At 43.0% G+C, this 72,089-nt stretch overlaps 1 protein-coding gene across 1 annotated transcript; it reads right to left on the bottom strand.

Moving 5' to 3' along the window:
• Nucleotides 1–44,696: 44,696 nt before the first annotated feature.
• LOC310854547 (carbonic anhydrase 7-like) lies at nucleotides 44,697–45,518 on the bottom strand (the record flags this gene model as incomplete). The annotated part of the gene is made up of 1 exon (XM_083759227.1): nucleotides 44,697–45,518. One exon carries the CDS (start codon nucleotides 45,516–45,518, stop codon nucleotides 44,697–44,699), a length of 822 nt encoding a protein of 273 aa, XP_083615353.1.
• Nucleotides 45,519–72,089: the final 26,571 nt, after the last annotated feature.

The following is a 72,089-nucleotide window of genomic DNA, read 5'->3' as shown; positions in this document are numbered from 1 at the left end:
GTAGTTTGCCAAGCCGTTTTAACATTTAATAGCTAGACTGGATATGTATTCCAGATATCTGTAATTCAGTTCTTCCTAGTCAAAACTAACGTTTCAGATATGACATTCTTCCTATCGACAACTGTCATTTAAAAATATATTTTTCACACTTTTGACATTGTCATCATATGCGGGCATACCTACTGTAACAATGGATAGCAAAAAATGGGATTTCTTTTTACATTTCTGTGTATTTTTATATCAAAAGTGCATACACATCTCAGTACATAACAGTAACTAGAACTGCACTCTGTCGAGTGCATACTTGCTTGTTGCACACTAGTAGGCCATACATGGCTTTCGACCGCTGTAAACTGTGGAATCTCAGTATCTCTGTGAAGGAACGTTTGAAATGTCTAATTATTAGGTGTAACTATTTGCTACCTACCTACTTTATGCATGTAAACACCTAGTATTATTAAGTATGGTTCAAGTTTCTATCTATATAAGAAATACGGTTTTATCAATTTAGAAATATTCTGGATCGCTTTTTAGTTTTTCAAAGAAAAATAAATCATTGAAATGTGATGAAAAAAAGGTATATAAACTGAATTTAAATATGTTATACAGTATAATTATTTTATTATTTATTGTAAATTGTCAATTGTTTTAAATGTATTTCATCTTGGACTATAGTGATATATACTAAATCATGATCAGAGTAATATGTGTCTCTAACTTCAATTTTTGTAATAATACTTTCACATTCATTTGTTAAAATATACATGATCTAAAATACTTCCGTAATCTGTAGTGGTTCTTTAGGTCAGTTCTTTAGGTCAGTGGTCCCGTCTGAAAGTATATATCTTCTCTTTCTAGAATAAAACTAGTTTTTGCACACTACTTTTTGATAATGTTGAATGAAATTAACGTAAAGCTTTAATGGTTAACTTTTTGACACTACCGTTACTTTTATACACTCCAGAAACATAATGTTGTATTACTTACGTCATCATTGAGAGCAGTTATACAACATATACTATATACTGTATATGTAGTTGTAAGTTTATTAGCGGTATACTGTGGTTACTTTGCGCCAAAAACCTTCCAGCCAACCCGCCACTTGATGCGTATGCAAATAAAACAGCAAATTTGTGCCTGGTTTGCTGGGACCAGATTACATAAATGACCATATTTCTTACGTCATCAATGAGAGCTAGTCATACATATACACACCATGTACTCTGGTCCCAGCAAATCAGGCACAATTTCCTATTTATTTTACTGATTATATATATAGTATATGTATACGGACCGGGCAAAATTATTACTTGTGCGCTCTGCTTGCGCAAGTAATTACTTCCTTTGAACGAAAACGTGCTGCGTGATGACGTGTATATAGTCCTACCGACCTCAAATTTGACACACGTGCTCCACACCCTCACAGGGAGTGCAGTGCCCGGTGTCGAGTCGGTCTGACCCACGGTTGTCCAGAACTAGCACAAAAGGCCTCTGCCCAGGCTCTGGACAGGGCCCCTGCCCAAGGTCCATATATGGAGCTGGCCTGTTCTGACATCACAACACTCCATATTTGGGCATAGAACTCAGAAACACAGACATATAGGAATGAAAGGACACAGAGAGACACGTGTTCACACCACCCCAATGATGCGCGACCTCGCCCTTTATTTATCCAAATGATTCACACGTGATCACCCACCTACGGGCCAGTGTTGTTTTCGTCGACTAAAACTAAGATGAAAAATGTTCGTCGACTACCCTTTTTCACTGACAAAAAAACTAAATGGAAACTACATGAAAACTAAGCTACGATGACTACAATTATAAGACTAAATATATTGACAATTCCGTCAACAAATAAACCTAGACTAAAATGTTAGGAAGGGACTAGTGGACAAGATATCCAGTATAAGTGATTATACACTTGGTTGCATGCTGAAAAGAGCAGATCTACAAGCACAAGCTGCGGCGCATTGTGTGCTTGTAGATCTGCTATTTTCATTATGACAGCATCAAGGCCCGCCGAAACACATTTTAGTCGACTAAATCAACCTTAGATTTAGTCGACTAAAATCTTATGACATTTAGCCGACTAAAACTAGGCTAACACTAAGGGATTCCTGGTGACTAAAATGTGACTAAAAAAAGACTATGACTAAAAATAAAAAAATGCTGCCAAAAGCAATACTGCTATATGAGTGCAATATAAAGCTGCATAAGACCGTACACATACATACATGTACAGTATGCAGCTACTTTAGCTTTTTTTACTATAGGATTCTATCTTGTCTTCCTGAGATTATGCAGCTCTCGCATACGTTCCCTACCTTAATGAGTGTCACTGACCCCTCTTTGATAATTAGGGAGCATAAAACACATCCCCCTATGAGGGATGCAACCTTTTCGACCCCCCATAGCTGCTCCACCATATGCCCAGTCGGCAGCAGTACAGACCCCGATCAATTGAGCCATTGGATAAGTCGGCAGCGCGATCAATGTGCTCCATGTCGGAATTAATGGAAATCAAGCATCGATCGGGTGTAACTGTAATGCACTCGAAATAATAAATGGGGGTCCCGTAGAGAGAGTTTCTTGGCGGGGAGGTATTGACTTTGCTAGTATGCTGGCCGGCCTCAAAATGGGAAAAAGAAAAAGAGTGCAGGGGTCAGAAGAAGGAAAATGAAAGTAAATAATTAAAGGCTTAAACATAATGATGGACTGAGTGGTCATAGTGTGCTCAGCCCAATTATGCCCTCTGCAGGACCGCTGACCCACGGCCACCGCAGTCTGAAAAACATCCTTAACTCATTCCAGACCAGCAGGGGGCGCCGATAGTTCAGCAACCGCCACCGTTCACCACCATTGTATTTGGCTGTAGAAGGAGACGGCTTCCTCCGTAACCCAAAACAACAATGGTGAAGGTGGTCGCGTCGATCGAATTAATCACTCGCTAAGAGTCTTTGGATGCATTCATATTTTAGATGCACGGTCACGGGGAAGAGCTATTGAGCCACTAAACACAGTGGCTGTATTTATCCAGCGCGATTTGAAATGGAAAACTCTTAAAAAGGCCTAGAAAGGCCTCATCCACTACCTTGCACTTTTTCCAATGCATTGAGGCTGAAGGGGAAGCAATGGAACACAGAGCTATCGCTCGAGGGGAGCTTTGTTTAGCGGAAAGCCAACTTTATAGTTTTATCATTAATTAGAGCGCTAATTAACACGTTAAAGGCGCCGTTGCCGGAGTGGGATCTCATTAAAAAGACGTTAAAGGAGTCCTTAGCCAGGGTTGAGTTAAAGGAGCATTCAGTGATTTGGGTGATTTGGAAGAAGAAAAAAAATTGTCCGCCCCGGTAACAATATATGCACATGCACACACTCTACAGTGGGGGGACACGCAACAGGCCAACAGCACACGCAACAAGGCCCGCCCCGCTCGATCCTGATTAGAGGAAGACCCCCTCTATCCTGATTGGATGAAGGCTTTCTCACCCACCACCAAAGCCGAAACTAGGGTTTTTTGACCCCTGCGGTTCACTGGGAGGAACTAATTATAATGGTCAGCACACTCTATTATAGTAGGGAGGATTTTCACAAAATATAAGTGAAATCACACTTTGCAGCCTGGTCTGCATACCCGACCGTAAAGACGACTCTAAAAACAACCTAGTCATGATTGGCCGCCTCCTAAGCCAATGGGAGTCTGCATGGCAGTTTTTGAGGGGCGCTATATTCAGCTATAGTGTTGATTTTCCTCTTACACAAACATTAAATTCCCACTGGCAATGAATGGAGCATTTACGTCATATTTGAACGAGCAAATCAACTAAGTTTAAATTCCCGTTCACAATGAATGGATGATGTACAACGATAAGAGTGCCCCTCACTTCACACTTTTTACCTATTTAATAGATGCTATCCAGGTGTCGTGTCCACATGTGCAAGAAGGCTGTGTTATTTTATTTACAAAATATGCTGTTTGCTGGTTCACAGATGCAAATTATGTTGTTTGCACAGATGCTCCCTCTTCCCTTCGTACTCTTATAATTGTTTATTTGACCTCTTTTACCCTGCAGGGTTCACACCATTTACTCCAGTCACTCTGATCGTGTGGGTTGTGTGAGTCACTCTATATCAGAGAATTGACCAAATGCCTGAATTATAAATTGGTAAATAGAGTGAGTTAATGATATATTTGTCCCAGGACGTCTCCTGGTCCAGTTGACGTGACAGCCTGTGAGGTCACATGTTATGGTCATGCTACATGCATTGCTTGTGGTTGTATTGAGTTTCATGATGGACACGCCATGGCTCCTCATATCCGTATTTCATTATATCCCCTCCTTGCCATTTAAAAAAAAGGAAAAAAATGCTGCAAAAAGCTTCAGTGTTTGCTCTCTTCTTTCTTGCTAACATGAATGTGTCATCATCAAAGCTCACTCAGCAATGTGTGAACAAGCAAATCCAAACAGAGCTATACAACATACACGCTCCGGGCTTCACAGAACAACATTATCTCTAATATCCTTTTTCCACAATTTGGCTATAACGGAGAAATAATTCATTCATCTGCGCCGATGTTTATCTCCACATTACATTTTACATGCTTTGACAAACCTATCTTGGCATTCACTTCATTTGAAGTCAAATGACTATTTTCGTTGATTAATAACTCGGCTAATGAAGCTGAACAATCGCGGTGCGGGGCTTATTGATTTGTTCCAATGTCAGCAACAAAATAAAAACAAAGCTGGGGGTGAAGCAGAAAAATATGCCATAATGCAGATGGAAGCAGCGCGGGGCAGGCATGGAGTTTGCGGCCTCGCCTAAATGCCGGTGTCACTTTAAATCACTGTCAAAAGCTTTAATGGAAAGCCGTGGGATGGAAATGCGTAATCTCTCTCTATTATATTTCTCGGGGCTTGGGGGACGCGGCCATGATTATCATTTTAACTCATAAGGTGACCTCATTCAATTAGTGATGACGTACCAGAGGACATGGAATCAATGGCCAAGCAGAACCAATTATAAAACGGCTAATTGCAGATGCATTTTTAAGTGGATTGACTAAGTAGCCGTCAATAACAACAGCTCCGGCCAAGGAAATTATGCGCAGTATAGCTGGGCTGGCTGGGGGGGTTAACAAGGGGGGCGATGGGCGGGGAGTTTAACACAACCAATGGAAAATTAGCTCTTAAAGGTAAATGCCTAACGCATGACAACCAGTAGAAGAATAACTCTCTCTCTCTCTCTCTCTCATTGATCGATTGAATGATTGGTTGTTTGGTTGATAAATTGATTTATGTGACAGCAGATGTGACTTATAGGTTTTTATTGGCATAATACATGAACATATAAATTATGCATTATGCATTATGCCAATATGCCAACCAAAAGTATTTGTAGGCCTACATATCTGTCAAAATTATATAGCACAATAAAGCTTGAGTCCACATAGTTCCATTGTGGTCCCACGGGCTCGAGTGTAAATGTGAAAACTGAGTGCTGTGTATGGTGTGCGCGTGTGTGCATGCGGGCATGTGTGTCCCCCACGTGTGTGTGTGTGTGTATGTGTGTGTGTGTGTGTGTGCGTGCGTGCGTGCCCTACTACTAGTAGCCAAGGAAAGCTCTGCCCTCGCTAGCCTAGTGAGCTACTACGCCGACTTGTAATACCATGCTTTGCCTGTAGAAATGGAATCAAGGCCCACCAAAACACATTTTAGTGTGTGTCTGTGTCCCACGTGTGTGTGTGTGTGTGTGTGTGTGTGTGTGTGTGTGTGTGTGTGCGTAAACTGACCATGAGTGGCCTAAGAATAGCTGGCATGACAAAAAGCAAAGCCAAACAACTTGCCAAAATACTGTTCTGTCTCGTCTGTTATAGGCAGTTTGTCTGTGTGGAGAAGGAGGTGCCATGTGTATCCCTAAGTGAACATGAACTGTCAACCCCGTTATATTTGTTTCCTTGTAAAATGTATTGTAATTTGTGGATTCAAATAAAGAAATCGAAATGTGTGTGTGTGTGTGTGTGTGTGTGTGTGTGTGTGTGTGTGTGTGTGTGTGTGTGTGTGTGTGTGTGTGTGTGTGTGTGTGTGTGTGTGTGTGTGTGTGCGTGCATGCATGGGTGGGTGCGTGCGTGCGCAATGTGTGTGTTGGGGGGTTGCAAAGAGAATTATTTCAGAAAATCAATCAATCAGTATTTCTGTCTCTCTCTCTCTCTCTCTCTGCCAAGTTTCCAGAACAAATGAGAGTAATTGGTACGCGTATAGTTTGGGAGTAGTCCCTGTTGTTTGACATGACAGAAATACTACGATATAAATGCTAATTGCCAGACCTCTTTTGTTGAAATTTTCATTTATATCGGTACTTAGGGAAATTACTTTGGATAATGCTTTAATCAATCAGTGAGACTCTTGAAGCGATTAAAACCTGACCGATTTCAGGCTGGGTGCATTTAAGCCACAAGATAAAAAAGCTAGCAGCAGTGAAAGAAAAAGAAGAAGGAAAAAAAGCAAAAACATAATAACATATTGCCTTTCATAAAACACTGACGCTGACCCTAATTATAGATCTGCCAACTTCAAAGCACTAATGTAGCCTTTCAGGCCTTATCAGGATACTCTTTTGTTGTCTTTAGGTTGTATAGGCCAGTAAATTAACTACTTTTAACCCGGCATCCATGTCATATTGTAGGTGAAAGTTGTACAAAAATGTACAAGCTTATTGGACGCAGTGTTATTATTTAGTTCCTGCTGTAAATCCCGTTTTGATTATTTCCCTAGTGAGAATTAATTTGATGCCTTCCATATACTTTCTGGAAATGCATAATGGGCGCTGATTTACGTCGTTGTCTGTATGCATGCATCTAATATGAATTAATATATTATTAAATATATATAGGCTCTGGGTGGCTGAAATCCCCCCGCAGGTAAGATATACCTAATTTGAGATATTTAATGTGATATCATATCGTTATCTTTCAGACAGACAGACAGACAGACAGACAGACAGACAGACACCAGGCAGGCAGACAGACAGACAGACAGACAGACAGGCAGGCAGGCAGGCAGGCAGGCAGGCAGGCAGGCAGGCAGGCAGACAGACAGACAGACAGACAGACAGACAGACAGACAGACAGACAGACAGACAGACAGACAGACAGACAGACAGACAGACAGACAGACAGACAGACAGACAGACAGACAGACAGACAAACACCAGGCAGGCAGGCAGGCAGACAGACAGACAGACAGACAGACAGACAGACACCAGGCAGGCAGGCAGGCAGACAGACAGACAGACAGACAGACAGACAGACAGACAGACAGACAGACAGACAGACAGACAGACAGACAGACACCAGGCAGGCAGGCAGGCAGGCAGGCAGGCAGGCAGGCAGACAGACAGACAGACAGACAGACAGACAGACAGACAGACAGACACCAGGCAGGCAGGCAGGCAGGCAGGCAGGCAGGCAGGCAGGCAGGCAGACAGACAGACAGACAGACAGACAGACAGACAGACAGACAGACAGACAGACAGACAGACAGACAGACAGACAGACAGACAGACAGACAGACAGACAGACAGACAGACAGACAGACAGACAGACACCAGGCAGGCAGACAGGCAGGCAGGCAGGCAGGCAGGCAGGCAGGCAGGCAGGCAGGCAGGCAGGCAGGCAGACAGACAGACAGACAGACAGACAGACAGACAGACAGACAGACAGACAGACAGACAGACAGACAGACAGACAGACAGACAGACAGACATGGAATGTCTAATGAAATGTATAACCGCCGACCGGTGTGTTAGATGTAGGTGTGCTCTGCAGCCAAGGTCAGACTTGTGCCTGCCATGTTTTTTTACCTGATGCAGTTTTAAACTTGAACTGGAGTGGCCTACAAGTGGGTGGGTGGGGCTTAGGGGACTATATAGGGAGCTCTCCTGGCTGCAAGTTTTTGAGTGCTGCAACCACTCCAAGGAACAGCAATGTCCGTGTCTATTAAGGTTGGGCGATATGCCAATTTCTTTCAATCGCCCATCATCTGACTAAGAATCGGCGATTGACGATGTATTCGTGTCATAAAAGTAAAGTGAGAACAGCTCACTGCAGGTCGCAAAAAAGCCAGATCTACATGCTCTCAAAGCGCCGCGTCCTGCCTGTTTTTGCAGCTCTGTTCGCTACGCGTTGAGAGCTTGTAGATCCGTCTGTTTTTGCAGCACAACTGCGCAGCCAGGGTAACAAAATAAGAAATAAGTTTAGATGAAGTGAAGTTGGAACAGACAAGCAGCTGCAAGCTAAGCTAACATCACAACCACTGGCTGGTGACAGTGTTATTTGTCGCAGGCAGCAACATGTATCCTGACTGCCCTAGTAACTTCTCTTGGAGAAGTCTTGCCTCCCCGCACCGGTGTCGGAGGCTCAGAGGGGCGCCCACATGCTGCTGCTGATAAACAGGCTCTCAAGGCGCCGAGTCCTGCCTGTTTCTGCAGCACCGTTCGCTACGCGTTGAGAGCTTGTAGATCTGTCTATTTTTGCAGCGCTGGTGTCGGGGTTCGTTCACGTTAAAAAAATATAACTTGGATTACAGGCGGAGATGAAGTTCAGTGGGTTGAATCACTAGCTACATGCTAAGCTAAGCGCTAAGCTAAGCGCTAAGCTAGCTTAGCGTGTAGCTACTGATTCAACACACTGAACTAACACTACCAGCCTACCCCCCCCCCCCCCCCCGACTTCACGGGTGGCGCATTGGGATTGTGATGAGACACGAGACAGCAGTGTGCATTCTGTTGTGACTGTAGGCCTATATTATTAAACTGCATGGGTCTGGACTCCGGAGCGTAAACAAAATGTAGGCTACAGTACAGTAACAGTAGCCTTCCTCGGCTCGGTCCCTCGGCTCACACTGTGAGTCAGTGTCACTGAGAGCAACTGAGCATCACGGCTGCGGGGACTCAGTGGGACCATACTGTACCATTATAACGGGAGGAGGGGATTTCCACCCGGCCTCTGTTACTACTTTCCTGGCCCAAATTGATTCACATGTTGCTCACACTTTACAGGTTAACGTTAACCCACCTATGTGACTGTGAGCACCAGTGTATGACTATTAGTACCAGTAGGGGCGCTGCTGTGCCAGAAACAGAGAGAGGGATAGTGCTGCACTGTTGCCTGCTAATGAGAGAGAGTGAGAGATGGGTGTGATTTTTTTATTTCAGTCGACTAAAATCTTGTGATATTTAGTCGACTAAAACTAGACTAACACTAAAACATTCCAGCTGACTAAATCAAAATGAAAACAATTTAAGAGACTATGACTAAAACTAAAATCTAAATTTGCTGGCAAAAACAACACCAGTGTTGAGCGGAGTTGTGAACATTATCTACAAATGAGACCCGTTGCGGACATACGCCCCCTCACAAACCCACCGATTCCCTCTTGGCAGCAGGGGAGACGATGTTTGTTGATAGCCGATACGCTACTAATCAAGCTAATGGATTCCCTGCTACTTGCAATGGATGGCTTGAACAAAGCACGGCATGCAGCTCATTACCACTATCGATTTGCTCTTAAATATGAAAATGATGATCAACCATAAAACTTTATCATTCCCTCTAATGCCTCGCACTGTCTGCTTTTCACTGTGCTCACTGTGTGCTGCACTGCTTTAATCAACATTACAGTGCATTATCTACTGTTTCCGACATAATGTGCGAGACTGAAAGGGAATTAACATTACTGGGATATGTCTGAATGTGTTTGATTAGTGTATAGCGTGAGGTGGTGTTTGCCGAGATCTATCTCTCTCTCTCTCTCTCTCTCTCTCTCTCTCTCTCTCTCTCTCTCTCTCTCTCTCTCTCTCTCTCTCTCTCTCTCTCTCTCTCTCTCTCTCTCTCTCTCTCTCTCTCTCTCTCTCTCTCTCTCTCTAACGTGGTAGTGGTATTAAAATAAATCACGGCCTGAGAAAAGCCTCGACACACAGGACCTTTCTTAAAATGACGTGTAGAATGGGACCATTTAACGTTCACAGACCATGTCGACTCAATGTATCACATGTCAAAGTAAATTATCACTGACTGAGTGCGTTTTTAACAGCGGTAGAACAACGACTCTAGGCGATACGAATCTCCTAGTGGGCGGGCGTTCCTAATGTGTCCTCATATCTAAGGTGGCATTGAGGGTAAACCAATCAACACATGAATTTGATTGGCTATCGCTGGACGAAATAATATATATTTTCATGTTTTCGGGCCGACGTTTCGGTGCGACGTTTCTCACTCTCGCGTTGTGGTATCGCCGGTATAGTTGCCGGGTCCCATAGAATAGAAAAATAACGCACTTCTAGAATATACGTCAGGCTGCCGCCCGCTGTTAAAAGCACTGTGAGAATAGAATGCAGAATGCAGGTTTGATTTGTAAATAAATAAATCATATAAACTAAACCGGTTTAGTTTATATGATTTATTTATTTACTGTTTCCTAGTTCGAGATAAAGCGGGCGGTCAAACTCCAACTTACTCGCTGGCTCATCTTCAGTGGTGGGAAAAAGTACTCAATTGTTTTACTACGCTAAAGAGGAGAGGCTGGTCTGAGTTCCATGTGAGAGTTAAAAGCGAAAGTAGCATAGCCAATGCAGGGCAGAATCATAGAACTCAACATTCAAAACACTCGTGGCTGAAGGCCTTGGAACATTGACATGCAATGTATTTTCTCTGCTGATTGGGTCTCAAGGCCAGTGGAAATGCCCCTCCCCCCCCTGAAAATATGTTGTTCCAGGGACCCCCAGAATCAAATATTTGAGTTAAAAATGTTCACCATTAAAGAATATATAAGATTTGCAGATCTACAAGTTCGTAGTGCCTCTGTGCCGCACTATATGAGCTTTATAGATCTGCTATTTTTCAACAGCAAAAACTTTAAATAATGGTTAACATGTGGTTAAAAGCAACAAAAAAGGGGTTAAAAGCTAAGGCGACACAGATGTGTCCTCAGGTCTAAATGTTTTAGTATGGGGGTGGCCGGTGGGAGAGTGTTTAGAGACGAAAAACTCTGGGAGGAGTGTACAGTACATAATTTGCTGTAGATGTGTGTGCATCCGAACATTAGATTAATAGTAAAACAACATTCAACAGTGCAACAAACAAACAGATATGGCTAAGCAACTCACATCACATGCAGGGTGCTCAAATAAACTCGTAATCCCTTATCCTTATCTGCTAGGAGAAGACCTTGTTCAGATCCATAAGGCATTTAAACTGCACCCCCTCACTGCACGGTTTTACTGGATTCTGTGCCAGTTTCCCAAATGCAAACTGAAAGTTTTTTAGTACTGCACGCACACACACACACAGACATGCACGCACACACAGACGTGCATACGCACGCACTGTAGTCCTGTTTAATCAATGGGCAAACACAAGGAGCTGAGGTAGAACATTCTTTGGGCTTTACAGATAGCAAACATACCTCAGGCAAAATACTTTTTTTGATAATAATATTATATTAACAGCAACAAACTTAATTTGTATAGCACACACTTTACCGAGCGCTTCACAAAAAACACAACAAGACACCGAAGCATTAAACATGGGATGAAGGAGGCGCCTCAGCGCCTGCATGCAATAATGTATTGTATAAGAATTGAAATGCCCGTTTTAACTCTGTGGCTGTTTGGCCGAATTTAGCCCAAGGAGTGTTTTTTGTGCAAAACGAATGCTTGGAATGGGTTCAGATTTCAGAATCATGAAAAACACCTAGTTTGACACATTACATGCTACATAAAGCATAATTCAAATTTGATTTTTTTTTTATAGGTTTTCAATGACACCCCAATGCTCAACCCCTGAATTTACCATGATCCACAATTCATATAATAATCAATTGCAAAGGTATATTCAGTGATTTCACTCAAAAAACCTTAGGTTTTGTTTTTGGCTGTGGGACCCAGCCTTTCGTCCAATCAGGATAGAGAGTCAAAAACGAAACCTAAGGTTTTTTGACCCCCAGGGGTTAACTGGGGACAGGGAGGAACTCCTTATATGGTCAGCACACTCTATAGTAGGGAGGATTATCACAACAAAACAAAAAAATAAGTGATATTTGAATTAAGTGAAATCACTGAATATACCTTTAATGTTATTTGGATGACCCTAAGGATCATAAAAAACATTTTAATTTTTTTGTCACCCCCTTATTTTTCTCCAACTCTCCATCATTTAGCCGGGGACCACCTGGAACCCCCTAAAAGGACCACTGGTGGTACCCGGACCACTGATTGAAAACAACTGCTCTTCTAGACCCTAATTGTCCCCACATCCCCGGCTCGTTTCCGTGGGGAAATCCGTGATAATTATGCCTCCCCGATTCCGTGACCCTGCATACTTTGTGCGGACACACCGACTACACAAAGAATAACAATAGTGTTTTGTTTGAGGAGAGGTTGAGTGAGGGGATCTGTCGCTATTCAGGTGTACCTACTAATGTGCATGTCCGACATATTTTTATGGTTAAACAAAGGTGCATTTATATAGCGCTTTTATCCAAATCGCTTTGCAAAGGCATTACATTCACCCATTTGCACCCAAGGCACCAACCTGCACATCAGGAGCAATTAGGGCTTCAGAGTTTTGCTCGAGGACAATTCGACACTAACTCTGTGGGGAGCCCGGGATCGAACTCTACCGCTGAGCAACTGCCACACTATGTTATTGTGATGTCCGTTGGCAGGTTTATTGAATGTATACACAAACGGAACCGAATAAAATAAAAATAAAAACGTAGTAAAAAGAATATCACACAACGTTTTCTGAAGGAATTCATTTGCATTCTAAGGTCTTCAGAGAATAACAGGAATGCACAGAAATAATTAATGCAATATGGAGTTAACTAGGACTCAATGGCCTCTTGCCATGGCACATAAGTCCTGTAGTTGTCTGCAAGAAGGTTACATGGACGTGCAAAGTATAATTATGGGCCTTTAGCCCAATAATCCAGTTTCCACAAGCAGGGCCACTCATCTCATTAAACCTATAAGCACTGAGCAGTCTTGCACGCAAGGCGCACATATAGGAGGCAAAGGGCTGGATTTTGAAGGTGCTAAAACCTATGTGGTAATACATAAATTGGCCTCGCTCTGCGCACAATCGTATTATGAAAGCCTTATCGGCCCGTGTTGAACGCACACACATATGGCATACAACGTTCCTGAATATTTTAGCATGGTGGGAGTGTCCATATGTTAATTATTTTCGCTTTGCGCAATTTGATATTAAGACCCTTGACCTAAAAACACTCAGTGCATAACGATAAGACGTGGGTCTGACCACCTCTTAAATGAAAAAAAGCACTGTTTGATTTTACACTTGAGCTCTCTGGGAGGCTGCTGGAGTGTTGCCATGTCTGGGGATCCTTGCCATGTCAAGGATCCCCAGATTAATGCATTTGCCCAACTAAGGATGGCTAATCCAAAAATTTAATTAAATCTTTCCAAGATTACTTTTGAAAATAGCAGATCTACCAGCTCACAATGCATCACATCCATTCATTAAAACTATGAACTCTGACTGCAGGGGGATATATAATGATCATTATAACAATGTGCAAGAACATATTTAAAAAGAAGAAAGAACTTTATATTTGTGGACAATCAAAATGTTTTTTTATTTTAATGTGGTGTCATTAAAATTAATATGGATATGGCAGACTCACTATCTAGAAAATAAAAACATGGCACTTCATTTAAAATAGGTTACAGACCCCTGTTATATGTGCTTATTTTGGGATTATTTTGATAGACCCATTTACTTGTTTCTATGAGACATGGCAACAGCGCTCTTTGTTGCGTCTTTTTTTGGTAAAATGTTGAGATTAGAAACGGCCATAATTCTTTCATTTCTCAACCTTTAAAAAAAATAAAAAACATCTCCATAATCCTTGGGAAGTTTGCTACGAGCGAAAACCATATACCATCGCGGGCCACGCATTCAACTCATTACTCATTTCAAATATAATATAATTATAATTTAAATTAAAATATAATTTTAATGGTGTTTTTCAATAGAAACAAATTATTTTGAGGCATAAAGGTGACAGCATGCAGTGCAATAGGAATAATTAACCCAAATGTGACAAAGTCATGTCATGTCTTCTATGGTGCCAGCCTTAAGAAATGTAATACCACGATCCCCAAAGTGCGCATTCCGTATGTGACATCAGCTGACTGGTAAACAGAATAGTACGGACATGTTGATTGGGTACGTCTCAAACACTCCTTAAACACTCCCATGACAAATTCAAGGCCGTTTTGCGCAATGCACGGGGTGTCGAAAGCGCTTCTTAACATGCCCAAAATTGCTATATGACATTCCACACGCCCCCAGCTCATAAAACTGTAATATTATATGACTTGCATAATCGAGCCCAAAGTGTCCTTGATACCAAAGGAGAATCATGGCTGCTTATCAGACTCGTTATATTTCAGTTAGTGTTGCTGTTTTACAGCAACTATCGGCACATTTTTTCCTATCGCACATAGCTGATTTAAATTGTAAAATAATACAACTAAGCATTTATTCAACTTTATTTATTTAACTTCAAAAATGTAGTTGTCATTGTGATACAGGGAAATTAACCTAAAGTACACTGCATTAGTTCATTCCATTGTTACAAGCCGGAACACGATTGATTGATTGATTGACCATTAAAATACACATGCATGTTGGCCCACCCATCTGACCACTTAACAAGCGTTAAGTGGTCACATAGATGGGCTGCAAACACTATCAACATTTTCAACTGGGCCCTGATCCAGAACCCCTGACCTGCGCTGGGTCCGCCTTCGATTTTAGTGTTGAAACGGCACCACCCCTGGAACACAGATTTGATTGAATACTTCATATCAAGTCAAAAATGTAAACAGCACATGAGGTACAGTACAGTAACACATTTACCGGTAGGTAGGCTAAGATGATAATGTCCAGTAAACACTGGTAATGTTTTGATCTGGCAATTATTGTGATCTTGGCTCTCATCTAACAGCATAACTGCAGGCAGGTGCATACAGTACGTTGGTCCGAGGCAATAACAGTCCGACACATACGTGGCCGCCGGTTACGACTCACCTGTAGCTTCAGACGTGCGTTATTGCTGGTTAAGATACATGCGTACATTCATTTACAGTGTCGAGACAATATAGAGGGTATGCGCAATATGCATAATAGTGAATGGCAGATCGAGTGGCAAATCAAGTGGCAAAGTGAGTGACAAAGTTAATTTAATTTAGTTTAAAGTCATTTAATGCAATCAAGTAGTACTTTTCTGTTTGGATGTATGGGCTGTCAAGGCCAGAAAGTATGTTTTTGCCACTCAGTAGGCGTCCCCGCGTAACTTCCGGGTATGATGATGATGTCACGCGCATACCATCTATTGTTAATAAATGTTGTTACAGTAGGTCTTGGTCCTAATTTAAACTTGATTTAATGGTCATCTAGTCTGGGATAATCTCTTTTTCAAACATTCACATTGTTCATGGTTTAACAATTGTCTCTCTAAACTAAATACATATTAAATATATTGAACCGTTTAAATAATTCATTGTCATTATGAAAGTCAAATTAAATGTGGAAATGTAAGAGTTCAAATAATTCACTGTCCTGGATATGAAACAACACGTTTATTTATTCCAGTTATCGAGATGTGTGTCAGTACTCCTTTGACCTTCAGCTCCGTTGCAGCAAGCCAGTCCAGTGTGTCATTGTCTAGGTCAATTAGGCCTTGATCATCATTTGGTGACCGTGGCCGGTATATGGGGCAGCTGGTCAGCACGTGTTCCACAGTCTGTAATGGATCCCCACATTCGCAGTACGGGCACTTTCTGTGAGACCCCACTTCTGCAAAACGTCCCACACCCGTCCTCAGGCGTTTGAGGGTTGGCCACTCCTTGCGGGGGAGGCCATGAACATCCGTGGGTTCCTCGATGTAGTGGTGAAGCCTGGAAGGATCTGCTGCCTTCCACTGGTCCCTCCATCTTGCCTTCACCTAGGAAGCCTTGGAGGTGCCGGCTGGTGTTGTGCGGAGCAGTTCCTGGGCCTGTGTGGCAAAGGGGTGCCGGGACTTGTACGCTGTGGTGTCTCCGTGATGACCTTGTGGAGGAGGTGAGATTCGCTCAACTGTGCCTTCCGACATCCGAGCGAGGGACAGCGTGGCTGCTTCTCGCCTGACCTCTGCTGGAGCGATTCAAGCTAGGACCGGCAGTTGGTTGGTTGGCGTGGCTCGTATAGGCAACCAGAGAAAGTTCGTAGTGCGCTGTTGAGGGCAGTGTCCAGGTTTTGGACATGGGGGCTACGGCTCCAGACTGGGGCACAGTATTCACCGGTGGGGAAAACTAGGGCCTCGGTGGAGATGCGCAGTGTCTTTGTGGTGGCTCCCCACGTGGTGCCAGCTAGACGCCGTATCAGCGAGATATCAGGGAGGTATCAGGGAGAAGAAGACAGCCTCCACGTACACCTCCCCCGCAAGTAGCTAAAGAGTAGTTGCAAGGTTGCATGCCCTTTAACCCATTTTGGGGCGGGAACCCCATTTGGTGTTTATAGCATTATGTTATACTATAGCTATGAGCTTGTATAGGTATGCTATTTTTGAAAAATCTTGAAAATGTGGCGCAAATCTTTGAATATTCTTTCAGAGCAAACCTTTTTAACTCAAATATTTGCTACTGGAGGCTCCTGGAACAACATATTTTCAGATGGGGGTCCGTGCAGGGCTTCCTTGACATGGAAAATGTTTGAGAACCACTGACATAGAAACATAAGTTATTCTGTCATGATTTAGAAGGCATTTGTAGAATCGAACTTAGGTCTAAATGGGTTAAGCGAAACAAATGTCTTCACAACGTCCACCTCAGTGCTAGCGCTTCTCCAGCTCAATGTCTCTCCAAAGTCCATTTGTTCAAATGTCTTTCTTGTCACCTTATACTCCGACCACGACCGACAGCAATTGGTTTCTGTCACTCAACTGATTGGTTAAGAGTCACTCCGGCGCTGTACCACCTGACACCAGGAATTAAACAGAATTTAGGTAGGCTATGTGACACAGAATGGAATGAGTGTGAATAGCTTAACCAATATGCATTAGCTCTTAACACAACACTGGTCTATTTACCCAGAAATAATTCTGCAAACGAGAATGCACCACACTGGCATGAATGAAACTGTAGACAGCTCACACAATGCCCAATAAATATTGTTCTTGTTTAATTCCCAGTCCAGAAAAAAGGAGTGGATGTTACCATGTTTCACTCAAAAATGAGAAAATGAAATACACTTTAACTATTTAACCCTGTAACACCCAGCGTTGCAATAATATATATTTACCTATGACCTTTGACCTTTAACCCTGATAAAAGTAAGTAAAATACAGTAACTGTAATATATGTTTTTTTGTGATCATTAGAATGTCTAGAACATGCTTTATTTATTACTGTGAAAGATATCCCCCAAATGTAAATTATTAATTTATTATTATTATTTTAATAATTATTATAAATGGGCATAACATTTCCCCCCAAAAAAACAGGGTTAACTTGTTGTAATCTAGTGGTGGGAACTTTTGTTCTTTTCAGTGAACGGACCGGTCGTTCGTTCGTTCACTAAAATGATTTGTTCATTTCGTTCATTTCGGTCCTGTATAGGATCTCCCGTACGGACCATATACTCTATGGCACGGACCCACCAGTCACTCGAACGAGTCGTTCAATCATTGGCCGAGCCAGGCCGATCGTCCTTCCATTTTATCTGGGAGGGATGGGGTCTAATTTCCTCTTGTGCGGCTGAGAGAGTAGCCATTTTTTCCCCTGCGGTCTATGGTAGTGGCATAGTAGAGGAGATCTTGAATAAACAAGAAGGTGGCCGCACACACCAATAGCTAGAGTACCAATATTTATTAGGACAGCAGGTAAGACAGGAATATCCAACGTTTCGGCGGTTAAGCCTTCATCAGGTAGCTTAGCATAGTAGCACTGTCAATTAGCATCGGACATTTGCGCTCGATATAGCTAAATACGGTATTAAAAAAATTATGAATTATGATCGAAAATCTCAGTTATAATGAAACTGATTGGAGGTGTTTTTTTAAAGGGTAACTGTTCCGTTTTGGCAGAGTATATTGAAACTATTTCACATTAACAATGTTGGTAAAACTAAGATATTTGAGGGGAAATATATAATTTATATCCACAAATAAAATATTATCATTGATTAACTCCATTCCTCTACCATCCATCCCTTTAGTTTCCATGGTTATTGAGCCCCTCCTATATTTAATATACTAACCAATTATGGTAATATGAATTGTATGCTATTAGTATAAAGAAGGAGCCTAATCTATTTTCATGTTTTTATAGCATTAAATACTATATATATTTTTTGGTATGTATTAGCCTGTTTATTTTTCATTGATATAATTTCACCATAACAGTATAATAATAATAATAATAATAATAATAATAATAATAATAATAGTATATATCACCATACATTTTAATATTAGTACATTTAAACAGAAGAGAGCTAATTTAATAACCAGTCACTTTTATTGTTTGATTGTCACTCTTTGATGAATTGAACAAGGTGGTCCACCTAGTTCAATTCATCAAAGAGTGACAATCAATAAAGCAAGCATTAACACAATTAAGACAAAACACGTGTGAGCACGTCATAAGGATCCCGAAATATTGGTGCCTAGGACGTCTGTGGACGTCCTAGCGACGTCCCAGCGACGCGGGGCGAGATAAGAATATTCAGAAATTTTCCTTTTTTTTCTGGCATTTCGCTTTTTGCTTGCCGTATGCTAACGCTCAGTGCAACTATTAGCTTGTCATTGACTCCGATGTTAGCGCGGCGGAAAGAATGACTCGTATCTCCTAATCCAGGGCGCTCTCCGTGGTGATGAATGGATCGATATGCTGGCGCTTCATTTCTGCTCCTCATTCGTCTCTCCCGCAAAATATGAATGCTTTTTGGAGCGTAAAAAAATATATTAAGATGATCGGAGATCTGAGGTCTCTTTGTAAAGTCAACTTTTTTAGGCAAGTGTTTCCGGTTCATGGCTTTCAAAGTACTTGGCTGCCATGACGTCACAGGGGAGCATGAATAAGTCCACCGTGGACCCTCTTGTAAACAAGTAATTCTGCAAACTGTTAATACATATTTCAATCAATCAAAGTTTAATGTTTCTAAGTTAATCATCATGACGTTGTTTGTTGCACTTGCAAGTAGTATTTGTATTTGCAACCAGAGGGCTACAAATACAATCATTCAGTCAGTCAGTCATGCATTATTATATAGACTCGTCGGTCTTTCCTTCCGCAAAATAAAAACGTATGGGTTTCCAATGCTAGACAATGTCAGACCCAAGTCAGTCATTCGTACACACTTCACAGTTAGTTAGTTTACAGCACTTCGTTCAGTCACCACCCCCTTCTCCCGGTCGGTTATACTGTTACAGCACTTTGAACGAAGAATATGCATTTTGTTCTTTCGGTCTCCTCGGTCAATGTACCAGTATGACCGATCCGACCCACTTTGAACGAAGAACGAAACTTTGAACGAAGAACGAATAATTTCGGTCTTTCGGTCTCCTAGCTCGGTCAATGTACCAGTATGACCGATCCGACCCACTTTGAACGAAGAACGAAACTTTGAACGAAGAACGAATAATTTCGGTCTTTCGGTCTCCTAGCTCGGTCAATGTACCAGTATGACCGATCCGACCCACTTTGAACGAAGAACGAAATATGCATTTCGGTCTTTCGGTCGTATCGTATGACCAGTCACCACCCACTTCTCCTCTACAACTGTTGTGCGCTCACTGGCGTAACATAAGGGGGTGCAGCCAGTGCAGTGCACTGGGGCCCAGCGCCCCCTAGGGGCCCATGAGGGGAAGGGAAAAAGAAAAGAAACAGCTGACGGGCCGCTGTTTTGTGAATGAAATAGCTGTGGGCTGTGGCCGGTCGGTAAGGGGTTAACGCTGAGGGAGTGGCTGGGCCGCCCGCTTAGCAGTCACTAGTCAGCAGTGGGAGGAGTAATGATAATTTGTCCAATCACCTTGATACCTGAACTGTCAGTCACGAGTCGCAAATGAATCTGATGTTGTCAGTTCCCCATTCAAAAAAAAAAAAGCGCGAATGGATGAAGAAGAACGACAAGACTCAGTCACAACAAGAACAAGAAGATGCCGGCTCCAAAAAAGCAGCATAAAAGTGGTCATGAAAAGCGGAAGCTAAAAGAGGAGCGCGATGAGCGTCTAGGCAAAATGACGAAACTAGACAAGTTTTTTTTAACAACACAGCAGTCCCAGCCCCGGGCAAACACTAGCAGCGGTGCTACAAATGAAGCGACAGCCCCACCAGAAGCTGCCCAACTTCCCGCGGCAGCGGCTCCCTCCTCTCCAGGCGGCCAGGAGGAGACTTCCCTCCCGGGCCCTGCTCGTTCTTCTTCCCCGCCACCCCAGCCTCAGCGTCAGCCGTCGGAGTTGCCAACGATTTCGAACACTTCTTCAACCCAACCGCCCCGTCCAGTAACAGGTACAGAAGTCAATCACGTCGCCTAGCTGTAAATATAATATATAAATTATAAAAGGTATTTATCATATTAACTTATTTTATCAACCCCGTGGGCCGGCCCTGTCCCGCTTCTTCAGGTGGCCAGGAGGAGACTTCCCCCCCGGGCCCCGCTCGTTCTTGTTCTTCTCCCCCGCCACCCCAGCCTCAGCGGTCGGATCCAACGAGTTCGACCCAACCGTGGCCCCGTATGGTAACAGGTACGAACGTCACGTCGCCTAGCTAGCTGTAAATAACAAACATAATTCTGATTATATAAAAGGTATTTTAGATATTAATTTATTTTATCACCCCCGTGCCCCGTCCCACTTCTCCAGGCGGTCAGAAGGAGACAGAGTCGGCGGTGACTGTCACTGTGGCTGTGCCCAGTGTACCCGCCACCAGTGAACCTGTTGCAGCAGCAGAGGTTGAGCCCCCCCGACTGGCCAGCACAGATCGAGGACTCTACGACATCACTCACCGGCCTCCCGATGCCAAGACAAAAAGCTATATAATAGCAACAGGTTCATGTAGGCCTACCGGGCCGTTTCCCAGAGACGAAAAAAAAAGGTGTTTCTCTGAAAAATACTACACCACCACTACCAAGGCAGGTATCAAAATACAGAGATCATGGCTCTGTTATTCGCCCACATTGGACTGTGCCTATTGTGAGCCGTGCTGGTTGTTTGCTGACCGGAGTGCACCTGCCTACAATCACGCATGGGTCAATGGAGTACGGGACTGGCAACATTTATCTGACAAGATTGACTCACATGCACAATCTCAGATTCATACCGGAGCGTGTATCATATATGAAAAGTGGAAGAGAAACGAGAGAATTGACGCAGACATGGAGAATGCCGTGAGAAATGCTGCCAATTACTGGAGACAGGTACTTGAGCGTATTATCAATGTTACAATCACTCTGGCCACTTGTAACTTGGCTTTTAGAGGACACAGGGAGAAAATTGGACAGCCTAACAGCGGGAACTTTCTCAGTATAATACAGCTTTTAGCATTATATGATCCAGTTCTAAAAGAACTTATTGAGCGACCACAAGGTTCTGTTAAATACTTGAGTCCTAAAATTCAAAACGAAATAATCTACATTATTGCAAAACGGGTGCACTGCGACATTCAAGAGGAAATAAACAGTGCTCCATTTTTCTCTGTTATTATGGACACAACCCAGGACATTTCTAAAATAGACCAGATGAGCCAGCTTTATAGGTATGTGATTATCGAGCAGGATGAAAACAACAACGCTAAAGATCTCCTGATAAAGGAGGCTTTTCTAGGTTTCGAGGAAACAGCTGAAACATCTGCCCATGAGCTGCAGAAGAAAATTGTGGGCGCCATACAGCGTAACGGGTTTGACCTGAGCAAATGCAGGGGCCAAGGATACGACGGCGCAGCTAACATGAGTGGAGTATATTCCGGGGTGCAGGCCAGGATCATGGAGATCGAGCCGCTTGCCAAATATGTACACTGTGCTGCACACAACTTGAATCTGACTCTAAATGACTCTGTTAAAAATGTACCAGAGATGCGTCAATTCTACGACACTGTGGAGACTATTTATGTTTTTTTTGGCCAAAGTATTAAGAGATGGTCGATCCTTACTGGTCTAATTTCATCTGAACGCTCAGAGCATGCTAATGTTACTCTAAAACGTCTCTGCCCCACTAGGTGGTCCTCAAGGCATGATGCCCTTAATGCCCTGAGGTACCGTTATGTAGATATCATGAAAGCTTTAGCTAAAATCAACCTCGTCAGCACAGATAAAGAGAAACGTGATGAAGCTGCAGCCTTGAAAAAGAAAATGGAAAATTTCAGCTTTATTTTCCTACTTGTACAGCAAACAAAAATACTGGAAAATGTGAATGCAGTGTCTCAAATGTTGCAAGCAAAAGATGTTGACCTCCATCAAGCAGTTGAACACCTCTCCAACATAATTCAGACCCTCTCTGCATACCGAGAGGACTTTGGCGAGGTCAAGCGCACCGCTCAAAATGTTGCAGCAAAATGGGGAGCACAGAGCGAGTTCGTGAATACACGCAATAGAAGAGTGAAACGCCACTTTGATGAACTATGTGAAGATGAAAGGCTTGCTGATGGTGAAAGCTGCTTCAGAATACATGTCTTCAACGCCAGCCTGGACATCATTATCAGCCAGCTTTCACAGAGGTTCATTTCTATGCGTGAAACTAACGAGGTGTTCCACGCTATCCACCCGGGCACACTGCACAAAGCGCAGGATGACGCACTTCACGAGGACGCACGGCGCCTCGCGGACCACTACAGCAGGGATTTATCCTCAAGTTTCCCTGATCAACTCCTTGCATTCAGAGCCTGCTTTAAGTCTGAAATAGCAAAAAAGCCAACTGTGAAGGATATGGCGAAGATGCTTATTGTGGAAAACAGCACCATGGCAGCATCATTTACTGATGTTTGCACTGCGTTAATGTTATATCTCACCATACCTGTCACTGTAGCGAGTGCAGAGCGCTCATTCTCCAAGCTCAAGTTGATAAAGAATTATTTAAGGAGCAGCATGGGACAAGAGAGACTCAGTGGACTGGCTACGCTTTCTATTGAGAACTGCAGAGCGAGGGCTTTGGACCTGAGAAGCATCATAGATGACTTTGCTGAGCACAAGGCCCGTAAGGTGACCTTCTAATGAGTGAGTACTCTGGCAACAGCCACATTATCCATGCTGTGGTTTTGTAAGTCATATAATGAGCTGTGTGTTTTTTATTTATTTATGTTTGATAGTTTGGACTTTGGAGACATCAGGCTGTGGTAGTTTTGTTTTTGTGCCCAAGTCAGGGCAGGTTGTTTATTGATGAATATACTGTATGGACACTGAGCTTGGAAGCTGGTGCTGTCTGCATGTGGTGCTGAAAAGCTGGTTTTATGATTGATTGAAATATTTTTTTGTTTGCAGAATTACAGTACATTTCAAGCACAAACTCAATACAAAGACTGTTAAGTGTGAGTGGACACTCAATGCTGTACCATATGTTCTCATGCCAATAAAGCCCCTTTGAATTTAATTGAATAATTTAATTGTGTGGCCGGTCACCTCACCTGTAATGTTAGTCTATACCTATTGTGTGTGTGTGTGTGTGTGTGTGTGTGTGTGTGTGTGTGTGCATGGGCGCGCGCACGCACACTTGTTTATGGCGGTGGTGGGGGGCCTACAAAATATTCTCGCACCGGGGCCCACCATGACCTCCCTACGCCACTGTGTGCGCTGTCGGAGCCCTGGATACGGAGAGCACGGCCCCGCCCTCCAGGCTCCGGCTCGCAGCCTCGCACTGAATGAGAAGAGCAGCCGGGCGATTCCCTGTAATTTGCATTTCAGAACGGATCGTTCACGGAAGTGACCGGATCGGTTTCGTTCACCAAAAAGAACTAGTTATTTTGATTCGTTCGTTCATGACCGACTCATCTCTATTGTAATCCCATGAACTCTATTAATTTGAGTAGGAATTAGTTATAATACAATAAACAAAAAAAACTAAATAAATAGGGGGTGGCTTATCCTACACCTCAAATGGTCTAGTTACAAGGGCGGTGAAATCATGCTTCTTCCAATATTGCTAACATTTTGTTGTTTTTATAAAAAAAAATCTTTCATGCTTAAATTTGATCAGCTACTAATAAACAAATAGTATAACAGCACAATGAGTGTGAGGAATTCCTAAAGTTGTTTCCAAAGCACTGCTTGCAAAAAGTATCCGGAGTGATTGTTTCCACATCCTGCTTAACAACAATCCCCGCTGGGAATAATTTGTTTATTTATTTTCCTCCCTTTCAACCCTTATTTTGAAGAGCCAAATATCCGTAACCGGATGCTACGATGACGCAATGGCGTGTGTGGTGTCTTGACCCGTTGTTCTCTCGCTGGGTGCAGAAAAAACCTGACCGTGAGTATCACAATGCCGGCTGTCGGCCGTTGAAAAACCTTGTTTTGACCAGAAACGACATTAATTGCGCCGATTTGGAGATAAAATACATTTTGGTATTCAGACAGCCAGCAATGGGTAGAACGCTCCCAAAAATATTTAGTCTCGGTGACAAAGCTTCTTGCAGCCCCTTGATGTGTCACAGAGACTATTTTTTGGGGGGAGCGTTCTACCCATTGCTGGCTGTCTGAATACCAAACATTTTTAAATGAAAAGGTCATTACAATTTTGACATATTATTGCTTATAGCAGCTTTAAGCATACTGGACTTTGGACATTTCATTCGACTGTGCCTTTCCTGTTATTTGACTTGTTCTGTATGTGTTCCTTTCTTGTCTATCCTCTCTTGTATACATGTCTATTCCAGTAAGTTGCAATGTTGAGAGCTTGCGCAAAACCTTTTTTTGTGCAAGTGGGTGAACAAAATTCACCCTTCATGTGTACCTGTAATCATGTGAGATGTGACATTAACGTTTCATAATGACTGTGATTCTCATTGTGATTCTGTAAATGTTAAGCTGAAGATTTTTGCCAAAGCGAAGAAGATGAAGTTGTCACGGAGGCGGACAACAAACGGAGCTGTACCGTATACTCGCCAGTTAACGAGTGCACGCACGCACGCGTGCACGCACGCATGCATTCACGCACGCACGCTCACACACCACGCACGCACGCACACACACCACGCAACCACGAGGTAGGCTCTGTGCACTCTGTGAGTAATTAGCTGCAACCCTTGTGAATGCGATGCTACGGTTCTACACAGACAGTGGCTGGCTGCAGCACTTATACTCAATGTGGGCCGGTATCCTGATGTAGTTCAGCCCTGATGTGGGCCGGTAGTTCTGCAGTCTGCTAAGACTAAACAATTTCCCCCCTGTGTGTGCACACACGCACATGCACGCACGCACGCACGCATGCACGCACGCACAACACCTATTGCAAGTGTGGCTTGGTAAGATCCATGTCCTTTTAAGCCTCATACGGCTACAACGTGCAGAGCGTGTCAGGCACCCTCCACTTTGCATCCCAGAATGAGAAACAGGCTTATATAGCTCACAGAGAGCCCAGGAAATGAAAGGGGGGAAGGTAGCATTAGAAAATCCATAGGCTATCTGCTGTGAAAAATCACACCTGTGTGAACTGAGTGGTGCTATTCCTTTATTGTTATAGTTACTGTACTGTACTGTGCTCTGAACTGTATTGTAGGGGGGGGGGGGGGGGTCGAGAAATGACAGTTACCATGTGGCAGATTTCCGTACTCGGACACATACGTATATAGGGACACACATAGCTGCGTCATGGAGCGGAGGCACCGCTAAACACACACACATGCACATGCACACACACACACGCACACGCAGACTCACACACGCACAGTGGCACCTCCACTGATACAGCTATAGTGGGAATGATCACACCAGGGAAGCAATACTTATTGATGGGCCGCACGTTTCACTTTGTCAAGCCCTTCATTAGAAATTAACGTCAGCTGAGGAGTATATTAGTTACCAGGCAACATTACTTCATATTTCAGCGGGAGGCCTATAGTTGGGTCCATATGGACTTACCATACACGTAAAGAGTCCTCTGGGATAAATTAATAATCTCTAGGATCCTGCAGCATTACAAGTGGACACGGTGTCAGCACCCCGCTGAGGCTGTTGGAACACCTTACTCAACGCTCAAAATACAAATAAAGATTATAGGTTTATCTCAAGACATTTTACTGTACAGTAGATTATACACAGGCCTATATAGTCACAATTCTATGGGGGGAAAGCAGTGGTGGGAAAAAGTACTCAAATGTTATACAGTAAGTAACAGTATAAATACGTAAGGGTTAATCACCCTGAAGGTGAATTATACCCCGACAATGACCACCTAGGCAGAGATTATCCCGCTTATTACATGGCTACTCAATACATAAATTACTAAATTGACCCAAAACACAACAAAATAAGATATTTCCTTGCTTGCGGTAATGCAAGTATGGCCGGCGTCTGCCCAGCTGCAGCACTTGTCAGAAAACAAGGAAGTCAGTTGATCAAAAATAATCAATTTTCAGGCATACGGCTCCGTCTATTTATCGCTCAAATGTTTTCAAAAACATTTTTGAGAGCAATGTTTAGCTGTAAATTACATTGTGTATTTATGTTTACATGTCATGTTGTAAACAGCAGTAAATCAAGCGGGGTGCAGCAGGTGCTCAGAGGGTTTGATTAGGCAGCAGCGGTCTATTATAGAGCGGAGTGAAATGGGAGACCATTTCAACATTTTAAATGTATAGAAATCTTTTGAAAATAGTCAAGTGGCCGCAATGTATGGGGCTGAAGTGGTTAATGTTTTGTAATAATAATCTAAATCTACAAAGTAACTATTCCAAAAGGGATAGCACAAAAAGTCCTTGCAGTCTTGTTTCCATTTAGGCCCTATGCAATCAATTCATAGACATGACGTGAAGATTAACAACAACATTATACAAAAGTGCTTACATACAGTAGTCTCTCGTTGGCATACCAGACTGTTGCCTTTCGCAATTTTCAAATGCTTCCGTCATACAGTCTGGAGCACGCGGAAGCTCTGATCACGAGTAAGCGATGAAGCCATTTTTGTGAACAGAAATGGCAGCTTTGGATGTCGGTAGGTGTAATTCCAGACTTTCGGAGATTGTGGAATAGTTGTCATAAAGCTGCTATACTCACACCATGCTGGATATCCAAATGCATGTTTACAGTCAGCTGAGTGCTTCAGTGTAAAAAGGAATAGGTGTTTTTATTTCCCCTATGAGGAGCAAACATATTATTGACCATACAGCATTGATTCCAGCTCTAGCAGTTAAGTGCACACATGACCTGCTTTGAAGGTCATTTAACCCATTTAGACTTGAGGACGATTCTACACATGCATTATAATTCCTGACAGTTTTCTGAAAAACCTATGTTTCTGTCAGTCGTTCTCAGGACCCCCAAGATTTGAGTTAAAAAAGTTTGCTCTGAAAGAATATATATTCAAAGATTTGCACCACATTTTCACGATTTCTCTAAAATAGCATGCAGATCTACAGTACAAGCTCATATAGAGCTCATTAGTTTAGTAGCCAGAATGTGAACCTGGACATGTTGAGTACACCAACGTTAGAAATGTTTAGTATGGGTCCCCAGCATGTAGAAACTGCATATGTTGAGCAATTTTCATAAGGCATAATGACCATAATATGGTCAGATATACCATATACCATTAGCAACCTATAAGGAAAAATACATCTAAATGTCATCATGCTTTATGTAGCATGTGACGTGTCAAACTAGGGGGTTTTCATGATGCTGAATCCATTCCAAGCATTAGTTTTGCACAAAACACACTCCTTAGCAAATGTGATGATGTCAGCACATTTGGTATGGCCGTTTATAGGCCAAGGGGTGTTTTTTGTATTGCAAAACTACTGCTTGGAATGGATTCAGCATCATGAAAACCCCCTAGTTGGACATGTCACATGTTACATAAAGCATGATGAAATTTGGAGAAAAAAAAAAAGCCTTCTATAGGTTGTTAATGGTATGTTCACATATTATGCCAATAATGAAAATTGCTCAACATATGCCAGTTAGCATCCGGCAGTTTTTACATGCTGGTGACCCATACTCAACATGTATATCATAAAACTTTGGTGTCAACATGTCCGGGTTCACAATGGGGCTCTATGGGCTTTTTTTGCTGGTAAATAACCATAGACTGTAAAATATATGGACAAAGCGTTCCCCGGGTCTAACATGGACGTAAAATGAAGCCTGTTATTCCTGCACTGTAAGTCGCCATCTTTCTAGATCCGTTTTGGCCCAGCTGGCCATTGGCTGGCTCCGTTTTGGCCCAGCTGGCCATTGGCTGGCCCAGACAACGAGGCGGGACTTCCCCCCTTCTTCTCCGTTGGTTTTTATTTTGACTCGAGTGGGAGGGGAATCCCGATCATAGACTGTAACGGTAGCCACGCCCCTCAGAACATACGTGACTTTATGGTCATTTTTTTAATCAATGGGACCATAATTTTCCAAAAAGAATATTATGACATTAGAAATGAGACTTTAAACTAGTGACTGGAAGCAGAAAGTATTCATGACCATGTTTATTAAGGTAATACAGTCTAGGTGAAGTTGGGCCTAAATACATGGACTTCTATGGGGCTATGGGTTTTTCTGGGTCCAATGACAGCGCCACAACAGGCCATTATATGAACTTCGATTTCCTTAGTGGCTTCACAAAATATCTGTCTGACTGCCCCCCTGTAAATAACAAACCCAGCTTCAGTCGTAAACAACACGTGTGTGTGTGTGTGTGTGTGTGTGTGTGTGTGTGTGTGTGTGTGTGTGTGTGTGTGTGTGTGTGTGTGTGTGTGTGTGTGTGTGTGTGTGTGTGTGTGTGTGTGTGTGTGTGTGCGTGCGTGCGTGCGTGCGTGTTTGTGATGTGCACATACACCCACCATTGTAGACTATGTACACAGGGGGCATGAGTGCATCTTGCCTTTATGTACACTTGCGTTCAACCATACAGAAATGCATTTGCATTCACATACAGTGCACGACAGTGTACACATTCCACTGACTAGTGACTACGCATACACATGCATGCACGCACGCACACACACGCACACGCACGCACGCACACACACACACACACACACACACACACACACAGAGAGAGAGGGACAAACACTCATTACCACATTCCAGATATTATATTTGCTGATGCATAATACATACTGTACATGTATGCATGTGTTATCATACACACACACACACACACACACACACACATATGTATATTGTATGTATGATAAAAGACACCGGAAAATTGAGAAGATTGCAAAAAAAAAGAAACATCTGTCTCCACCCATGGTCTCGAAGCGGGAAGGAATAGAAGGATCTCCGCCGGAGAAAGACAGATTGCATCACAGGGTGAAATTGAATAGCAGAGAATGAAAATTTGGGTTTAATGAATTCATCCTAATTAGGAGTGTGCATCATTTATCTGCGCCAAACATTCTGATCAGACGTCTGATTGCCTTCACCTTTTAACCCATTTAGACCTGAAAGGCTGCGTCTGTGTCACCTTAACTTTAACCATTATTTTAAAATGTAGCTGTTATATTAACCCATTCTGGACGGGGAACCCTTTTGTTGTAGACATAGCACTATATAGTATATACTTATGCATAGTTTTTTGTTGCTTAATAAATGGTAAATGGTGCATTTATATAGCGCCTTTATCCAAGGCGCTTTACATAGATTGTGCATTATTCACCCATTCATACACTGATTGCGGCGGAAGCCATGCAAGGTACCAACCAGCACATCGGGAGCAATTTGGGGTTCAGTGTCTTGCCCAAGGACACTTTGACATGTAGACAGGAGGAGCCGGGATTCGAACCGCCGACCCACGGATCATTGGACGACCTGCTCTACCTCCTGAGCCACAATCGCCCATACAAGGCTTTCTCTCCTGTTTTGATCATCCTCCATATTCAGGAATCCCACTTTATGTTGTTAATTTGTCTAAATAGGAAACATTTCACGCCACCTCCTCGTTGCTTGTGGCGTTTCGATGTTAGTTTAGATTCTGAGCCTGTTCTCACAGCAAATATTTTGAACCTGGCATCCGTATGTCAGACACAATCTTAAATGTATATTCAGTGATTTCACTCAAAAAACCTTAGGTTTCGTTTTTGGCTGTGGGACCCAGCCTTTCGTCCAATCAGGATAGAGAATCAAAAACGAAACCTAAGGTTTTTTGACCCCCAGGGGTTAACTGGGGACAGGGAGGAACTCCTTATATGGCCAGCACACTCTATAGTAGGGAGGATTATCACAACAAAACAAAAAAATAAGTGATATTTGAATTAAGTGAAATCACTGAATATACCTTTAAAAGAAAACATAGTTGAAATAATCTAATATATAATAAATGTATTGCATTATGTAGTAGGCGTGTAATAATATAACATTGAAAAATCGGTTTTAATTTCAAGCAACATTGACTTTGTATCGTATCAAATCTTTTTTTGCAATGCAAATAATTTATTCTATCAATAAGGATTATTCGTGTGGTGTTACGAAACGGTTCAAGTCTAGGGGTTTTACTGCCCGTAACATGTATGAAAGAACAACACGGCTCATAAAAGAGTATTTGGTTTAATACTCAATTCAGAATAAGTTACAAAGTGGCTTAGTGCATGACAAAATGATGGACAGAATGGCTCTGTGAGCCCAGAATTATGGAATGACTTACATGACTGATGAACAAACGACACAACCTAACACACAGACAAATGGAACTACAACTAAACCTGACATGAAACACATAAGCAGTCGGCTGGAGGGAAGGCCACACGCTGGAGTGCTCCCACACCACACGCAGCAGTGTTCCCACCCCGAAGTCCAGACAGAGAGTGAGCTTTATAGTCCAGGAAGCAAGGCCTGAGCTGCCACAGGACCAATCAGAGGGCTGATCAGGCTCCAAGCCAGGCCCTCCTCAGGACGGCAACACATTAGGGACAACAATGCTCAGCACCTGCAGGGGACAGAAGCAACAACCAGTACCAGGCAACATAATAGGCACTCCTCCTATAACCTAGTACCTGCTAAAAACCTACTAATAAATATATATATAGATATGATAGCCTCAGCTCTATATATATTTATTATCATTAATCAAAACAGCCAACAGCTGTCACATGTGGATAAGAATAAACAAGAAAAAGAGGGGTTTAATTACTGTTGCATTCAATATCTTTACACTTTGTCCATCGATAAATTTACAATTTACAATTTAGGCATTTAGCAGATTCTCAGAGCGATTTACAATAAGCAAGAAGAAAAAGCATGGCAATACATAACAAGTAGTTGTCATGAAACATGCGTAAGCTAAGAGCGTAACAGTGGAATATCTATATAATGAAACTATACATACTGGGGGCACGGTGGCACAGTTGGTAGTGCTGTCGCCTCACAGCTAGAAGGTCCTGGGTTCGATTCCCGCTCGGGGCACTGTGGGTGCTGGCGGCGTGTTTTCTCCTCCGCGTCATCAGTGCCCATACCCGAAGGCGGGGTTGGCGAAAGGGCCTTTCTGTGTGGAGTTTGCATGTTCTCCCTGTGTCCCCTAGGGTAGGTACCCTCACAAAAACATGCAGTAATCCTGGTCTCTAAACTGCCTCCCCCTGGCCAGCCGGGGCGCCTGATGGAGGGGAAAGGAACTCGTTGGAATAACGTGTTCCTTCCACGCGCTACGTCCAAACAGGGAAACTCCCCCCTGTCAGGTGTAAAGGAGCAACTTGGACACTAAAGCATGAAGGAAGCATGAGTTAAGTCCGTTGCTCTCCCCAGGTTGGCGGAGGGTGTGTAGAGCCCAGGATCACATTAGATGATTGACACAGGGGTGAAAAATGGGTTACAAAATTGTGGGATAAAAAATATAAGAAAAAAAAAAAAAAACTATACATACTATACTAATGTATATGGCAAGCCATTTAAACTTTTAATCAAACCATGTTTTAGATATCCAAAACCATATTTCTCCTAGTCAAAACTGCATTCTCACTAGTAATAATTGTAATTAAATATATCCATAGTAACATTCTTACTAGTAGAAATTGTATTTCAAGAGATACTTTTATATTCTGGTAGAATATTAAGCAGCAACAGCATCAAATAGTCACAAGAAAAACACACAATATCATATGTCAAAATGGGCTGATTATTGTTTTCCAGCCCAAATCAGCTCCCTTGGCTTTCATTGAATTGAATGATTGACAGCTGAGCTGACATGACAGGTCTGCTTGGTTTAGTTGTGCTCAGCCCTAAGGCCCACCTCAGGCTGTGAGGTCACTGGCTTCTGCACAAATCACAGTTCCTGCTCGTGGGCTATTTATGATGTGAAGGAGGAATGGCAAGTGGAAGTATCTAACTATAAATGCGCCACGTCTGTCTGTGTGCGTGCATAACTTGAGAACTCGAGAACCGTTGGCCCCACCGACTTCAAATTTGACACATGCACCACAGGGAGTGCAGTGCCCGGCCTTGAGGTGGCATACATCGTTGTCCAGAAACACCACAAAAGACTCTGCCAGTGGACACCTAATGAGCTCAAGTCCCCTCACCTGCGCAATTTCCTGCCTCTGACTCAGCCAATTGATTGCCATGGCAACCCCACACCTGCCAATTGATTACTTAACTAGACGACCACTTTCAGTTTTCACTCTTCAAACACAGGCAGACAGATACAGAGATCTCCATGTGGGACACAGACAGACAGTTAAAATGGGTTCCCAAGTTGCATCGTTCCCAAGTAGGCCGGTGACCGACGGGCACGTACAGTTCTAGTTTTAAATGAATAATGTTTATTATTTACTTTATATACTCTGTTTTCTCCCAAGTCCGTGGAGGAAGAAAGTTAGGAGACTGGAGGCATATCGTCCATTATGGATATAAGGAAAGGAAAGCTGACAAAAATAGTACGTTATGTGGATTTGAAAAGAAAAAGACAGGCTCCGTGAAGGAGCCTGGTCCACGGTCACACTTGGCAGTCAGTTGGGTGTTGCATGGGTGGAGGGGTCCCCTTACTCAGTTCTCACCCTTTTGACTTTGTCGGGTGACTGAATACTGAAAACAAGTCTAGCTATAGGCTTTGTCATAGAGAAAGGTTTTCTAGTCTTGAATGTGCAGAGCGTGTCAGCCCCACGGACCGAAGCTGGGAGAAGCTGGTTCCACAGCTGAGGTGCCTGGGACTTAAACGCCCTGCCTCCTATTGTAACTTTTGATATTTCTGGGACAGTAAGCATTTTTGCATAATGTGAACGCACTGGTGTTCTATTAGGATTGGAGCTATCGATGAGTTCTTTGAGATATTGTGGTGCCAGACCATTGAGAGCTTTTGGGCGGGGACCCCTTTTGGTGTTACATACATTGTCATAGTTTAGCTATTGAAAAATAGCAGATCTACAAGCTCATAGCGCGCCACCGAGTGGCGCGCTATGAACTTGTAGGTCTGCTATTTTTGACAAATCGTTAAAATGTGCCTCAAATCTTTCAGAAAATTGTCATGATTTAGAAGACTTTTTTTTTTTTCGACGTCAGGCCTAAATGGGTTAAGGTGAGGAGGAGGTTTTGAACTCTATTCTGTATTTAACCGGGAGCCAGTGTACAGAAACAGTGAAGGAGTGATATGACCTCTTCTTCTGGTTCCTGTCAGCACACGTGCTGCAGCATTTTGAACTAACTAACTGTAGGCTTTTTAGAGACTTACTCGGGCAGCCTGATAATAGCGAGTTACAGTAGTCCAGCCTTGAGGTAACAAATGCGTGGACAATGCATTTGTTAAATAATTCTGTAATATCTTATGATGCCATCCTCCCAACACAGAGCTCAGTCTTTCTTTATTTTTCCTGATTGGTAAAACGTAACAGGTCACTGCTCAGAGTAAAGGTCCTTACAGATTGATGCCAATTCGCGGAAAAACGGCGGAAGAACACTGCAAGAAATCCCAAAAATGCAGCATTGTGAACAGGGACCATAACACATAGAATGCCAATGGAATACAATTTAAAAAATAATGCAGTCAACCAAATCATCTGATGAGAACTTTTGCAGAGTATTTCATTTTATTGAAGCCATATTACATGACGAGCAAAACCTACCCATTGAAAAGGGCAGTGAGTTAGGGCAGTTGTTCCCAAAGTGGGGTCCGGGGACCCCTAGGGGTCCTTGAGAGTTCCAGGGGGTCCCCAGCTAAATGATAATTAGGAACCATGTGTACCCTTATGGGTCTGAAACTCAGACCCGTAAGAGTCTGAGTTACGGACCCCGTTAGTGTCCATTTGGTTCCATTTGTACAATGTTAAATTAACATTGATTTTAAAATATGCTCCCGGCAGAGATATAAATGCCAATAAATGAGGGTCCGTAGCCTAATGCATGTAAATCTGGGCGTCCTTGAAATTGGTTGAGAATCACTGCTAGAGCTGTAGAAATCTTCTCTTATGAGCTAGGGTTCCCTGGCATATGTTTTCAAACGGGATCCCCAAGCTAATACGTGTCAATTTGGTGGTCTTTGAAATGAAAAAGTTTGAGAACCTCTGAGTTAGGGATCTCGCCATCGACACGCTCATAGTTGTACTTCATCAACATAATATGACGAGGATTCCATTTTTTCCACACAACTGTACTCGTTGTCTTTGGAACTACTGGAAACCCCATGGCGAGCATGAATTATACATTCCTCTTGTCCTTCTTGTGTCTGAAAACACATGAAACAAATTCTACATCAAGTGTAAGTTGATTGCCGCCAAAACCAACTGAAGTATTTTGCTGTATAATTCTGGCTCTTTCAACGGCTCTGAGGCAAACAAATTATTTGTAGAAAAAAAAAACATTTATTTTAGGGATGCACCGAAAATTCAGCCACCGAAAATAGCTAAAAATGTATTTTCGGCCTATTCGGTTTCGGCTCAAATAGGCCGAAAATATATCACTGAATAGTCAAAACACCGGGTCGGTATAAACACAACACGCGATTGTCTTGAACGTAACCAGAGCGCTCCGCATCTACCTCTCTCTCTCCCAACTTCAGTCTCCCCCCCACACACACACACACACACAGCGTCAAGTTGCTCTGTGTTGTGGCTGTGATGCGCTCCGCGAAATCTGCGAGCTCATCAACAGGTCCCAAAACATGGTATTTGTGAGCACTGCCACTGTCTATTCTTTTGTCGTATGACAAAAAATGCTCCCCAATGTCTGAATCTGTGAGTTTGCAGGCAGGCTACGACGAACACTAGCAGTAGCTTGCTCGTTAGCTCCTCAAATTTGTTCCACCTGTGTGTAATCTCAGCAGCGCATTGAAGTGGGCACAGGCAGGGCAAAAGCAGAAGCAGAACGTCCGTGAACGTTTTGCTTAACAATGATCAGTTGTTCAGTGCTGTTTAACTTTGGCAATATGTGATACTAGAGCCTAGAGAACATGCTAATATGGCTGCTAAATAAGAACGTTTTCTTAGCATGCTATTGTGTGTGTGTGTGTGTGTGTGTGTGTGTGTGTGTGTGTGTGTGTGTGTGTGTGTGTGTGTGTGTGTGTGTGTGTGTGTGTGTGTGCGTGTGCGTGCCCACACACTGTGTAGGACAGTGGTTCTCATAGTGGGAGTTCCAGCTAAATTATAGATAAGTTAGGAAGTAAACCAAGTGGGGGTCTGTAACAGAGTGCAAAAATGGAACCAAATACACTCTCAAAATTTACATTGATTTTTACAATTGAAATAAAAATAAATTGGGGTCCCAGAGATAGAAATGGGAAGAAAGACAGTCAGCTATACACGGTCAACATTACAGATTACAGTAGCATTACAAGTACAAGGAATGGCAATGAAATCAAATTGTATTAAAAAGGGGGTAAAATATTAATTTTGAAGGAGTATTCATTTTTATTGTCTTTATTGTTAGTTACAACATGCCTACAATAACTCTTTTTTTTTTTAAAGGTAATTGCAAAAAAGGTGCCATAATCCGATTAATCGTTTAAATAATCGCCCGATGAATCGATTATGAAAATCCATAATCATGTCTTTTGCCATAATCAGGTAGCTTTACAACAAAGCTGTATTCGGCTATTCGGTATTCGGCCAACTGTTTCCTATATTCGGTATTCGGTTTCGGCCAAGAATTTCCCTTTCGGTGCATCCCTAATTTCTTTCTTTCTTTCTTTCTTTCTTTCTTTCTTTCTTTCTTTCTTTCTAGTATGCCTCTCGGGTGCCTCCCTAGGGAGGTCCTCGAGGCACGTCCCACTGGGAGGAGACCCCGGGGCAGACCAAGGCGCAGTTAGAGGAAACAGATCGACTCACTGGCCTTGGAACATCTCGGGATCCCCCAGGAGGAAGTCACTAATGTTGCTCTGGAGAGGGAAGTCTGGAGCTCTCTGGTGGAGCCCCCGCGACTACGGATAAGGGGTTGATGATGGATGGATGGATGGAAGGATGACCGTATGTAGAACGTGTCCATCTTGCCAGCAAGATGCTAACTAGGTGCAATTTCCCATTGACAGCCCATTCATTCAAACAGAAAAGTCCTATATCTGATTAACAACGTCAAACTCACCAACAATGCAGCTGTGCGAAAATGAATTATCCTCTTTCTGCAAAAGCACTTTACAGATGCAAAGTGTTTGTTTCATAAAATTCCACCGTATATGTTATGAGATTTTGCTTTCCTTGCAGATGATTATTTTTGTCAGAGTTTGAAAGCACTTGTTATCAGTAAAGCAATGTCTTGCTGCCTCCTGCATTATGGGCAAATTCAAAACAGGTGGTACGCAGGGCCGTTGAGTGATATCCAACAGTACTTAAGTAAATGATAACATAGTTACTTTCCACAACTGACGATCATCATCATCATCATCATTATCCTTCCAGTTTTCCACCGGTTCAGTTATTTTTGGTTCTCAGTCCATGAGCCAGAGCTCAAAATTGGAACGTTAATTATGAATTGAGTGTGCAAAACCATACCTATATTAGATTGTTTTCACCATGAAACTTCCCCAATTGAGTACTTACACGAAGACAATGATTTATTGTATTACAAATTTTAAAAAAATTAATATGCAAATGAGGCATAATATAATATAATATAGGTCTAGTTTTTTTCCCACCAATCTTAGAGCTCTGACTCATGGACTAAGAATCAAAAATAATTTAACCTGTTCCCATTGGGAACCAACCGGTGGAAAAGGGGGTCTGAGTGATCTGAGACAGCATGCCCTATTATACATAGAGTTCACGAGGAATGGCATCTTCACCTCGACCTCAAGTCCTCGTCTCTCGGTAAATAACCGCATGTTAAAATAATAATGGACCGATTTAGAATCCCTTCAAGTGAGGCGGAGCCGTGCTGCGTGTGTGCATGTCTCGAACAGGAGCCAGGGGGCTCGATTAGTATGCAAATCACATACACAATCAAACAGAGACTCAGCAGGCTCATACGGCTAATTAATGCAATGTTTTCATTTAGAGCTGCTATAAAATCACGGCAGGGTCTAAGTCTAATACAGCGTTGGTGGTTTTCAAACACACTGCATGGGTCGCTCGCTCTTTTATTTTTAGTTAGATCTGCTATTTTCACCAGGTTGGGTCCAAACATAATCTCTCTTTTGGGTCACAGGTTAAAACGTTTGGGAACCACTGTTAAATTCAGCATATTGGTTCTCACAGTGAGGTCCGGGTGTTTTAAGCATTATGTTATACTTTAGCTATTGAAAAATGGCAGATCTACAAGCTCATAGTGCAGCACCAAGTGCCGCGTTACGAGCTTGTAGACCTGCTATTTTTGAAAATTTGTGAAATTGTGGCGCAAATCTTGGGGTCCCTGGAACAACATATTTTCAGATGGGGGTCGGCGGCCAAATACAGATATTTCTGGGGGTCCTTGACATGAATAGAAACATGTTTGTTTTCAGAAAACTGAACGGATTTAGAAGATATAAATTTGTAGAATCGTCCTCAGGTCTAAATGGGTTTAATAAAGCGTCAAAATAATTTTAACCCGCTTTAACCTTTTTGCTATTCAAAACTAACAGGTTTTTTTACATGTTGTTATTTAACCAGTAAAAACACATTGAGACTGAGTCTCTTTTACAAGTGGGAACTGGCGGATAGAGGCAGATATGATTATGAAATTACCCTTCAAAGCTACATGTATATCAAATTATACAGCAGCCAATAATACATCCATGACAATGCCTCAATGAACCTAGAAATGTATACAACATAACTCAAAGATGGTACACGCACAAGACAATTGTGCACAGAGCAGAGGGGGAAAAATAAATAATAAATATATGGGCCTGTATACACATCTGAACATGTGCAGGTGTTGGACTGTACATCAAAGATGATCCTTTTGAAACTTCTCAAAGGAAATCCCAAGGCCAATTTGAGTCTGGATGACCAGGGGCCAAAGAAAGCGAGACACTTATTACCACCCTCGGATTTGAAGGCCAAAATACACATCATTAATTCTGGTCGCCCTTGACACAAAAGAACTTGACTGTAATTATATGGAGTGGCTTCCGTGTTGCAGCTCAAGGGGTGCACACAGTATCACACCAGATAATCTTGTGTCATGAATGTGATCAAGAATCAATAATTATGCTGGCACCCGCTGGCCTAGTGGCCGAATATTATAGGCTTTGGCCTATTTGTCGCATTAGTTTTTACTTGATTATTAAAGAAAAAATCTCTGGAAAAATACAGTAGTTGCAAGTTTCAGATCCAATACAGTAGATGGCATAGATGGAAACAACTGGTGTAAAGTAACTAAGTACATACTCAAGTATAATTTTGAGGTATTTTTGACTTTCCAATTTCCAGTAGGCCTACTTACTTCTCCTCTACATCTCAGAGGCAAATATTGTACTTTTACTCCACTACAATCATTTGAAATCTTTATAGAGTAGTTACTAGTTTGTAGATTTTGATTTCTATTACAAAACATACAGTAACCATTTGAAAATAGCAGATCTACAAGCTCACCATGTGTCACATCGTCAATGTATATAAACTATGTGTATACATTTGGAGTTTCTGCATAATGTGTACTTTTACTTTTGGTACACACAGTACATTTTGATAGGGATACTTTTACTCAAGTACATTTTGAATTCCGGACTTTTGACTTGTAACTGTAAAGTTGTATTGTATTGTATTGTATTGTATCATTGAGTATTCTTCCACTACTGTAAAATAACTGACTAATACAGTACCATAAACACACATGGTCAGAGGTCAGTCCGTTGCTCTCCCTAGGTTGGCAGAGGGAGTGTAGAGCCCAGGGTTACATTAGATAATTTACAATGGGTGAAGAAATGGGTTACAAATATACAGTACGTAAAAAAGAACATATTATATAATAGTAATATGCAGTGATGCAAATAGCCTGCTTCCTGCATCCTTAGACTCACTAAATTGAGAACGGATGCAAGCATATCACCGTTATGTCCCTGGGACCCATCTAAAAGAGCACCCCTAGGTCCCAGGACCCATTACATTCAAAACCTATTCATTATTATTATTATTTTACCTATTTACATCACTGACATGCAGTGTGCATTGATGTCCATAATCGGTAAACTAATTGCTACAAGACAGGACTCCGTTTACTCTGACCTTTGATGTTATAATGGGAATAATGGAATATGATAGCATATGGTGTGGACATGAGTGGGTCACTGACCTGTACCTGGACATGTGGACAGAATATGGACAGGCTGCGCACACAGTGACAGGTGGGTTAAGAATAGACATAGGCAGCTGCCCTTCCTCAATGGAAAACGGAGGTAACAGGAGGTACCCTAAAAGCACAATATACTAATAACTGTGAGCAGATAATACATACAGGTTTTAGGTTTAGCTAACCTTTTCCATGATCTGCTGTGCGCTCTGGAGTAAAATAAAATACACATCACAACCGTGTGCAGTGGGGGAGCGCTTATCATCGTACATCATCATGGCGTAACATGTCTATTTGCTCAGACACTGTGATTGTCATTTATAGAGCTATAGATTTTTGGAACAATTAAGTTAGCACTTGATATTCGTCTAACAAATAATAAATCAGCCTTTAAGAAAAAGGTAAAGAGTTATTTACTTGAATGACCAGTTGAAAGAACAACTTTAGGCTAAATATAATTTATAGTTATTATATACTAGTGTTTGTTTTAATCTGTTTTATACGTAATTGAGAATTGATGCATGTTATTTAATTGTGTTTTATATACTGATATTGATTAACTGAATTAATGTAATTCATGTTTTAGTTTTGTAATATGTTGTGTGTGGACCCCAGGAAGACTAGCTGACTGCCATGGCATCAGCTAATGGGGATCCTTTTCAAATAAACAAATAAATAGTCATTGTCAATGGGAATTCAATGTTTGTGTAGAATGGAAATCTACAGCTGAATATATAGGATCAAATATAAACAACTAAACATTACACCTGCCTTAGACTTGTATTGTATGTCCAGCATATAATTAAATGACGATTTACGTCATTAGTGATTTACCTATAGCGATAATTATTACCAAGCTAAAGTGTATATTAAGCAGAATTGTACTTTCGCCTTTCCTTATAACATTCTCAAGCATTATACAGTACGTACGTACTGTGAGCCAGTTATAGCCCGTTTTGACAACATGACAACTAAAGTGACACATACTGTATGTGTTTGTTTCCATAAACTGTGCACTCAAGGTTTCTCACAGCCTCGTTTTGTCCTTGCTCTGAGGGTACTGTATATACTATAAGCCTGAGTTCTGGGAACCCAACCCAGGGGCAATTCTGTGGTGTTTCTGTTAAAAGCCTGTTGTCACACAAGACAAATAATGTTGATGACGTGCCAGAGGCAGTTTTGTTTTTGTGACATATACCTTTCCGCTTCACAGTCGGTCCTTTTTTATGGAGACTCTAAACAAAACACCATCCTTAATAGCTATGGCAGTTTGTGGGTTCTCCCCGTATAGTCCAAATGGGCTGTTAAATATGCCACAGTATAAAAACTCACCTGCGCTCAGTTGACAATCAATTACTACGACAAAGTACATAGTATATTACCAACAAGTAAGATGCGCAAACGCGGGAAGCGAACGCAGCTCGTGTGTGTGTGTGGTTGTTTGTGTGTGTGTGTGTGTGTGTGCTACAGCTGCGCCCTGTGTTTGTGTGTGTGTGTGTGTGTGTGTGTGTGTGTGCTACAGCTGCACCCTCTGGTGGCGGGCGGGTGGTGGCGGGCGGGTGGTGTCACAGCGGGACACACACACAGACAGACAGACAGACAGACATGATCTGCAGGGTCTCATAGTTAGTGCTCATTGCTTTCGCAATTAAAATTCTTATCATAATGTGATCATGAAGGGGCGACGTCACTACAACTAAAATTGCAGGTGTGAGAGAGGTGAGAGAGAGAGAGAGGGGGGATTCCCTAGAGAGGAATCAGACATACAAGAGGGACAGACGTCAGCATAGCTGCCCATGCAGCCCTTAATGACATCTCACTGAGTGAGTAGCCGCTACTCTAAGGGCTCCATTTTCGTCACCGCTTAAGCCCCTTATACCTAAATTTATTTTTTTACTATTTTGAAAAAAAAATGTAATAGTTCAACTAGCCAATCTACATTGACACTTTGTGAGCTTGTAGAATGGCCATTTTAACTATTCAAAAATGTTTTGGGATAAGGGGTGTAGCGGTGACAAAAACACCATTAAGGGGCAGAGAAAGCTCCTATATTCGAGGCGACGAAATTGGAGCCCCAAGTATCTCAACCTCGCCTTCTTCCACAGGGGAGGGAAATAGGTGCCAGGAAACAAAAAACAAGCAGGAACAAAAATATCTCCTAGCAGTAGCACCACTAGTACCGCGACATTCCAGCCCTGTCCGGAATCAACTTTATTCAGAAACATCTTTATTGTCACACCATGTGTATAGAGGTGGTATTTGTTTTTTTTCCATAATTTTGTTGTATTGAGGGAGACGGGCATGAAGAAAGATATGTACATTAAATAAGCACGGCAAACTTGGCAAGAGAACTTGAGAGGGTGAGGGACGCTCTTATCACGCATCAGGATACATCGTCATACATCAACATTGTGTACTTTGCTAAGCCAGTCAAATCATCGCTATGGGGTGATCAGCCAGTCATCAGCCAATGTTTGTGTCCACACAGACCCACAAAGCTGGGCATGGGAGGGACTAGCGCCCCTCAAGAAAATAATAAAAATGCAACATATGGACATTAATAGTATACTGTAAAACCAGCAGATATATCTGAGCTTAAGCATAGGGTGCTAAAGTAGTAACACATTGGTAGGTAGCGGCAGGTATGCATTGATTGATTGATTGAAGTATTTATTAACAGTTTGCAGAATAACAGTATACATTTCAAGCACAACTCAATACAAAAACTGGTAACTGTGAGTGGACGACCCAATAAAGCATTACATTTGTTTACAAGAGGGCCCACCGTTTTCAATTCATCATAACATTTAGAGACGTACAAATATACACTACTACCGTATATAGCCAAAAACAGGAAATCATCATGAAGGAGGTAAAAAGGGGGGGAAAACAGTGAGGGGGAAAGGGGTGGAGGGGATTAAGATTTTACGGGGGCCAGTTTCGAATTGCAGCCATCCGTAGGTGCCCTTTGAGAGCGGTTTTGAAGGAGTCAAGGGATTCACATGTCTTAATGACCGTTGGTAGGGCTAGTAGGGCGTTAGACATGAGGTGAACAAATAAAAACATTAAAAAGTACAAACTTCACAGGTAAAAAGTAAATAAAAACTGCGTCCTCCCCACCTTCAAGTTTGTGTTACGCAATGTTTGTGTTCACACAAACACTCAAAATGCATTGTCAAAGGCATTTTAATGTTTGTATTATAGGACAAAGTTGGTGTGTACACACTCAGCTAAGATCGTCCCTCAAAAATGTTTCAGTTTCAAGTAAAGTGTTCCAGTTGGCAGGCCAGTCTACAGCTGGCATGGAAGCTGTTCACACATCTGGTGGTATTGCCCTCCTTGCCTGGCCGCGGTTGTTAGTGAACCATTATGTGGATGTGATGGTATCCATATTTCCATTATGCAGTAAAGTTCAATCATTCTGAAAGATATCACACTTGTGTGAAGTGAAGAGGGGGCACTCTTATCATCATACATTCCATTCCATGGTCAGCCAATCAAATCATCACAAATGTGGCACACGTTCTTCCGTGCTCGGCCAATCAAATCATCAACAAATGTGGTACACACAAACACACAAAGCTGGGCATATATATAGGAGGGGCTAACGCCCCTCAAAACATCAGACCCATTGGGAGTAAGCGGTGCCTAACTCTGTTTGATGAGTGTGTGCTGGTATCCAAATACTGCTCTGTGTAATGTTGGTATTCAGGCGTTACTACGCTGTGTAGCATGGTACTCAGGCAGTACTGCTCTATTTGACGTGTGGAGGAGTGTTGCACTGTGTCTCCTATGTGTTTAATTAGTGTAATTTGTTTCATCGTTGAGTTGCAATCAACTGCAGCTGTTTATATCGTGCTCAGTCAGATGGACAAACACACACACCGTCAGTCTTGGAAGAGGCATGGGCACCGCTTAAAAATATATGATCATCGAAACCTTTGCCAGTACCTTCGTAAATAAAAATCACAAGTGAGGGGCGCTTTGTGTTGCCACACATTTACGTCATATTTGGTGGACATTTGACCTCATCTCTGACCTCATCTCTCCTTTCATCCTTCAATGGCCAATATTGAGACGTGTGGGGACAAAAGCTGTATAGGAGGTGCGCCCCTCAAAAATCACACCTGTGTGAAGTGAGGGGTGCTCTTATCATCATACCTTATCGCAGTCCGGCCAATCACACTTTGTGTTGTTTGCGTTTACACAAACACTCAAAGTTGTCCATTCATTGTCAATGGCATTTAATGTTTGTGTTAGTACATACACTAAAGCTGGACATAGGAGGGGCTAGCCCCCCTCAAATAAATCACACTCGTGTGAAGCGAGGGCCGCCTGGAAATGTTAAAAAGTTCATAGACTAGCTAGCCCCTTCAAAACACTGTGTTGTATTTGTTGACTAATACTAGGATGAAAAATGTTCGTCGACTAATTTTTTTCACTGACGAAAACTAAATGGAAACTAAAAGAAAACTAAGCTATGCTGGCTAAAACTTAAGACTAAATATATTGGCACCTCCCTTTATAGTCAACAAATAAAAACTACACTAAAATGTTAGGAAGGGACTAGTGGACAAGAGTCATTTTACACTTGGTTGCAACGCGTCGCGCTGCGACACGTTGTAGAACTTGTAGATCTGCTATTTTCAGCAAGTGTAAAATCAGCCATTACGAGGCCACCAAGGCCCGCCAAAATACATTTTAGTCGACTAAATCAACGGTAGATTTAGTCGACTAAAATATTATGATATTTAATCAACAAAAACAAACACTACATTTTTCCAGGTGACTAAAATGTGACTTAAAGTAAATGGAAACTATTCAAAATGTGCTGTCCCAAATCAAGCTCCTTATGGTCCTTTCACCACCGCTATCCGCCGTTCCTGTCGAACGAGGCGTGCACCACCCTGTCCTTCAGGGGCTGCAGAGGCCTGAAGTTGTTCCTCATCATCTTCTTGTCCTCCTCCTCTCGGTTGAAGTGGAGCTGTCGGAACTTGTCCACCTGCTTCTCGGGCACCAGGATGGGCTCCTTCAGGATCATCCAGGTGACGCTCTCGCTGAGGGGCGGCGTGGTCAGCGAGCCCGCGTACGTCCAGTAGTGCAGGTTGCTGGGCATGAGGCACATGGGGTTGAAGCCCTTGAAGTCCACCGCCCTGTCCTTATACTTGACCATGTACAGGGCATCCGTTATGGCGCGGAGCCCGCCGTTGTCCTGCGGCGCCTTCCGGTCGTCGCCCGTCTCCACGAAGATGCAGAGGATGGCAAGGCCGTCGGAGGCCGCCCGTGCCTGGTCGTACGACTTGTACTTGACGGCATTCCAGTGGACCACATGGAGCTCCGAGGGGTACCGCTTCCCGCCGACGGCGTGCTCAGAGCCCTCGCCGCCCTTCTCGCCCCAGTGGAAGTGGAGCTGCTTCAGCCGGTAGGACTGCTCGAGAGGGCCGCTCTCGAGCATTGAGCGGTCGTCCTTGTCCTCGAAGTTGACCAGCACAGAATGTCCGTCGTTCTCGATCTGCCTCGAGGTGCATTTGTCGTAGGACAGCACGAGGGGCTTGAGGTAAGCGTCATAGACGGCCTTGCGAGGGTCAACGTCGATGGGGGACTGGCTCTCCCCGGCGTCCCACGTCGAGTCCCATGTGGAGGGGCCGTTCTCCTCTCCATACCCCCAGTTATGCGCCGTGATTTGCGCCATAACCCTTATGTATAGAAAGCTATTGATGACTGGCGTGGAGTCGGCTCCTTATAAACTCACATGGTGACGTCATAATGATGTTCCGTCCAAGATTCGACCATTGGTAGGAAAAGTACTCAAACTGCTTCGAACAAACAAAAATATGAATTTGAAACTATGATTCCCTGCTTTCATATGACATGGAAAAAAAACGAAAATTCTAAAAAATCCAATGGCAGTCCTACAGTCAAATTTGGCCACAATTGGTACCCGAGTCTGGTGTTGTTGAGTCTGGTAGGGACTATGGCGTTGAACGCTGGCATCTAGAAACAGTATGCTCACACAAAGTGAACTTCACCCTCTTCTCCAGGTGGGTGAGGGCTGTGTGTAATTTTATGTCTATGGCATCGGCTTTTTGAGTGGTGTTAGCCACTCCTATACGCAGCAATGTGTCTCCGTATGTATACGTAACTTGTACGTACTTAAGTATGTACAGTACTGTCCCCTTCGTCTGTACCAGGCCAGTACCTAGAGGTACCTATAGGTTTTTAAAAGAACCTGGGTACCTCTGGAAGCCACACCTCTGATGGGTGTGGTTTAGTCTTAAGGGGTGTGTTTTTTTCACCCACTGTGTAATATAATAAACGGACAGTAGGTGGCAGTAGGACAGTAGGACAGAGGCCAGAGCAACAATATTTGCCTCTGAGATGTAGTGGAGTAGAAGTAAAAGTATTGGAATTCATGAATACTAAAGTAAAGTACAAATGCCTCAAAATTGTACAGTACTTAAGTAAATGAGTGAGTGACTTTCTTAATATCATTTAAATATAAAAACTTAAATTAATAGGTTTACCATGCATGCCAAAATAGGATCTTTTCAATGGTTTTGTGATGTCATCAGGAGTAAGTCAGTAACAGTTTATATTTACCCCTGACTGTCACTAGGCTCTTTGAATATGCTTTCTCAAAGCCTGTATCTGTTTAAGAGTAATAAAACAAGTCTAAGGTTTAATCCAGGGGTTTTCAACTGATTATGAACCAGGGACCACCACCCTGACTGAAACTTAACCTGGGGACCACCACCCTGACTGAGAATCAACCTGGGGACCACCACCCTGACTGACAATTAACCTGGGGACCACCACCCTGACTGAGAATCAACCTGGGGACCACCACCCTGACTGAAAATCAACCTGGGGACCACCACCCTGACTGAAAATTAACCTGGGGACCACCACCCTGACTGAGAATCAACCTGGGGACCACCACCCTGACTGAAAATCAACCTGGGGACCACCACCCTGACTGAGAATCAACCTGGGGACCACCACCCTGACTGAGAATCAACCTGGGGACCACCACCCTGACTGAAACTTAACCTGGGGACCACCACCCTGACTGAGAATCAACCTGGGGACCACCACCCTGACTGAGAATCAACCTGGGGACCACCACCCTGACTGAAACTTAACCTGGGGACCACCACCCTGACTGAGAATCAACCTGGGGACCACCACCCTGACTGAAAATCAACCTGGGGACCACCACCCTGACTGAAAATTAACCTGGGGACCACCACCCTGACTGAGAATCAACCTGGGGACCACCACCCTGACTGAGAATCAACCTGGGGACCACCACCCTGACTGAGAATCAACCTGGGGACCACCACCCTGACTGACAATTAACCTGGGGACCACCACCCTGACTGAGAATCAACCTGGGGACCACCACCCTGACTGAAACTTAACCTGGGGACCACCACCCTGACTGAGAATTAACCTGGGGACCACCACCCTGACTGAGAATCAACCTGGGGACCACCACCCTGACTGAAACTTAACCTGGGGACCACCACCCTGACTGAGAATCAACCTGGGGACCACCACCCTGACTGAAAATCAACCTGGGGACCACCACCCTGACTGAAAATTAACCTGGGGACCACCACCCTGACTGAGAATCAACCTGGGGACCACCACCCTGACTGAGAATCAACCTGGGGACCACCACCCTGACTGAGAATCAACCTGGGGACCACCACCCTGACTGACAATTAACCTGGGGACCACCACCCTGACTGAGAATCAACCTGGGGACCACCACCCTGACTGAAACTTAACCTGGGGACCACCACCCTGACTGAGAATCAACCTGGGGACCACCACCCTGACTGAAAATCAACCTGGGGACCACCACCCTGACTGAGAATCAACCTGGGGACCACCACCCTGACTGAGAATCAACCTGGGGACCACCACCCTGACTGAAACTTAACCTGGGGACCACCACCCTGACTGAGAATCAACCTGGGGACCACCACCCTGACTGAAAATCAACCTGGGGACCACCACCCTGACTGAAAATTAACCTGGGGACCACCACCCTGACTGAGAATCAACCTGGGGACCACCACCCTGACTGAAAATCAACCTGGGGACCACCACCCTGACTGAGAATCAACCTGGGGACCACCACCCTGACTGAAAATCAACCTGGGGACCACCACCCTGACATTGCATGGATGCACCTGGGACGTATCCTCAGTGATGTATCCTGAGGTCATTATTTTAAGAAGAAGACAACATTGAAGTGACATAATGGACACATTCCTTTGTTTTGTTTTGTCTTGTTTGATTATTGTTCAATGACATTCATTTGGAAAACTGCTTTGGGGTTAAGCAGAGGAATATACTGAGGGTTGAACCCCCCCCCCCCCCCCCCCCCCACTCTCTCTCTCTCTGTAGGCTGACTACTGTATACAATTAACATAACCTGTTTGGCTAGACACTGGGGAGAGAGAGTCAAATACTACTAAAAGATTGCAACAGACTAGCATTTTTAATCAGCACAAACCAGGACATGCTAAATACAGGCATGTTTGGGTACAGAGCCTGCTTTTAACTAATTCAGATGGCATTTGGCATTTGGGGTCCTCAGAACAGATTGTTCAAAGACTGAGCTTAAATCTGAATTTGCTACACCAAATCATAAGAAAACAAAAAGAAAGCTATCTCACACACTGGAACAGATCTACTCAAAACCAGAGCAAAATGGAATGCTATTTAGCTCTAAACAGGGAATACACATTAGTAGAATACTTGAGCACAGTAACTGACCCAAAACTAAGGAAAACTTTAACTCAATATAGACTCAGTGAACACAGTCTTGCGAGGAGAGCACAGTTGGCACCCTGGCACCATTGTTTGGGACACAGCTAAAGGTGTTGAATGCGCCGTGGGGGGTGGGGTAATATGAACTGTCTTGCCAGTAAACTGAAGTTCCCTGGCAAGTATTAAATTAAATTCGTATTTAACATCATTAAATACGAATTAAAATACTCTATATTCTCTTGCATCCAAAGAGCCTAAAGTATTACCGATTTCCAATACTTTTACTTCTACTCCACATCTCAGAGGCAAATATTGTAATTTGGCAGGCAGACAGACCCTTACTATCAATCTATTTTTTTTAAACCTCCTTTTTCAGCATTGAGGGCTATATAATTATAATTTAGGCCAATATCTTGGTTTGTAAAGAAAAACACTTGTTTCCCAATAAGTCACTTTTATTTTCTATAAATAACAAATCAAAATGAGAATAATAAAAGGTTTAACAACTTTGGGTTTTATGCCCTAACATTTTTTAAATGTTTCTTTAAGATGAGATGACTTGTAACATTCTTGTTAAGCTCTAAGTAAGTAAAAGAAAAAAAGAGACAAATAGTAAATACAAAGTTCAACCAAACAATTACGTTTTTTGGCTGTTACAAATTCTTCTACTTTGTAGAATGTTCACATTGTTTGAACAGGTAAGACTATAAGAGCGAAAGTGTGACTACTAGTTAGTGCAATTTGATCTGCATGGCTCAGCCCTTCAGTGATTTGTGCCCTCACTTTATCATACTGTACATGCCAGGCAACACACGTGTGGTATGCGACCTGCATGGCATTTTGTAACGTGGTTCTGCAACTCTCTAAGCCCTTCCAGCCTTTCAAAGTGTGGTGTTAGTTGGATTCGGGGGTTGAGGCCAAGTAGTAGCCTGACCAGCTTATTAGCATGTCTAAAGAGACACTTGAAGCTGGAGATCCTATCATATCGTTCTCAACCTGTGGGACCCCAGATGACAGTGAAGTGACAATTTAAGGACTTTTAAGACTTTTATAATGCCTCAAAGGCTCTAAAAGAAAAAATACCATTACTGCATCAAAAGTAATCAGCAAACCATGCTATAAAAACTGGTCAAACTGGTGAAAATAGCCGATCTACAAGTTCACAACGAGCTTGTAGATTGGCTATTTTCACAATATTTATCTGTGGAACCATTCTGTTGCTTGTCTGGGTGGGGGATCCCCAGTTCAAATATGATTACTTTGGGGGTCCTCAGAACAGGGGGTCCTCTCAATCTCTCTCTCAGCTAAGGGGGTCCCTGCTTCATCTCTCTCAGCTAAGGGGGTCCCTGCTTCATCTCTCTCTCAGCTAAGGGGGTCCCTGCTTCATCTCTCTCTCAGCTAAGGGGGTCCCTGCTTCATCTCTCTCAGCTAAGGGGGTCCCTGCTTCATCTCTCTCAGCTAAGGGGGTCCCTGCTTCATCTCTCTCTCAGCTAAGGGGTCCCTGCTTCATCTCTCTCTCAGCTAAGGGGGTCCCTGCTTCATCTCTCTCTCAGCTAAGGGGGTCCCTGCTTCATCTCTCTCAGCTAAGGGGGTCCCTGCTTCATCTCTCTTTCAGCTAAGGGGGTCCCTGCTTCATCTCTCTCTCAGCTAAGGGGGTCCCTGCTTCATATATCTCTCAGCTAAGGGGGTCCCTGCTTCATCTCTCTCAGCTAAGGGGGTCCCTGCTTCATATCTCTCTCAGCTAAGGGGGGTCCCTGCTTCATCTCTATCTCAGCTAAGGGGGTCCCTGCTTCATCTCTCTCAGCTAAGGGGGTCCCTGCTTCATCTTTCTCAGCTAAGGGGGTCCCTGCTTCATCTCTATCTCAGCTAAGGGGGTCCCTGCTTCATCTTTCTCAGCTAAGGGGGTCCCTGCTATTAAGACTTAATAGCTCTGCTCATCATGGGCCGACGCCACCTGGTGGTTGAATAGCTACTCCACACTCCACAATAAACCTGTGGGTGTGGCTGAGAATCTGGGGGTGTGTCTGTGGGTGTGTCTAACATAGATACCTGTAGGTACCCATGGATGTCATTTTGAGATCGAGGAAGAAACGGATAGGATTGTACCGTATGTCTGAACTGACCCAACTGAGTGTTGCTGTACTGTACTTGCTGTACTGTACTAAAACGCTATTATCGTGCTCAGACATACACAGAGACAGGTCTGATTATTATTATTTTTCCTTCACTTTTATAATGGATATATAGGGGAAAGCATGAAGTAATTTGGAAGTTGCTTCCCTGTCTATAGAGGTAATCCAGGGCATTATATCCGCCAGGAGTTAGCTCAATTCCACCCCCTGAAATTAAGTCACCGTTCCTAGATGACCTCACTTTGCTGTAGTAGAAAACACTCTGACCTCTTCTAAGGAACTGAGTGTTTTGGCTTGTAGGTCTAAACAGGGCTGTAACAGGGCTACGAGCTTTGACGATAAGGTCTTGTACGTCTAAACAGGGCTGTAACAGGGCTACAAGCTTTGACGATAAGGTCTTGTACGTCTAAACAGGGCTGTAACAGGGCTACAAGCTTTGATGATAAGGTCTTGTAGGTCTAAACAGGGCTGTAACAGGGCTACGAGCTTTGACGATAAGGTCTTGTAGGTCTAAACAGGGCTGTAACAGGGCTACGAGCTTTGACGATAAGGTCTTGTACGTCTAAACAGGGCTGTAACAGGGCTACAAGCTTTGACGATAAGGTCTTGTAGGTCTAAACAGGGCAATAACAGGGCTACGAGCTTTGACGATAAGGTCTTGTAGGTCTAAACAGGGCTGTAACAGGCCTATGAGCTTTGACGATAAGGTCTTGTAGGTCTAAACAGGGCTGTTACGGCTACGAGCTTTGACGATAAGGAGTTGTGATCGACAATGCCGAAGCAGACTTTCTTTCAAATGCAAATATTCCACAAGAAAGAAAGGAAAGAAACAAGAACAGAAGATATGTGGAAAGGGAAGAACACAGAAAAAAGGAAAGGATGACACTAAAAAATATATATATATATTAAAAACAATCTGGACAGAAGTTGAGTTCAACGGAGAACAAAAATGCAAATGCTCATCAGAGTTAGCTTGACCTCGGGGGGGAAATGGGCGAAGAGTGATGGCCATTTATCCCTCTCGGCAGGTACTAACCTTTCTCTCCACCCCCAAAGATATTTTTTCCTCTCATGAAATAAGCATTAATCCATTCTGGGCGGTAACCCCTTTTGGTGTTTTAAGCATTGTGTTATACTTCAGCTATTGAAAAATAGCAGATCTACAAACTCACGAGATTGTAGGTCTGCTATTTTTGAAAAATCGTGAAAATGCGGCACACATCTTTGAATTTTCTGGGGGTCCCTGGAACTACATATTTTCAGATGGGGGTGGGTGGCCAAATACATATCCTTCTGGGGGTCTTTCACATGAAATAGTTTGAGAACCACTGACATGGGTTTTTCAGAAAACTGCATGATTTAGAAGGTCGAAATGGGTTAATGTCAAACACGTCAAGCTATTCCCTTTTGCCACCTGCAGCGTGGCTAGATTACATCCTGCACCTTCTCACAGCTGAAGGTGATGATCATAAATGGTATCCCTGAGGTGATATGGGACAATTCTGCAATTTGACGGCTTTTCTTGCCGATATTTTTATGAGGCGGGTTGTTCATCTGCAACACGGAATTTGTGTTGTCCATCTTAATGTTTGCTCAGAGAGAGAGAGAGACAGAGAGAGAGAGATAATGTGATGGACACGTGTTGCTGAGAGAGAGAGAGAGCTGAGAGAGAGAGAGAGAGAGAGAGAGAGAGCTAGAGAGAGAGATTAATTGAACTGGGGTGCAGAAAACCTTATATGTTTGGTAGTTTCAGTAATGTGTGGCTTTTGTTATGTTTCAGCTGGTGATCACCAAATGTCAGCAAACATTTACATCTGCATAGCCACCAACTCCACCAATTCCTCTGATGGTCAAAGATGCCTCAACACCACGTATACATATTACCAACTGAGCGACATCCGTCACGAGGTAGTGTGAATTCACTTTTTTTTTTAATCATGCCGCGGGCCACTTTGGACCTCTCCATGGGCCGCAAATTGCCTGCGGATCACCAGTTTGACACACAGCCCTCAGCTATAATAAGAAAGGAAGGTAATAAGACATGTTTATTGCCATTTTGAACTCTAACCGTTAGAGTTCAAAATGGCAAAAAAAATATTTCTTATTACCTTCCTAAAATGTTTAGATATGTAGATATGTAGATAGAAATGTAGATATGCTGAGAGAAAATATCTACAAAAGCAGAAGGCCCGCTAAAACACTCTGGATGAGATGAAAGACTTTTTGGTCCAGCTATAGGGCTCAATAATATAATAGAAATGAAGAAGTATAGCCAGCAGCACGTAATACATGTCCTTTGTTTTCACATGGTTCATTTACCTCTCATAGAGGCTGCGTTTCGACCTGATGTAGGTATTTCGCCTACGTATAGTGTGCGCCAGCTATAGCCTACTTGTTCATTTCGAGTATAGTTATGCAAGTGTGTGAGTGTGTGTGTGAGAGAGAGATTATTTTACTGTTTCACCACAGCTGGAACAGATGCTCTTCTCGCACGCGCGCACACACACACACACACACACACACACACACACACACACACACACACACACACACACACACACACACACACACACACACACACACACACACACACACACACACACACACACACACACACACACTGTATAGGGTGATCAATCACAGCTGAGGGCTGACAGGTGGTGAGAGGAGACGCACATGTACCTCTGCTCACTGTCTGCTGATCTGACACTTCACACCTGGGCCGCATGCCGTGTGTGTGTGTGTGTGTGTGTGTGTGTGTGTGTGTGTGTGTGTGTGTGTGTGTGTGCGACTGTGCGCGCGTGCGTGTGCCTGTGCGCGCGAGCGAGAGAGAGAGACAGAGAGACAGAGAGAGAGAGAGCGATGCAGAGACAGAGACAATGACACAGAGAAATCAATTAAGTTATTATCCGTCATGATGCCGTGTTGGCGGAGGTAATAATAGCCATATCTATAGGCTCACAACTTGTCAAATCTGCGGCCCGTTGTGTGACCTTATAAATTGCCTATATTTCCACCACGTAACACCGTCTCAGCTATAAATCAGAGAGAGAGAGAGAGAGAGAGAGAGAGAGAGAGAGAGAGAGAGAGAGAGAGAGAGAGCTCAGCTGGACCGTGTGGTGTGTCAGTTTCAGCAGAGTGGAACCGTGCGGCTCAAGGCCGATGACCCACTTCTATAAAGGCCACCGCTACGCTTCCCGGGACACGCGCTGGAAATATATAGGTCTCCTTCGAGGTTCAACTTCACTCTGAAACCCTGCGTGTTAATGTGACCCAGAGAGTGTACGAATGGAACAAAAATGCAGGAGCCTTTTTACCTTTTTGCAACCCTTGTTTCTTCGTCTCCTCTAGAGATGACTTGGAGGTTGTCAGGACAAGGCAAACAATGTCCTTTTTTTGAACTATCTACCCTGTCAGAAAGAGTTGCATGCAGCGCTTTACGTATTATGGTGAGATGCAGTGCCGGTTCTAGGCGTTTAGTGGCCCTATAAGCAACATAGTATTATGCGGGCCATAAAAATATGTAAATTTGCCATCTGGTGCACTTTGAGATCAAAATTAAGAGGCTAGATCTATAAAGAACTAGAACTGCACGGTGGCACAGTTGGTAGTGCTGTCGCCTCACAGCTAGAAGGTCCTGGGTTCGATTCCCGCTGGGGACGCTGTGGGCACTGGCGGCGTGTTCCCTCCTCCGTGTCATCAGTGCCCATACCCGAGGCGGGGGTTGGCGATAGGGCCTTTCTGTGTGGAGTTTGCATGTTCTCCCCGTGTCCCCTAGGGCAGATACCCTCACAAAAACATGCCGTAATCCTGTTCTCTAAAACTACCTCCCCCTGGCCAGCCGGGGCGCCTGATGGAGGGGAAAGGAACTGGTCGGAATAACGTGTCCCTTCCACGCGCTATGTCCGTCCGGGGAAATTCCCCTCTGTCAGGTGAAAAGAAGCAGCTTGGACTCCTCATGCATAGAAGGAGGCATGAGATCAGTCCGCTGCCCCCCCAGGTTGGCAGAGGAAGTGTAGCGCCCAGGATTAGATAATTGGCACTGGGTGAAAAGAAAACTGGGTTACAAAATCGTGGGATAAAAATGTAAAAGAAAAAAAGAACTAGAACTGCACTCTGTCGAGTGCATACTGTACTTGCTTGTTGCACACTAGTAGGTCAACTAGTGCGCAAGCAGAGCGTGCAAGTACTTTCAACCACTGTAAACTGTCAAATCTCAGTATCTCTGTGAAGGAACGTTTGAAATGTCTAATTATTAGGTGTAACTATTTGCTACCTACCTACTTTATGCATGTAAACACCTAGTATTATTAAGTATTCAAGTTCAAGTATACACAGGAGCATTACCTTTAATCCTCCCAACACTAAAACCTATCGTCATTACGTCACCATCGAAAACCAATTACACTCTGGAACTCAATCCACATTTTTCTTACGTCATCATTGAGAGCTAGTTATACATAATATATATATATAAGTTGATTAGCGGTATACTGTGGTTACTTTGCGCCAAAAGCTCAGGACAGGTAGAGAAACAAGAGTAGCAAATACAACTATTTACATGATGTCTTACGTTGCCATGTAGTGCCCTAAACAAACAATAAAGTACATGGACTAGAAAGAAAGAAAGAAAGAAAGAAAGAAAGAAAGAAAGAAAGAAAGAAAGAAAGAAAGAAAAGACCTACATAGGGACATTCTTTGCCACCATGCCAATACAGCCACCCTGGCACAAAGCCCAAAAGCTCTATCTCCAACCAAATGGAAATAGCAAATTCACTCATGGGATTATTGAAGTGATCAAGAGCCACATACACAGTTATACTGTTCCCTGTTACAACAACTGAACTCACATATGGCAGATACAACACAACAGACACACTCTAGATTCACATGATGACTAGCATTCAACTCCAGAGCCAGAAACAGTGTCATTGCCACCCGGTCAACGGGTCCCAAAATGACAGCAATAGAACTACACCACCCGGTCAACGGGTCCCACAATGACAGCACTAGCACACCAGCTTGAATCACACACGCATTAAAAACACAAGCAGCAGCCAAGAAGCAAAAAGTTCATACCTGGAGCCGTCGACTCTTCCACTTGACTTCATAAGTTAGTCGTAGTGATGCCAGGGGAAAACTGGCATCACTACTCTCTCTCCAGTTCATGATGAGACCTCCAGCAGCTTCTCCATCCTCCATACATCTGGCTGGCTAGCTGGCCATGCAGTAATCTCCTCCCAGTATCAATGGCCCCCAACCAGCCTCATTATCCTGGCTGCCTGATCTTAGCTAACTCAGGTTTGTGTGCAATTCAGGTAACACTTTGTGCACACAGCACTGTCTTCAAGCACCTTTGTTTGTTTATTTCACCCCCCCCCCCCCCCCCCCCCCCCCCCCCCCTTATCTAACTATCTCTCTTTCTCTCTCTCACACACACACACACACACACTGTAACACACGCACCCATGCACGTTAATGCTCACTTAGCATAGGTAGCTAACTCACCTGCAGAATGAAAACAAATCCAGTTTGTTGTTATGAAGATAACTTCTCTTTCAAGCTGTCACACACTTGTGACTGAGCAGTTTTCACTTCCTAACACGCCAGACTACTCCACTTCATGGAGTGCAAAGTTGCATTATAAATTGTTTATATTACCCCACACACTGTGTGTGTGTGTGTGTGTGTGTGTGTGTGTGTGTGTGTGTGTGTGTGGAGGGGGCGTGGCTACCGGAGGGTTTTAAAGAGCGCGCTTGAAGCCTGGTTAGAGTTGGAGTGTCTGCCAATTCACTGGAGCGTCTACTTCAGCCATGTCAAACATACGAGATGATTTAATCCGGCCCCCCACTTGTAGAGCATAAATGTACGAGTCTGTCCAAAAAAAGTAAGTCTCTAGCACATTCCTGTCAAAAGTCATGATTATTTTTAAAGAAATATAAACCAAATGCTCAATCCCAGTTATGAGCTTCCTTCCCTAACTAATCTGATTGCTGTCAGCTGTGCTCCTCTCTCTGCTGCTGCGCGTCGAAGAGTAGCGTACTATACTTCTCCAGTACAAGGGTCTATAACCGAGGGACCATTCAGATAACAGAGCTCTGACAAAGAAATGATCATATATCCCACCACTGCAGATTATACATATTATTTAATGATGTTATGAAAATAACTTCTCAGAAACTGGTCCCTGATATTCAGGAAGCAGCAAGTGAAAACAAGACAGAGGTGAAATGTCATGGTTTTCATTTATTTTTTCCCCCCTTTGGCTATTTAAAAAGAATAAGAATAACAATTAAGTTTTTAAAAATAAATATTTTTTAAGTATTAGTTATTCACTCATATTTGTTTTAATCTTTCATTGTTCATCACTTCAATAAAAAAGCAGGCTTGCATAAAACCAAGGGTTGTGCCATTGTGTAGCTATTTACAAATTTCTGCTGAGACAGTATTTGAAATTTAAATATTCTATTTTCAAATGGTTTATTGGTGCTCCATAAATAAAAATAGAACTGCACTCTGTCGAGTGCATACTTTTTTGTTGCACACTAGTAGGCCATAAATGGCCAACTAGTGCGCAAGCAGAGCGCGCAAGTACTTCCGACCGCTATAAACTGTCAAATCCCAGTATCTCTGTGAAGGAACGTTTGAAATGTCTAATTATTAGGTGTAACTAGTTGCTACCTACCTACTTTATGCATGCAAACACCTAGTATTATCAAGTTTCTATCTATATAAGAAATACAGTTTTATCAATTTAGAAATATTCTGGATCCCTTTTTAGTTTTTCAAAGAAAAATAAATCATTGATATGTGATGAATAAAAGGCATATAAACTGAATTAAAATATGTTATCACGTATACAGTATAATTATTTTATTATTTATTGTAATTGTCAATTGTTTTAAATGTACTTGGACTATAGTGATATTAATACTAAATGATGATCAGAGTAATATGTGTCTCTAACTTCAATTTCTGTAATAATACTTTCACATTTGTTAAAATATACATGATCTAAAATACTTCCGTAATCTGTAGTTGGATTTGTATTTAATTGTTTAAAGTTACTTCTACCTTTCTCACTATATTGGTCTTAATTGAAATCTCCTATTATCATAATTGCAGAAGTCGGAGATGATAGATACTTTACCATGTCTTCGAGAAATGTGTTTAATTTCGAAAGGTCTGTTTTAGGTGATCTGTACATAAGAATGATATACAGTATAGATCTTTATCTTTTACATGTATGCATACGTGTTCTACTCTTTCTAATATCCTGATTTCATTTTTAATTAGTTTAATGGAAATTATAACAAAAAACCGTCCCAGCCAACCCGCCACTTTTGATGCGTATGCAAATAAAACAGCAAATTGTGCCTGATTTGCTGTGACCAGATTACATACATGTATACACAGGAGCATTACCTTTAAACCTCCCAACACTAAAACATATCGTCATTACGTTACAATCGAAGACCAATTACACTCTGGCATTGGGTCCTTTAATCCACATATTTCTTACGTCATCATTGAGAGCTAGTTATACATATACTATATATATATATGTAATTTGTAAATTGATTAGTGGTATACTGTGGTTACTTTGCGCCAAAAACCGTCCCAGCCAACCCGCCACTTTTGATGCGTATGCAAATAAAACAGCAAATTGTGCCTGATTTGCTGGGACCAGATTACATACATGTATACACAGGAGCATTACCTTTAATCCTCCCAACACTAAAACATATGGTCATTACGTCACAATCGAAGACCAATTACACTCTGGCATTGGGTCCTTTAATCCACATATTTCTTACGTCATCATTGAGACTGAGAGCTGGTTATACATATACAATATATATATGTAATTTTTACGTTGATTAGCGGTATACTGTGGTTACTTTGCGCCAAAAACCGTCCCAGCCAACCCGCCTCTTTTGATGCGTATGCAAATTAAACAGAAAATTGTGCCTGATCTGCTGGGACCAGATTACATACATGTATACACAGGAGCATTACCTTTAATCCTCCCAACACTAAAACATATCGTCATTACGTCACAATCGAAGACCAATTACACTCTGGCATTGGGTCCTTTAATCCACATATTTCTTACGTCATCATTGAGAGCTAGTTATACATAGACACACCATGTAATCTGGTCCCAGCAAATCAGGCACAATTTGCTGTTTTATTTGCATACGCATCAAAAGTGGCGGGTTGGCTGGGACGGTGCATACGAGCCGGGCGAAACTATTACTTGCGCGCTCTGCTTGCGCAAGTAACTACACACATCACATTAGATTATTATCATCTTGGGGCCACATGTGGCCCTCAGGCCGCCAGTTGATATTGACCTGCGGGCCGCATTAGGTGAAGGTGGGGGCTACATGTGGCGCTCAGGCCACCAGTTGATATGAACCTGCGGGCTGCATTAGGTGAAGGTGGGGGCCACATGTGGCCAGTAGCCCATGTAAGGGATAAGGGATACATAAATAAATAAATAATAATCTTCTCCCTTCCCCCTCAGTGGTTGTGGCCCTAAGTGACCTATCGCTGATGCCTAGAACCGGCCCTGGTGAGATGATACACTCTTCATAACCTGCATGCATTACTTTGTACAGCTCCTACACTGCACGTGGACGTGCACACATAAACATCAAATTGTGGGCTTCAGCCCCTGCCCTGTTACCCATCTGTAAAACAACTGCCTTTTCCAGACCATGAATGCAGCGTTTACTACGGTGAAAGAAATGCAAATGCCACTCCTCTCCTTTCCATGCCATGCCGGAAGTCAGCATTCAGGAGAATAGCTTTTTTTCCCCCGAAGTCTCCTGAACTTGAACGCAGTATTTTGCGTTGAACAAATTTGTTTTAGAAATCCATGTCGTTACACACCGCATCTCCACTAGCTAAACTGCTGGGTTGCACCCCGAAAATAGCTGATCTACAAGCTCTCAATGTGACGCATTGTGAGCTTGTCGATCTGCTATGTTCGCTATTTTTGTCCAAAAGTGCCCTCTTACGGGATTTTAGTCCCTGCCCCTCTAACACTCTCTGCAAGGGGTTTATCCTTCTAAAAACTACTATCATACAGTATCTTGTATCCCATCTGACTGAAATAAATGCATGCATTTGCTTTTTAGGAAATGCACCCATAGACTGTCTGATGATAGGCCTATGTTTTTGAGGGGTGCTATCCCCTCCAAATGCACGGCTTTCCGAAATGACGTCGCGTGGCAGCCAAGTCTATAGACTTGTATTGTTTGGGTACTTCAGATGAGTGTGTTCTTTAGCATTAGCCCTATACGATTCAACAATTACGTTTATTTCAACCACATTAACTAAAGTTACGTTTTTTTATTGTGAATATATAGCAGATCTACAATCTCACAAAGCACAGCAGACGCATTATACAAATCACCGGATTAATTCATCACGTGTATACAGTATAGGTGACAAATCATGACGATGACAGATTAATGCTCAGGGTTGAGAGAAGACGTTGAAGATTTTGCTTCTGCTTGTAAATACAGGCTCGTAATGAGACACGTGCACATGTAAGATCTCTGGAAAACAATCAATCAGGCCTCTCGTACAGCCTATTAGTTCCATCATGCAAGGTATAGGGCAGTGGCGCAGTGTTGTTTTTGGCAGCAAATTTATATTTTTAGTTTTAGTCATTAGTCTTTTGAATAGTTTTTATTTGGTTTTAGTCACATTTTAGTCACCTGGAATGTTTTAGTGCCAGTCTAGTTTTAGTGGACTAAATATCATTAGACTTTAGTCGACCAAATGTACAGTTTGTCGACTAAAGTAAATTTTGGCGGTTCTTGGCTGATTTTACACTTGCTGAAAATAGCTGATCTACAAGCTCACAAGCGTTGTGAGCTTGTAGATTGGCTATATTTTCAGCATGCAACCAAATGTAAAATGACCTGTGTCTTTTATCTTGTCCACTAGTCCCTTCCTAACATTTTACTTTAGCTTTTATTTGTTTGTCAATAATTGTCAATAGCCTATAATTAGTCTTAGTTTTAGTCACTATCGCTTAGCTTCCATTTAGTTTTCGGCGTGATAATAGTATTAGTCAACAAATTCCACACTGGGCATGTGGATCCAATCTGGGAACTAGTAATAGCCTACTGTGTTTGGAGGTATAGAAATTAATTTTCGAAATTCGCAAATACTGAATAATAATAATGTTGAGTGTTTGTTTTAACGAACAATGGAAGGAATGTGAATGTAAATAATTTGTATAATATAGGGGGATTATTCATTATGTGAGTTTAAAATATGTTAGTGAAAATATGACATGCACAAAGGATAGGCATCAATAAGCTTTGAGCTTACTGATTTATGTTACACAGTTGAATTGATCGAAATAAGCTAAACTAAACTAGCTCTTAACGTTTGCGATGAGGTCGGGGACCTAGTATATTGAATAATATTCTCCTGTAGTAAAGTTCCCATCCCTGTCCGAACCTCTCGTGGCCCACTTTTATGATTGAGAAACACATTTGGACTGGACCTCATCAGAAAGGTCTGTCTGTCCTCATAATTCATGTTAACCGCTTTCACCCTGCAGGGTCAGAATTCTGAGCATGTCATTATATATATATATATATATATATATATATATATATATATTAAAACAATCTTCAAACATTTCCAAAGCTATACACTTCAAATCTCTGTGAGTATTACCTGTAATGTTGCCTGTCCTAATTTTTACATTATATTTCGGTGCCCTCATAAATGCATACATAAGTTTGTATTCCATTGTTGTTGTCTATCTAGACTATATTATTTTTCCTTGTGTACATTTTCTTTTGATAATAATTACGTATTTATTTGTTCATTTGTATAAAACTCAATAAAGTGTTCATCATTAAAGATGAAGTGCCATGATTATATTTTCTTCCAGTTTTTCATGTGTCTGAGGTGACAGTATAGGCCTACTTCATTTGGGGATTACCTTTTATATACGCAGAGCCTGGTAGTCCATTGTCACTGAGGGGGCGCTTGTTTTACAGGCGACCGGATTAAGGTTGGTGAGGGGTCCGTTAAAACGACCGCATTAAGGTTGGTGAGGGGTCCGTTAAAACGACCGGATTAAGGTTGGTGAGGGGTCTGTTAAAACGACCAGATTAAGGTTGGTGAGGGGTCCATTAAAACGACCGGATTATTGGCTATTTTCAATAGATTTTCTACACATTCTGCAATATGAATACTTTTAGTACTTTAAGTACATTTTGATGCCGATACTTTTGTACTTTTACTTGTAACGAAGTACGTAGTTCTAAATTGCAGTATTGGTACTTTTACATAAGTAAAACAATTGAGTACTTTTTCCACCACTGCAGCATTTGAGTGATTGCAATTTCTTCCAGCGGTGAAATGTCCCTTACGGCATAAAAGGCTTACGTAATGTAACCCCCCTGCCTTAAACATGTAGTGTTACGTAACCCCCCTGCCCTAAAAATGTAGTGTAACGTGACCCCCCTGCCCTAAAATTGTAGTGTTACGTAACCCCCCTGCCCTAAACATGTAGTGTTACGTAACCCCCCTGCCCTAAACATGTAATTTACTGTAACACAGAATCACCTGGGAAGAGGAAGTGGACTATATCCCAAACCACACCAAAGGGTCGGGTTGGGACAAAACGTGTCTTAAGGTCAACCACACAAATTAAACAGTTGCATTGGTGTGGTTGACCTGGCAAAAACAAAAGAGTAAAAAAAAAAATTCCCCCTTTAAAAATAAAATTGAATGGGTTCCTAGATTGGGTGGTTAATTAAAATCCAAAGTCCTGTCTTTTGCATTCCACACCATCCAACAACATGTGTTTAGAATGTGTTTCTGGAATTGATCTCAAGAGATTGATTGATTGACCTTGCCCTCCTATAAATCAAGGACAATCTGAGAGGCGGACATATTTACAAGCACCACCACCCCATCACGAGAACTAATGAGAATAATGGGATCAAAGGTCGATGTCTTGCGTGTGATTAAACTCCTGTCCGTAACACTGTGCGACAGTTATAACCTTTAGCGCGCTAGATGCAACCGCGAGTGCACAGAACATGCCCTCATTACAGAAATTCATAAATTGTGAAAGTGATTATGAAAAACCTGCATGCTGCGTCATTGTCGTAATTAATGCGAGGACATTATTTAGGGTACGATTAGGTGTCACCTGTCCCCGTGGTGCTTCCATTCATCCTCATTAATTAAAGCGACGAGCAACACCCTGCACCTGCCTGGCTAGTGGCTAACAGTCATGCATGACGACTCTATCCTTCTCACTGGAATGTCACCGTGGCTCATTGCTAGTTAAATGAGACTTTATTTATGAATATTAATTATAGCTGGTTTTGTTTTTTCTTTCTTTTTTTATACAGTGATTTTTTTTTTTTACTGAGTTTCAGAATACTGATGAGAATAAAACACGACCCATACACGTTTCGTACATTCCATGACACTACGCAATAGGTGTGTGTGTGTGTGTGTGTGTGTGTGTGTGTGTGTGTGTGTGTGTGTGTGTGTGTGTGTGTGTGTGTGTGTGTGTGTGCGTCTGAAATCAAAGTGACTCGAGAACCTCGACTTCGACTTCAAATTCGACACACGCGTTCTCCACACCCCCACAGGGAGTGCAGTGCCCAGTGTTGAGTCTAAAACAAGACTAACAGTATACTAAGACATTCCAGGTGACCAAAATGTGACTATACAACTAAATGAAAACTGACTATGACTAAAACCGCAATCGAAATTTACTGTCAAAATCAACACTGACCTCCACCCGGACCCTGAGATCTGCAAACAGCTTCCTCCAGGTCCCCTGCACTGTACCAAGCTTCTGCTCAGCTGCACCTACCGGCCACGCCATGGAAGAGCCAGCTTTCAATCTATTTGAGGACACTTTGAAGACAGTCATTCGTGACTGAAAGAATAAAGTTGAGAATACAAGCGGCCAAAATGAGTTTTCTTCGATGGGTGGCTGGCATTTAGAGATAGGGTGAGAAGTTCAGTCACGCGACAGAGACTCGGAGTAGAGTCGCTGCATGCTTCTTCGCCTGGAAAGGAGCGGAACATGCCTCGAGGACCTCCCTAGGGAGACGCCCGAGAGGCATCCTAACCAGATGCCCACATCTGGTTAGGATGCCTCTTGGGCGTCTCCCTAGGGAGGTCCTCGAGGCACGTCCCACTGGGAGGAGACCCCAGGGCAGACCAAGGCGCAGTTGGAGGAATCACATCGACTCACTGGCCTTGGAACGCCTCGGGATCCCCCAGGAGGAAGTCACTAATGTTGAAGTCTGGAGCTCTCTGGTGGAGCTGTTGGTTAAGCGGTTGAAGATGGATGGATGGGATGGATGGATGGTTGTGTAGTATACTGTCAGCTACTTTTGTGCTGGACATTTTTAACCCTGTTTTTTATGCTTCTGCGATTGATTTAAGTAGCACTGTGATATTCAATCAATGTGAATGAAAAGTGCAATTCAAATCAAATCTTTTTTTTTTTATTATCACCCTCGGAAGGATGAAGCGCGTCTGTCCCAAAAGTAAAATAGAAATAGTAGACTGAGAAATGTCTGACACTGTTCACACACATATTATAGTCTCAAATGTACAATTAATCACCAGTAAATTATGCACATACATCTATCTGTGCAGACTGCAGACTACCGACTTTGGATATTTGAGGCTGACGTACAGTGTGATATATTATGCACAGCCAGTCTACACAGGCTGCAGCGGCTATTCGGATGTACAGTATACACACACACACACTCAATCGACAGGGAAAGTAACGAGCAATATAGTACGATCTATCGACGGTGGAACATTTACAGCAGTCGAGCCGGCATCTTTAATGCACATCCCAGTAGTCCACGAGCAAAACAAAATGTGCCAGAGTAAGCAGGAGTCATTAATCCAAGGACAGGAAAGTTTAGAACCTGCCGCAGAAGATCAGAGAGGGCACAGGCGGGGTTTATAAAAGGGAAAGACATTCTGATAAGTAGACAGGTGCAATACCATTAAGAGCTTTAAAAACCCCAATAATAGGACCTTCAAATCTATTCTAAAAGATACAGAGTGCAAAGCACGCAGAACTGGACTCATGTGCTCCCCTTTCTCATTATAAAATCCTTGCAGCGAGCTAGTGTAATGAGTTGCAATCTGCCAATGAAGGGTTTCGGGTAAAGCCAGTTAAAAGTGCATTACAATAGAGAGCAGATGAGGAACAGATAAAAGCGCGCACCGCACTGGGCCGCCTTCATTGCATCTTTGCTGAGTTACCAATGGCTTCGCCGTGGATCAGTTTCCCGAGATGGAAGAAAGCAGACTTTAATTTGCCTGTTGGTGTTTTAAGCATTATGTCATACTTTATAGCTATTGGAAAATAGCAGATCTACAAGCTCGTAGTGCGGCTCAGAGTGCCTTTTTTATCGTGAAAATGTGGCGCAAATCTTTGAATATAATTATTCTTTCAGAGCGGACGTTTTTAACTCAAATCTTTGCTTCTGGGGGTGTCCCTGGAACAACATATTTTCAGGTGAGGGTCGGCGGCCAATTAGCCTACATATAGTTTTTGGGGTCCTTTTTTCAGACAACTGCCATGATTTTATTTCTTAGACATTTTGTAGAATCTGGTCTCAGTCCTAAAAGGGGTTAAAACGTAGGTAAATTTTGCAACCCAGTTTTTTCAACCAGTGCCAATTTATGTAATCCTGGGTGTTACACTTCCTCTGCCAACCTGGGGGTGGGGCAGCGGACTGACCTTATGCCTCCTTCTATGCCTGAGAAGTCCAAGCTGCTTCTTTTCACCTGACAGAGGGGAATTTCCCTGGCCGGACGTAGCGCATGGAAGGAACACGTTATTCCGACCAGTACCTTTCCCCTCCATCAGGCGCCCCGGCTGGCTAGGGGGAGGTAGTTTTAGAGACCAGGATTACTGCATGTTTTTTGTACCCTAGGGGACATGAGGAGAACATGCAAACTCCACACAGAAAGGCCCTTTCGCCAACCCCACCTCGGGTATGGGCACTGATGACGCGGAGGAGGGAACACGCCCCCAGCGTCCTCAGCGGGAATCAAACCCAGGACCTTCTAGCTGTGAGGCGACAGCACTACCGACTGTGCCACCATGCCCAAGAAGTTCTCTTCTTACTTAATCTTCTATACCTGGGAAGCCAAACTGTCTAGTCCTGATAACGATATAAATCTCTTTCCTATGATTATTATTAAGATGTATGTTTCACCTTCATTGAGATGTTTAACCACATGAACGCCCACAGCGTCCAAATATGAACAATATAGCCGATCTACAAGTTCACAACGCGTGGACGTATATAGTGAGCTTTGTGTGTATTATATATTTTGGTAAATCCTCTCCTCCATCATCTCCCCCCACATGCAGGGGGAGTAGGATATTGAGAGGAGGGGCTGGGAGGAAAAGGGGCGGGTTTTATTGACCTTTGACATCAAAGTCCACAGGCCAATAGAGGGTATGTGCGTGACATCATCATCATACCAGGAAGTTATCCTCTAACACCTACTCCAGGGAGGCTCTCCAGCGTTGAAGCACTCGGCCCTAGTGGTTGGAGCGTTAACTGCATGCAGACCCATGGATTCATGACGAGGAAACCCTATGCAGTTGGAGTGTAACATTGAGCGCTCGGTTGCACTTCCGCATTTGCCAATTTGGTTGGCAAATGCGGAAGTAGAGGGTTCTTCCGGGTGCTTCAAAACACCAATGAGCAACTTGGGGGGGGGGGGTGACTTTAGCGGATACTTCCGCTAAAATCCTGCAACTTCCGCCCAAACAAATTATAGCCTTTACAGCGTAGGTCTTGCCCAGGGTGCACAAAGCTGGGCATAGGAGGGGCTAGCACCCCTTAAAAATAATAATAGGGGGGGGGGCAGATGCCAGGCAGCGTGACCTGCGGCTTTGATTCACGGGCCCGGCCGGCTGTGGATTTGCTGCATGTCATTCATTCCCCATCTTTCTCCTTGCTTCCTGTCTCACTACCGTACTATCAAAGACCAAATCATGTTTTGAAAAAAGAAGAAGGGAAAACAAAGTTATCTTGATCCATTTGTCTGTCAGAGGGACAGTTAACCCATTCAGTAGCCTACTGATACCAGATTCTACAAAATGTATTCATGACCCCCATGAATACAGATACCAGTGTTGTGATCTCGTGTTGTGTTTATAGCTATCTACCTATATCTCGTGTTGTGTGTTTATAGCTATCTGTGCTATAACACAGTGCTATAAACACAGTTATAAACGCAGTTTGGAAAACTCGAAAACAAACTCCACATGCCCCAACATTTTATTTACCTGCCATAGTCACAACCCCTTACCCCTGTGTCGGATTGGTGGTTAGACTGGCATATTCGCCGATACCGATATGACCCGATATGACAAATAAGTGCCGATACCGATACCAATACAGTATCGGGACATCTCTCTCTAGTCTCAGTATTAGGAAGTGTTGTTTTTGTCTAAGACGAAAATTTGCAAGCTCACAACGCGTTGTGCTTTAATCGACTTAGTCGACTAGATTTAGTCGACTAATATCTCATGACATTTAGTCGACTAAAACTAAACCAACACTAACACATTCCAGGTGACTATACATGACTAAAGATAAGTGAAAACTATTCAAGAGACTATGTATTTTGCGTGTCTTAAGTACCAGGTCTTATTCCCTAACTTGAGTAAACTAAAGACCTGGAGGCGTGATCAATGCTCTTTGGCCACTCAGAATGGCCAAATGGCATTGATCACGCCTCCAGGTCTTTAGTTTACTCAAGTTAAGGAATAAGACCTGGTACATAAGACACGCAAAATACAGCCCTATGACTAAAACCAAAATAGAAATTTGATGCCAAAAACAACACTGGTATTACAGTAGGGAAACATGTCATTATTGCGTGTGAATAAACGTTCAAGAGCTGACCAGCTGCCTCTTATCATGACAGGGAATCCTTTGTAAGGTTGTAGAGGTGTTTTGTGGTTGCTTAGGAACACCTGTGTGGACCAATTAATCCTCAGTTGTTAATTAATTATCGGGTAGAGCTTAGAAGAATAGCTTTGTGGAAATGAACTATTGAAACAGAATTAGAAGAAACTTGAATGTTTGAATGCACAGTGTGAGTGCGTGCACCGAACAATTAATTCTTGACTAATTGTTTTTTTCCCACACGCGTCATCCAAAACAAACAATCATTAACAGTGTCACTGCGTCCCTTAAAACATGATTTCCTCACAGTGAGATAGTGGTGCACTGCGTGGCGACATTGCGCTCTACAATCTATTATTACTCACCCGAGCGCTGATACAGTAGCACACATCCTGATAGATATTCATGCTTAATTACAATGCCTCGCACATTTACATGAAAAAACCCCTTATTTCAACTGCAGTGTTGTCACATCATGCATGCACGCTCGTGCATGTACGCACACTCACCCACGCACGCACACACGCATGCGCACACAGTGCACACACACACACACACACACACACACACACACATGACATCCAACCCCTGGTCAAAAAGGCCACCCGGGCAGCAATTTGTCATTTCCCGGGGCCTCCCCGCCCCTGCCCCCCCTGCTCAGGTTACGACCGAGGGGAAACCGCCACACACAATAACATTTCGCTGCGGTTTTCATGACAAATCGCGGCTCCCACACAGGGAGCGCTAACACAGCACCGCGTGTTACAGTGCCATCAATCAGCCGCCGTGTGCGTGCGGTCACTTCCATTTTCACATATCTCTGCACACATAACGGCAACACATGTGGCTCTCACCCATTATAAGCCCATGAGTTATACTTCATGTCATGTTACGGATCGATGCGGCCGGCATGTGATCTTGTAGATCGGATATTTTCCAGGGGCACGTCACAATGGACCCCCATTTGATGTCATATGTTATCTCTGGGATCCGCTCTGTAAAGTCCTAACCACACCAAAGGGTCAAGACGGTTTTAGCGTTATCCCTGCGGTTGACCAGTGTTGTTTTTGGCAGCAAATTTCTATTTTTGTTTCTCTTGAATAGTTTTAACTTAGTTTTAGTCACATTTTAGTCACCTGGAATGTTTTAGTCTAGTTTTAGTCGACTAAATGTCAAAGATTTTAGTTGACTAAATCTACAGTTGATTTAGTCGACTAAAATGTGTTTTGGCGGGCCTTGAACACTGACGTTGACCCTAGTGATTCAACGTATGGAATTCAATGGCCCAAACCACACCAAAGGGTCAAGGCGTTTTTTGCGTTAACTCCTTGCAACCGTTTAATTAGACCCAAGGAGTTGCATGGTGACCCTTTGGTGTGGTTAGGGCTTTAACGTCTTCAAATGGTTCACTCCCTGAGTTAGGCTACAGGCCTGTGAGCGTCCATTAGGACTCCCTTGTGGGCCCCCGGCCATGCAGGACCCCCACGTTGAGAGCCAGTGTCTTAAGTGTTCGTGTTGTGCTCTTTTATTTTGTAGTATTTAGTGTCCTGGTTTCCTTTGTGGTTTCTGTTGCCTGTCTTGTCTCACCTGTGATTATTAGTTTGCTCCACCTGTGTCCTGTTAGTCTCTTAGCCAATCCAGGTATTGGATTTGGAGTTATGTTCACCTGTGCCCTGTTATAGCCCTTTCCACACCTAAGCACAAAACGGTCGACAGCTGGTGGATGGGAATTAAGCTCCACCTCCGCGGAAGATTGACACGGAGGAGAGCGCTTCTGGGAATCTGGCCGTCGCGCAAGTCGCCCGCGGAAGTGGAGCTTCTTTTCCATACACCAGCTGTCTTAAACTGTGCGCAGCTGCTGTGCCCAGCCGAGAACGTGCGCGGCTCTTTAGATAGTGTGGCAGCACCATCCCAGTGTGTATTTATACGCCCGTTTTTTTTGTTCCTTGTCAGTTCATTGTTGGATGACAAGTGTGATTTTGCTGAATAAAACCTCTAGCATTAGACTTCTCTGCCTCTGCTCCTCCCTGTCCTGCATTTCGGTCCTACCTTCTTGATTCACACCGTGACAAAAACACGTTGCTTCGCGCCGCATTGTGAGCTTGTAGATCGGCTATTTTCACTATATTTCTTAATTATTATTTTGTATTAATGGAATTTCTTAGATTTGTTTGTTTGTTATAATGTTTAACATACTGTATATATTCAATGTAGGAAAATAAAGTGGTATTTGTACTCGAATCGTGGCCCGTAAAAAATTATGTCGGTGGTTCTCCAACTAATTCATGTCAAGGTCCCCCAGAAATATCTGTATTTGGCCGCCGACCCCCATCTGAAAATATGTTGTTCCAGGGAAAAAAACATTAGCTCTGAAAGAATATATAATTCAAAGATTCGCGCCACATTTTCACGATTCTTCAAAAATAGCAGACCTATGAGCTTGTAGATCTGCTATTTTTCAACAGCTAAAGCATAACATAATGCTTACAACACCAAAAGGGGTTCCTGCCCAGAATGGGTTAAAAGCAGCAGCACTGCTGGAGGCCTATACTCGCGCGCCTCGGACCGTATCATGACAAATATTGGCTGCAGTATACGACGCACCCGCCAGCGTGTCTGGATCAATTTACGAGCTATCGTTACTCTGTGGGGCTACTTCAGATCATACCGACATTGTGAATCACTTTCCCTCGACTGGAATTGACATCTTTATGCGGCCCTGTCAGCTGGAAGGGTTAAACAATGACAGCAGGAGCTCATTGGCTGTGGGAGATAGAGAGAGAGAGGGTAATTCCCTGCTCCATTTTAATTCCCACGGAATCAGACAGCAATGAGATGAGTACGTCCGTCCACCGTAAATCATTAGCAAACCATTTATAATCCGCTCTGGTGTTCTGGTTTCGGAGCAGCCTCGCTAAGCATCAAGCATGACACGTTCCATTCAGTTCCATTTGTCTGCCGTTTAATTGTAATACAAATTGTAATAATATACCCCAAAAAATTATATTCATGATGTGAGGCCAGCATTGGCCACACAATGCAGAAAACACACATTTAAACAAAATAAGTGTACAGTATTGGAGCTTCCCTGTGTGGGAGCACACAGAAGAGAAGGGATAGGGGGCATGGTGTCACAGTGGGTAGTGCTGTCACCTCACAGCTAGAAGGTCCTGGGTTCAATTCCCACTGGGGCTGCTGTGGGCGCTGGGGGGCGTGTTCTCTCCTCCCCGTCATCGGTGCCCATACCCGAGGCGGGGTTGGCGAAAGGGCCTTTCTGTGTGGAGTTTGCATGTTCTCCCCATGTCCTCTAGGGTAGGTACAGTGAAGAAGAGAAGAGAGTCCGCACACAGGTTTGCTCCAATGGTGTTTTCTTTTAATTAAAACACCATAATATAAGACACGACGTTTCCGCCGCATGCGGCCTTCATCAGGTGATAGTAGTTAGTTAGTTAGTTAGTTAGTTTTTTTACTCGGGTAGGTACCCTCACAAAAGAACATGCATGCTGGTCTCTAAATTACAATCTGGCTTTAGGAAAGGTCACAGTACAGAAACAGCACTTGTAAAAGTAATGAATGATCTTAGGGTGTCTGCTGACAAGAAACATGTATCCGTTCTCTTACTTCTAGATCTAACAGCTGCATTTGACACGATTGATCATTCAATTTTAATACAGCGTCTGGAGCACTGGATAGGCCTGTCTGGTACGGCCCTGTCCTGGTTTTCCTCCTACCTACATGTATCAAATAGAAGTTACTTTGTCAATCTAGCCGAGTTTGACTCAGACAAACACGACATCAGTTCTGGTATTCCACAGGGCTCGATTCTTGGCCCTCTGCTTTTCTCCTTGTACATACTGCCATTGGGCGAACTCATTGCCAATCACGGAGTAAATTTTCATTTCTATGCTGATGATACCCAACTATATCTTTCTGTGGCTCCAGATGATCCCTGTGCTTTAGACCCGCTGGTTACCTGTCTGTCTAGCATCAAATGTTGGATGAGTGAGAACTTTCTCAAGCTAAATGAGGATAAGACGGAAGTTCTCATAATCGGTTCTAGTGAACAGAAAGAATCAAAATTATGCAGACTTGGCAACCTGACTGTATAAAGTAACAGTACAGTAAAGAACCTGGGGGTTATTATTGATTCTGAATTGAATTTTAATTCACACATTAATCATGTTACCAAGATTGCCTTTTTTCACCTTAGAAATATTGCACGAATCAGAGCCTGTCCTTGGACGATTGATTACTGCAATGCAATTTTTTCAGGACTGCCTAAGAAAACAACTGACAGATTACAACTTGTCCAAAATGCAGCAGCCAGAGTTTTAACTAGAACTAAGATGAGAGAACATATTACTCCAGTTTTGG

Source organism: Protomyctophum parallelum (assembly GCF_964188405.1).
Source record: "Protomyctophum parallelum genome assembly, chromosome: 2".
In the NCBI taxonomy this organism is placed as follows: Eukaryota; Metazoa; Chordata; class Actinopteri; order Myctophiformes; family Myctophidae; genus Protomyctophum; species Protomyctophum parallelum.
Note: the sequence above shows the minus strand (reverse complement) of the source record. Positions and strands in the feature narration are given on the sequence as shown.